Source organism: Odontesthes bonariensis, chromosome 9 (assembly GCF_027942865.1).
Source record: "Odontesthes bonariensis isolate fOdoBon6 chromosome 9, fOdoBon6.hap1, whole genome shotgun sequence".
NCBI lineage: Eukaryota > Metazoa > Chordata > Actinopteri > Atheriniformes > Atherinopsidae > Odontesthes > Odontesthes bonariensis.
Window position 1 is genome coordinate 18,942,439 of NC_134514.1, and position 71,224 is coordinate 19,013,662.

The 71,224-nt window shown below is 42.1% G+C and overlaps 4 protein-coding genes across 8 annotated transcripts in view; 1 reads left to right on the forward strand and 3 right to left on the reverse strand.

Annotated features, from left to right (window-relative positions):
- The first annotated feature begins 7,853 nt into the window (after window positions 1-7,853).
- Window positions 7,854-29,273, forward strand: septin4b (septin 4b). Of its 4 annotated transcripts, XM_075473508.1 has the most exons (12): window positions 19,533-19,673; window positions 20,622-20,930; window positions 21,313-21,409; window positions 21,525-21,611; window positions 21,688-21,811; window positions 21,976-22,110; window positions 23,067-23,184; window positions 23,271-23,372; window positions 24,238-24,334; window positions 24,564-24,726; window positions 24,888-24,987; window positions 27,837-29,273. In XM_075473508.1, exons 1-12 carry the CDS (start codon window positions 19,578-19,580, stop codon window positions 27,903-27,905), a joined length of 1,497 nt encoding a protein of 498 aa, XP_075329623.1. In that variant the 5' UTR covers window positions 19,533-19,577; the 3' UTR covers window positions 27,906-29,273. The 4 variants fall into 4 exon arrangements, with proteins under 4 accessions (XP_075329627.1, XP_075329626.1, XP_075329623.1 ...); XM_075473512.1 differs by lacking the exons at window positions 19,533-19,673; window positions 20,622-20,930 and adding an exon at window positions 7,854-7,940; XM_075473511.1 differs by lacking the exons at window positions 19,533-19,673; window positions 20,622-20,930 and adding an exon at window positions 14,141-14,364.
- Window positions 29,274-30,991: 1,718 nt separating this feature from the next.
- mnta (MAX network transcriptional repressor a) lies at window positions 30,992-46,575 on the reverse strand. Its single transcript, XM_075473513.1, has 6 exons — window positions 46,316-46,575; window positions 42,310-42,934; window positions 41,847-41,888; window positions 41,527-41,638; window positions 34,003-34,195; window positions 30,992-33,778 (listed from the first exon to the last, which is right to left on the reverse strand). Exons 1-6 carry the CDS (start codon window positions 46,386-46,388, stop codon window positions 32,976-32,978), a joined length of 1,848 nt encoding a protein of 615 aa, XP_075329628.1. The 5' UTR covers window positions 46,389-46,575; the 3' UTR covers window positions 30,992-32,975.
- A 1,452-nt stretch (window positions 46,576-48,027) lies between these two features.
- On the reverse strand, window positions 48,028-70,555 carry mettl16 (methyltransferase 16, N6-methyladenosine). Its single transcript, XM_075473514.1, has 10 exons — window positions 70,411-70,555; window positions 69,954-70,091; window positions 63,142-63,329; window positions 61,792-61,932; window positions 60,713-60,828; window positions 60,377-60,519; window positions 56,277-56,346; window positions 53,768-53,857; window positions 49,168-49,341; window positions 48,028-48,796 (listed from the first exon to the last, which is right to left on the reverse strand). Exons 2-10 carry the CDS (start codon window positions 70,079-70,081, stop codon window positions 48,191-48,193), a joined length of 1,656 nt encoding a protein of 551 aa, XP_075329629.1. The 5' UTR covers window positions 70,082-70,091; window positions 70,411-70,555; the 3' UTR covers window positions 48,028-48,190.
- Window positions 70,556-71,216: 661 nt separating this feature from the next.
- pafah1b1a (platelet-activating factor acetylhydrolase 1b, regulatory subunit 1a) overlaps window positions 71,217-71,224 on the reverse strand; it is a 31,459-nt gene continuing 31,451 nt past the window's right edge. For both annotated transcript variants that reach the window (XM_075473515.1, XM_075473516.1), the window contains one exon: window positions 71,217-71,224. This exon is cut by the window's right edge and continues 3,206 nt beyond it. The gene's annotated coding sequence lies outside the window, so the exon portion shown is untranslated.

The following is a 71,224-nucleotide window of genomic DNA, read 5'->3' on the forward strand; positions in this document are numbered from 1 at the left end:
TCCATCTATTTATTTGTGCAAAATGGTGCTTTATTTATATATAAAAAAAAAAAAAAGATTAACACTGTGCTGTTGTTTGACTACAACTACCGTCACTTTCTTAAAAAAAGATGAACTGATGCGTCTCGGTCTTGATGCGGTCATTGCAGTGCAAAGCACAGGCATGACATCAAATCCAGTACAGCTGCCGTACTGAACAGAATCAATGCTGCATCTTTCACAGCACTCAAAAGTACAATGTGGAAAACAAAAGTCTGGACACACACTGGAACCACTTGTCTGCTGGAGCTTTAAAGAGGCCCTTCACACAGACATCGCTGGAAGGAACCTGCAATGGGAATGCCCCCCCCACCAGTGTTATAATGTGTTGCTGATGGCCTATTGTTCCAAATAAAGTTTATCCTAATGTTTGAAAAACAAAGCCGATTTGTTTTGTGGTCGGGACATAGCCTTAACATTTCCATGCTGGTGACGCTGCTTTCTAATCCTTCCAGCTGTGCTTGTAGGCTTTCCCCCCCCAAAATGCCCGCAGCCTATTTATTTTTGAGTGTGCACAGGTCCATGTTGACTACTATAGCCTTCTGCGAGTAGCAGCATGAATTCCACTCAGCGCCGCTGTCACTCTAAATTTGACGATGTCCTTATGTGTTATGACTGATGCAAAAGACACTTTGAAATCCAATTTGAATCCAGATTAAGATGCTTCCGTAGAGATCAAAAGAGTATTCAATTGTGGTTTCTCATCAGTTTTTTTTTTTTAAACCAATTGGATGTCCTGTTTTTTGTTCTTTTCATGTTTTTTGCCTGTCGAGACCATTTAAAATCAGTGGATACAATCTGGAGATGCCCCAAAATGAACCTGTCAGCAGTCTGCACAAGCTCAAAAATGCACAGACTTTGAAGTGCTCAAAGTGCTTCTTCAGGCTCTGGCAGTCTCCTGCCTCACAGCAGAGCCCTGAGCAGAACATTAACACTTGGTGTCCTTGCCCTTTCAGTCCACCTGTTGACCGCAGGAGATCACCAGCCGCCCTCCTGTGTCACCTGTCTGTGATATTTATGTTTATGAAAATGCTACAGATTTAAAGGAGGCGGAATGCATTTAACTTGTGATGATTTACGCCATGGAAGCAGAAAAAAAAACACGTCAAGCACATTTAGAAAATTGATGTTTAAAATAAGTGACCTCATAACACAGAGTGATTTCTCATTTAAGTAGGGGAGGAGGGTCTCACATGTCCCCCAACATTGTGATTGTGTACGGGTAGCAAAGTGGATAAGGGGGAGTATTTCAGGCATTGTCTAAGTTAAGCAGCGCTGTAAGAGTTAGTTTACAGTCTCACTTCATGCTGTTTTACAAGTTTATTTATTCATTTTCGGCAATTTATTCACAGAGACTTACAGAGTGCAAGTAGCTATGTTTGGCTACTTTCACACCTCCATGCAGCCGGCCAATCATAGGGCGATCTAAATGCTCGAATACTGGATCAGTAGTTTCTGAAAAATGCAGCCAGCAGCTCACACAGTCCTGCATAGAAAATGTTTTTTGGAGGTTTCAGTGCTCTTCTGACGGAGCATAAATCACTCTTAACTAGTTTAGTTTTCCCCTTTTCTTGGCTGTTAGACAATAAGGAGAAACTCTGGAAGTGGGCAGTAAGATGTAGCTCTGAGGCCGTGTTTATCTAAAAAGACGTTTGTGGTCTTTTCCACTTCGGGGCTGTGCTCGTGGCATTGTTTTTCACTGGGAAAACTGCAGCATGTGCGGCTTGGGAAAAGTTATCTTGGCATTGCATAACATCGCAAGACAATGCAAACCGATCCCTGGTGCTTTAAAGAAAACAAGCTTGACACAGAAACATCAGTGAGAGTTCCTCTGTGACACGTAGAAGCACGAGGACTATATTTCTGTCATAAAGTACGTCTCATAGCATGATGGAAATTTGGAAGTTTGGCTCGTCCAAAGTGTATCTCAGAAACCTGTCAGAAGTTGTTGATCTTTTGTGGAGTTTGGACCAGTTTTTGACGGATTTACAGCTAGCTCTCGTTAGTGCTGGAGCTGCATTACACCAGCACTCTGTAAATACCTTTCTGTTTTTCGGACAAAAGCCCAGTTTCCTCGCTAAATGAACAGAGCGGTTATGGTGTAGCGTTGCCATCCAGTTTTCCTGGGAGTCGTGCCCAAAGGGGTGCCCCCTTTCCCTGCTGTATTATGATCTGATGACGGTGTTGACATGAAGACCTGCTCATTGTGAAGTTGCTAACAAGACTATTCTGCACACAGAAGCTGAAATTTCAGGTCTTGTTTCTTCACTGCATCGAACCATTTCACATAAGCCCTAAAGAATGAATAACTTGAGTTAAGAATGTAGTGTGAGAGGCCTGTTTTTCTTTTGAATCAACAGCTTGGCTCCTCCAGAGCCAGACTATAGCAGGGCCCGTCAAACAAACTCGGGCTGCTGACTTAGGAGTCTTGTTCTTACTGGTGTCTGGGCTATTAATAGAGCCAGCCTGAGAATTCGGACTAAGGTCAGCAATCAGATTCCTGCTCCCTTACTGATGGAGAGGGAGACGAGAGAAAAAAGTCCCCCACCACCCCCCGACCCGGAATCATGCGTTTTTCACATTTCTAATCATGTATGGAAACCCTCAGTTATGTTGGATGCCAACTTTCTGAGGTAGTAGTATCCATTTCTTTAGATTCAGGGGGTACCTACTGCTCTGCTGCCTACTCAGAAAAAAAGTATTTTATCAATGGAGTTTCTTTTCAAAAATGGAATAAGGTAAAACCTCTCACATGGCCGCGTATCTCTTCTTTATAAAGTAATTTGATGTATAACGTGATACATTTCATACATTTTTCAACACAACTGGTTGGTTTGATTTGATGAGATTCAGTTAGATTTGCAGCAATCTCATGCAGTTCTTAACATTTCTTTATAACAGATATTTACTTTAAGAAATAAAACAAGCTTTTCATTTAGATTTAATATTAGTTGGCTTCCTTGAACTATAGAGATCTGACAAAAGACTTGACTTTGTAGCAAAAGGGAGAGATGCATTTAACAGTTGTCGTTTCACTTCATTTTTTACTTTGATATACGGGTTTGGCACACATTTGTCAGTGAAATACAGTCTAGTCTAGTTACCATAGCTCTGTTGTATGAACAGTGACATGTCATCAAAGCTATAACTCTTAATCACACGGAGAGTTGGTCATTCCTGAGCAATAAATTGGGCAACAGATGCTGTAATTTCCGTTAACCTGGCCAAGTTGTGGCTAAGTTGTGGTTGGAAATAGTCTTCATTATCCCCGTCTTTACCTTATTTGTTGCTTGTGCTAGCCGTATTAGCATCCAAGTATTCATCAGGACTTCTCATCACATAAGTGTTCAGATCTGTTGTGCCGCCGCTGAACTTAACTGATCCTCTACAGACTTTTTTTCCCACTGTTCCTTCCTTGTTAGAAAATCCAAATCATATCCAGATGTATGATTTCATTGTACATTGCAAAAACAGCATTAGTGTTGATGTTTTCATTTGTGTAATTTTACCTATAAGCGTGACATGCAAGATTTACAAGTTTTTATTAGAGTCCAACCGAATTCAGACCGTAGCTAGATTACTTTATTTGCTCAAAATTCGTCTTTGAAATATCTCATTTCTTCCAACAACCGAAATAAAACATTCACAGACAACGTGACAGACAGTGTAATAATTCCACAGACCGTTTACACCAAGTGAACACGTGTGCTGTACTTTCTTTATTTCTATCCAAAATGTTTTGGTTTTCTTTACATCATAAACGTGGCTCCCGGGACAAGTATTGCTCGCACAGCTCAGCTGTTGCATAGACGACGACAGCTTTGACAGCAAGCTGTCCACTCACTCAGATGGACAAATAGACACACGAGCGTCAGTTAACATAAATACACAGTGGCACACATCTGGAGGAGTTTCCAGCTTAGCTCAGAGACTCAGTAGCCTGGCCGTCACACAGATTTAAACAAATGACACAGGATCAGAGTCACAGATGGCCTGCAGGAACCACGTATAACCCTCCCAGATGAATGCGTCTGACACCTTATCAGGACATCATGACCCACTAAGATTATAATCGACCCCAAACTGGACTGTTGAAAGATTTAATCAGATTTATAATGCACAAAAAACAAAGGGTAATTCATTCTTGTTGGTTCTAAATAAATCAAGTACATAAAAGGGGCATATATCTGAAAATATGTCATTCAGTGAGCCGTTTGCGGCTTTACAAGGTTATTCAACTTCTTTCCTTAATTTCTTTGCCTGGCTTCAACTTCAGATGATACATTTGCTGTACCTCAGAAGTGGAGGTAGTTGAAATCCTTTTGCACTTTCTATTTACTTTGGTATTAACATCAAATCTCACCATTTATCATGTGATGCACTAAATGAAGAAATAAAAAAAGCTGACAATGCTTTATCGGTACTTTTATTGAATGTTTTGCATCCTAAAAAGGAAATCTGACTTCTTCTTAGAAGAAAATTTCGATTTTCTGTTAATATAAGCAGCAGTTCCTAATATCTGCTGCTAAAAACACAAAGAACTGGAGCAGCTGTGAAGTCCAAAGTTGATGGAGGCGATATGAGTTCTCAACAGTGCTGTTCAGCAGCCAGCCTCTGTTATATTCTGTGGTGCATGAGTTTTCAGTTTGGTGTGTGTGGTCTGACCTCTTCGGCCGTTTCCTGCACACTCTCTTAAACAGTAATGTTACTTGTGATAATAGTATGCTATTAGTTGAATGCTCGAATAAAAATGTAAATTCAAAAAAGAAAAAGGAACTGCACAGTTATTTAGTTGTATTAAGCAGGTTGTTGTATCAAATTCATTTGTTTGGCTTGGAGCAACATAATCTATCAGGGTGGATTTCTTCAGTTTTTTTTATGTTCATTAAGCAAGTCTTTTGTGTGTGTGTGTGTGTGTGTGTGTGTGTGTGTGTGTGTGTGTAGTTTGGTTTCTTTGGGTATCATAAATCTGCTGTTTTTGGTTTAAAGAGATTATAATACGAACATCTGGTTGAATGTCTGCAGTGGCTGCTTCGGCAGCAGATACTGGACAACGGGGCTTTTGAGCGTGCTGAAAACCTTCTGCGATGTACCGTACAGGCGGCCAGTTATTTTTATGGTTATTGTCGACGCATTTAACTTCCTCTGCATGGGTTGAGGGAAATTCAGGAATGTAAAAGACCATACTTTATTGGGAAGCTGGTCATTTTTTGTCATTTTGGGACCATGCCTGAAATGGATGGAGTGAAGCGAGTCAAAGGGGAAAAAGGAGGAAAAAAAACAGCAACAACCCCCATAGATGGATATGAGATGTTACTTGATTCTGGGCCTGTAATCTCTGCATCTCTGCATCAGTGTCTACATTGCTCAGAGCTCTCTCTTTTCTTTTTTTCCTCTCCCTTTCTCGCTATCATCCTGTGGCTGTTGCTAATACCTCCAAACGTACCCCTCACCCACATCCTTCTCTCCACATCACTGTCACGTTGTGCCACGGGTGGTGCAGACCCTGCAGTTCTCAGCAGCCACGAAGACCCAAAGGCAATCACACAGTGAAGTTCATCACTCCGGTTCTCACTGCAGCTCCCTCAGTGGGAAAATAATATCACTAATATTAGCCTTGACAGTTTTAAAAGTTATTTATTCAAGTAATAATTCACTTTATCCCCAAACTCTGGAGCCAAGCCCAGTTTTTCTGTTTTGCTCTGGCTACTAAATAATCCAATGATTAAAAGAAAAGGTTCAAATGAAGAAATCGGCAAAAAGCTGCACAGGTGTGAACGATACACCGCTGCAGGTCAGTTGGGCGGAGCAGATGCAAATCTGAGCCTTCGTAGTCTGCATCATTTAAAGTTGTACTCTAAACTCTTATCATTTATCTATCCTATCCTGTTTTTCTTTCTTTGCAAAAACCCCAGTTGTGGACATATGTGAAGGACTCCGAGATTGTTTCCAGCTTTTTGACATTTTCTTTTCCATCTAAAAATGGCAGTGACAGTTATAGAGTTACAACTGGCAGGCAAGTAGGTTATAATACAAGAATAATTTCTGTCTGACGTTTATTGCTCAAGGGTTTTCACATCTGCAAGAATCCCGATGTAAAACCGGGTCCTGCCACATTTACGCCGCCAGTCAAAAGTGTTGATTTTGAAACAGTATTTCCAAATTGAAAACTGGAAGACTTAACTGTTGGCTTTCTTTTGAGCAATGACTATTAATAGCTGAAGTATGATGGAATAAGTCAACATAAATGAACTCTATTCATAATTATCCCAGTAATATAGAGTAATTTAGCTGTCCCAATGTTCTGGGTTAAAGCCTGTGAGACCCTGCAGGTCTGAACTATTTCCTTTCAAACCTTCGTTAACAAGCACTCTTCAGAGAGCAACAGTAATAATATCTCAGCTCAGAGTGCACTTGTCCAGTGGTTCACTGATAATTGTACAGTACAAAACTGTGGATTCATTTTAAGCAATACTCAGATTACAAAACGGACTTAATATTTAGCAAAGTAAAACATGATTCCAGACCTAATTTGTCTTTGTGACAAATATGAGCTTTGTAACACAAGTGATAGCTTGGAAACTGCGGCATCAAACGCTGGGAAATTAATCTGTAACCATTGCTCTGCTTATGTATAAGAAAGTGGGAAAACAAGCTGTGCCTATATGAATATTATATTCCTGAATGTACTCAAACACACAAGCCAGAACAGCTGTTACCTGGAATAGATGAATAGAAGCCAGGGTTAAATGTCTAAATGTCCCACAGAAGGTGGTTGTTCACTCCACTACTGTAGCCCAATGTTTATTATTTTCTTTCTTTGTCAGTGAATCTGTGTGATTAGCTACCCGAGAGAGAATAAAGTGTTAAAAAGTGCTGTCAGTACTATCAGAGGAGATGTTATATTTAATCATGTTTCACTGTGAGGCCTTCAGACAGAAATGTCAGCATTTTCTGTGGCAGATATCTGTAATGTGGCACCAATTAGAAGAGAAGAAGAAGTTCAGCATTTTTTTTTTTCTCAGGACCAAAGCAGGGGCCTAATGAAGCACCACATCATTTTGGGGGTTGAGGTTCGGAGTAAGGCATGAATAGGTAACGGTAACATTTAGGTTTGACTTGGGCTGTCCTCAGTCAACAAATGGCCGGTGCCCTGTCCTGATAAAGACAGCTGTGTGAGCTTCTGCTTGCATATGTTATCGTGAAGAAATTTACTTTGGGTTCTTTGTTAGGTGTTGATACTCAGCAAGCATCTGTCCGTCCATCAGTTGACATAAAACTTTCCAAGTATGCAGTTGTGATCAAAATGAGGTCAAGTTAAAAGATTTGAGCGATGTCGACCATGCTTACTAATTAAATGGCGTTGGAAGCAGAAAAACTAAGGAGCCCGCGCTATATGCCTTTGCCCCATATTATCTGTCCCCTGTAACTCCACGTGTGAGGTTGTAAACAGAACATTTTCCACGATGGGTGTGGTCTGAGAAGTCAGTGGCATCAGTGATGCGGTCTTCGTTTCGCAGCACGTTCTCTAGTTTCTGTTACCTCCTGAATTATTTGAGTCTTTGATATCCCATCCATCTCTTTCCTGAATTATCAGATCTGCGAGTGAGCGTGAAATACACAAAGCTTTTCCTCCCATTTTCTCTCTGACCATCACACTCAAGCCAGTCTCCCCCTTTTCCTCTCCTCTGTTATCGCTGCTCCTTTTGCAGTGTCACCGGCAGTCAAGCTCAGTGCTTGCGTGCGTGCAGCCTTACGTTATTAATGTCTGGCTGTAAGACTGGGTAACTCTGCTGCAGCTGGAGGCATTAAAGGTTTGTCTCCCAGGACCCGGGGCCAGCTCACGGCTGATCGACATCCTCTGCTGGGCAGTGCGCCGTGTCTTTGCCATCTGCAGAATGGTAAGTGTAGCTCGTCATCTGCATTGTGACGAGAGGTGAAATGTGCTCTGCAACACGACGCGTGCCCTCAGTGTTGCATTGATTGTGTCCTCTGAACCACTGTGCTTTTAATTGATGTGCCAGTTTCTGCCTCTGCTCACTCTGTCTGCTCTGTCTTAAAGGTGTTTTCTCGATGATGTCTCGGTGTCAGTGCTGCTGAGGTCACAGAGTTTAACAGTTTCCACGGCTTTTTCACTTCTCTGCAGGCAGATGTAGCATAGTTTAATTCCAGCTGTAGACCAGTAGACCAGACGGACAGCTGTGAACCGGAAAGGTTAATCAAACATGTGCCAGAGTGTGAATCCCAAATGAACGGTGGCATGCTTGTTAGTTTGCACAACATGTGTTTGAGCTGAATGTGTTGAAGTCTCTGGCATCTCATATGAGTCCGTTGGCAACACATCCCATGTGTACTTGTGCTGAGCTTTCAAAGCTTTGTGTGTGTGTGTGTGTGTGTGTGTGTGTGCGTGTGTGTGTGTGCGTGCGTGTGTGTGTGTGTGTTTGTATATCAAGATTAGAGAAGAGGATTACATACGGTAGGAGGAGAACAGATGGAAAGAGAAAAAGGAAGGGGACAATTATGTGTGGTTCATGTCGGAGCCCAGGCCAGTCAGGCACCACCAGAGTCACCAACGCCATCTGTTGAGGGCACGACTCGCGTACTGGCACATCTCTGAATCCTTAAGAATTAGCAGAAATCCTTTAGTTTAATTTCTTTCATCATTCTTTGTGTCTCCTGTAAAAGATCTGTCATGGACCGATTAGGCGTCTGAGCGTGTAGGAGCTGTGGCCGCTGATTCCACATGGTTGGAAATGAGCTGTAGTTGTTTTCTTTTACTGCAGGTGAAGCCCAAACATAACAGCCATGCTCGCGTCTATGACTTCACAATCTAAAAACCCTGAACCTTTTCATTTACAGCTTTTTGCCTCAGTGAAACAGACAGGTGAGAGCTCCTGCTTTTTATCATCAGTGCACTCACGTGGTGTTTCAGTTTAAGGTTTGAGCTGCTGCTTCATCAGTGAAACTGTTAGTAGCGTCAAAATCTTTTAACACACATGACATGTAGCTGAATTTCATAAGTAAGAACCCTAAGTGCACCAGGAGGGTTTGAAGAGAAATCAAGTCCGTTTGGCACTGAACAAATATTAGATCCAGAGGAAACATTCAAGTCTTGCTGATTTAAAGATTAGATGTTTATCTATTGTATATTTATCTCTTTAGTAACCCTCTAACTTTATTTACGAAAGTCTTAAACCCAAAGGATGTTTACATGGTAGATCTTTAAAGTGGTGCTTTTGTTGGAAAGTAGTTTGTACAGAGGATGACTCTCACATGCTCAGGCTTTCTCTGGTCAATAAAGATTTAACTTGTTCTCACTTTGAGAAACACTTCTCTGCGTTGGCTTTGTGCTAACAGTTGTGTAATAGCTGCATCAAAAGTGCACTTCTACACTCATGATCTGTTAAAGCAGTTCAATTCATTTTTGACCAGTTCACAACGAAACTTATCTCAAGGCCTCTTAACAAGAAAGTAAACAAGTTCAATACAATCCAATTAGATGCAGGCAAATTCTATTTGTTTTTTATAATTGTATTCATATAATCACAATTTCAGTGATAGGTTTTAGGCCTGTGGTATTTATAAATAGCACATATATCATTATCTCATTATTGTAGCATCTCTGGTTTAGCCTCAGGCTTTTTCCACTTTTCTTTTTATTGTTTTAAAGCAGGGTTGTGTTTATTGTGTCACCTACAGTGGATAGCAGTCACAGCGCTCTCAGTTTGGAGAATCAGGGAGGATTCCTGACAAAGACCTAAACTAAGAGCTATTCTGAGAAAGGTTTTACTATAATAATTCAGATTTATAGAGGTTGAAAGTAAACTGCATCATTTTTTTCATAGACTATAGTTTACTTTCTCAGTATTTGTAATGTCCTAATCAAGATTTGTTTCTCCTCATTAACGATTGCAGTCAGAGTATTGAGTCTGATATTTGCATTTACAGCACACAACTGCAAACTACTCACCATAAGTATGATTAAAGTTATTCAAATCAAGGCCTTGGTTATGCCTGACAACTCAGTAGCTCTAAATTATGGCATAAGACAAGTATTTACATTGACACGAAATGAAGAACATTCATGTTGCACCGGTAGTTCGAAGTCACTTCAGAAGCATTTATTGTCTCTGGTCTTTGATGTTTTGACATTAGACCTGCAGAATTGTGAGTCACAGTTGATCAGCTGAGGTCTGACGTCACAAAATCTCGTTCCATATGGCAGCCGATGCCTCGCAAACATTTACAGGCTTATGGCTTTAAATGACAATAGATTTCAATCATAAATCTTTTTTCCCTTTTTCACAGCTCAAACTGATAATAATAGAAGTAAAATTAGAATTTTTTATTTTTTTTCCCAGGAATGTGTTTAATCTCCCACTTAAGGCAAACTGTTGTATCCATACTGCACATGATGTAATGAATAGTCAACCTCCAACAGTGCCAGAGGTGGGGGTTGCAGATTGCGGTTTCTGGATCTACTGTTGAAAAAGTAATGAATCTGAGAGAGTTTTGCTACTTTTGTATTGGTTTCCATTCAGTTGCCACCTTTGGGAAAGCAGGAAACTCAGGCCAGACACTGATGTAATTTCTCTTATTGAATCTGTTTGAGACACAATGCAGCTGTGTTTCAGCAGATCTGTGGCTCCGACTTCAGACTTCAGTAGTGTTGTGATAAGGCTCACGGGGAGCCAAAAATCACACGGGGTGGTTTTGTGTTCGTGTAATGTGGGAGCTAGACAGGCTGGAATTCAGCGTAGCAGGAGCAGGGCCACACAGCAACCCGCTGACTTCCTCTCACCAGGGCAAATGGAGTGCAACACCCAGCAGATGTTAAATCTTGTTTGTTACCTTCACAGGTGTTTTTCTCTGCTCTGTTTGAGTGCAACATAGAGGTCTAAATAAATCTTCCTCGCACTTCTTTGTACTCTAAAGTCATGCAGTTTGATCTGTGGTTTCTTCATGATTCAGCAGCAGTTTGTTCAGATTCTGGTTCTCATTTTGAATAATGACCGAGAATAAACATTCAAGTCATTTAAATGTCCAGATCTCTGCCAAAGGTATTAGAGTAAAATGCAATTACTCCGTTCTGGGGAAACCAGGCTTTTGGTTGTTGCTTTTGAAGTGTACTGGGTCACTGATTTAGATAAGCACTGTATCTGTTTGTGTTTTAGACAATTATCTCAGGTTACACCGCACCACCAAAACTGTTGCTAATGATGCAGTTCAGACTTTCAAAAGTGTGTGAATAGATTACAAACAGAGCTGAGCTATCACCCCAAAATTTAAGATAGAGTCCATACGGCCATAATTGCTCCTGTTGTTTGCCTTTTGTCCCTCCAATTATTTGCATTTGTGTGAACCCCCCCAAAAAAAGAAGAAATTTTACTGGAGGGATCTTTGGACAGATTTTGGGTCAGCTGGAAATCACACTTTCTGCATGGTGATAGTTTTTCATTTTCATTGGGGTTAGGCTAGATAAATCACATACACAACCACCAGTAGCCACAGATTGCAGCCATGTCCCTTTTGAACCTGTAAACCTTTAGATGACTGCTGAGTGGAGTATGTTGTGTGATTAAATTGAACAATGGAATTCCTCACTGGAGATCTTGGAGGGCCTTTCCCTTTCTTTAGGTCTTACACTGGAAACCCCCCCTCAAAAGAGCCACATGAGGCTTTGTTGCAGTAAGCCACCTTTTTTTTAAAGGGGAACAAACAAAGCAAGAAAATACTTTAGCTCATTTCCAACAGGAATTTCTTAGCGTCAGATAAAGATCCTTAATTGAATGGAGGAGGAAGTGTGGGAAGTGTAAGTTCAGCAAATCCAATGTCTCCTAGTTCCTCACTACTGTGGAACAATATTTATGTTCCTGCAAAGATGATGGTATCTACTTCAAAGATGGTTGTGTATACTGTGTGCTACTGTACTGTTAGGATGTGTCGTGCAGTTTCTCAGACAGCACAGAGAAAATGTATGTCAAATTCAAAGTTTCTGCATGTTTACTGCATATTTGCTGTGTTCCTCAAGCGACACAGGCTCGCATTGTTTCCTGCTGAATGTTTGCATGCATGAGGTTCCCTGCACTAGGTCAAATATGGACTGTTCATGCCTGCGATGAAAGTTGAATCTGGTGTCACCATCACTGTACACAAACACTTGAGATGAACAAAGTCTTTGGTAAAGGCATCAGTAACACTTATGCTTTCCTGCTGCTAAAGGCCTGCTGTAAACGAGCCTTACGAGCCATGTGCTGACATTGCTTTACACGACTACTTCTCCAACAAAGTCGAGCCGTTTCCAGTCATGAACAGCAGGGGGCACTGCCCTCCCTCCACTGTCCACGCTGCTTCCTCTGCAAAAAAATCAGTGTAAATCTAAATTTATCACATGACAGAAATTGTCACGCATCATGCAGATGCAGTTTGTTGATCACGCTTCCCTTTGTCGGTTCAGTCTCTGACATTTTCTTGAATAACAGTGAGCGGTGGTGCTGAATGAGCGCAGTGGCTTTTTCCTGTTCTGCTGGCGTCAGGCCAGGTGACCTAACCGAGGACAAAGAGACACTTTAGTTACGAAGGGCAATGTGATCCTCAAAGCAGGGCTTTTCTGTCGTACCCGTATGTGTTGTGCATTCATGTACTTTGTGTGTGCAGGCCAACGTACAGGTTAGTGCAGGCACATGTACATTTTCATGCAGCCTGATATTGTGTTTCTAAAACTATCCATACCCTGGGCACTGTCAGCCCTTTCAGACAGTTCATGATAATCACCCTCATGATGCGATCCAGCCACAGAGGATTAAAGCAGACCTGCAGTCATCTCCCCAGACACAGTCTTTCCTTACAGGAAGTGAAGTCTCCTGCCTGTAACTCTCTCATCAGGCCAATTCTGAGCATGTGTAACATTAAAACGGGGGTTTAAGTGAGATTTGCCTACTGTGTGGTTTGTTAAACTGGCATGTCTGTTGACCTGACGCTATTTGTGTTGCTCAGTCTACTACTTATGGTACTTATTATAGTTGGCACGTTTGCAGTGAGTGCCATTAAGATTGGGATCGTGTTACGATTAGTTCCTCCTCCCATAAGCAGAAAATGAATTCTCAGCAGAATTTAGCCCTTGTTTATATCCTCCCTTAGAACACTCAAGATTAGATCTCAGCCTGGACACAATCTGGGCTTTTCAAAGTGCATAAACTTCTTTGTCGCATAGTGTCAGGCTATGCTTCGTTGTTGGGTGTGTTGCACTCTATTAGATCTAGAAACCAAGTCGTGCACTGCTTTACTTCGCTGGTATTTGACTTTTAACAAAAGAAACTCGAATGTTGAGAACAATTTTAAACTCAGAAATCCTTTGACTTCTGCATAATACAAGACGCAGTGACTTAATCACAAAATCCTTATTCTTTAAAAATTAATATCAGACTTGCAGAGCACAGACATTCATTGAGATGAATGGAGGAAGCTTTGTGCTCTGGCCCACTTAAGTGTGTGTGAGAGAGACAGACAGAGAGTGTGTATTTTATAAAAAGATTATTTGCAGCATGTAGGCCACAAGTCACCTCTTCTTCCCTCCATGTTCTCACTCACACACACTTGCACACACACTCCTCTCGTGCTGCTCTGGCCCTGGCACTGCCAGCTGGGAGGTCTGGGTTGGATGTGACCGTCTTTGTAAGAAGTTATCTACACACTGCTGTATTGTCCTTGTTTGAAACTCAACCCTACATCTGATATATTTTCATATAGCTGTTTCTCTATAGTATAGGTATGACTTCAACTCTTCTCATTCTGTTTAATTTCAGACATTCAGTACATGCACTTTTCACTGATGTATGTCTACAAAGATTGTGTTTGTGTTCCAACCTCTGTATGCTGATCTCACATTTGTAGCTTTAGTAATGGGGGCATGAAAAGGGCTTGTGCCAAGACAACAGGGCAGATGTCGTTGATTGCCCCTGCAGAACAGCAGCTCTACTCAAGACGTGCACACACGAGCTGCTGCTGCTGCTGCTGCTCATCTGCATATGAACTGCAGATTGGCCAAAGCTGGAGGGCAGGGCTTGAAATACTCCAGATTCGGTGGCAGAGATTGAATCTGTACCTGTTTTGAATCTGTACATGTTTTCAGACTCGGCATGTAGGGATGTGTAGTAAAACAACTGGATGCCACATGACTGGCGAGGAGAGTAAAGTGGATGTTCTTTTTTAACTTGGAGGTCCCAGAGACTGAAGTAGTGACACTGTGTGGTGAAACTGGAGGATTTCCACTGGGTCTGAGGGAATAACATGGCAGGAAATTCAGAAAATAACAGTGACACAGAGGTATGTGTTTGTTGCTTTTTCCCTTGCTGACACTGCAATTAAGAGTATCTCTTTGTTTGGTGTTTTTTTTTTCTTTTTCTGATTGTTCACTGTAGTAATCTGTGTAATCTGCAGGTTTTCCCTGTGCATACTGTATAAATGTGTCAGAGTGTAGATTATCCCTGTGAATCCACATATAAGCTGAACCGTCTCTAAGATGTTAAAAACATAAATGTATCGATCAAGTGTGACAGCTTAATGCAATATGGGAGTTTCTGGTTGGGGAGGGGGGGTGCTTCATTACTACATCATTAGGGTACCGCTATCGTTTTTCCTCTTTTGATTTACAGTAAATTGCACACTGGAGAAAACTTAATGTGTTTTCCATTGCTTTGAGCTCTATAGCTATGGGATAGTGTTTTGAAGGTGGATTATTTTAGTCTTTCCGTCTCTTTCTCTCTGTGTACTGAGCCAGCTTCACACAGAGCTCTGCTATAACTATCCAAACAACCACAGCAGTCACACAGAGCACACATGGCTCACATCGCCACCTGCTATTGGCCTCATCACAAGGGGAAACCTTACTGCTATTCAACAAGCAACACACACAGACTTCTGTTTTTTTTGTTGTTTTTTTTTGGTGGGAGTGATTTTCAAAAGCTGCATTTACATTTATGCTTTTTTATTTAAATCAAACAAACAAAAACCGCAATCAGCGGGAGCATTACATCACTGTGACAGATGCATATGAAGTAACACTTGTCTTCATAATTTAATCATCCTCTTCCAAACCTTAACCAGCATACATTTCAGTAAACTTCACTGCCAACAGGCGCAAAACATGCCAAGCTAAAATGATTTATCATTTTGTGAATACTAGCAAGGCTCCAGTAGGTAATTATTGTAGATGGGTTATAAACTACTCTGTCGACTGCACTTCCTCCCAGGCTGAAATATGCTTTCATCATAGAAGGTCAATAACAACATGCTGTATAGTTTCTTTATGACTTAATGCAACTTTTGATTGCATTTCCCATGTCGTTCAGGGAGCATTTGAAGAGGGCTTTCCCCTGAGAGCTGTGTTAAATGCAACAAATCATCATCCATCAGTACTGTGTCAGCCAAACCCACTGCCACCATCCAACAGCAACAAAGCTGCTTTTTCAAACACGCAACTTGTTTATGTTCAGCTGGCTTTCATGTCCTTCAATTGTTTCTCAGGGGCTGTATGCTCACCCATGAAGGTTTTAGCCCCAGTCATTTTTCTTACAATAGTCTCCTTGATAACCTTTGACTACAAAGGGTATTACTTCTCTCAGTAGTTGTGCAGCAGCTTATTATTTGTCTCTTAAGAGTGCTTATTAAATTTGATCAAAATCATTGGATCTACTAGTGTGGACTGTATATACAACAAACAGCACTGTGGTCAAATTGCCGCTTTAGCTCCACTTTACTCATTTCACATGACAAACAGGACATTCCAGGCCAAGATGTCCTCAAGAGCAAACGAAAGAGTCCTGTTGTGCCCATTTCGAAGCTTCAATACACCATAAGTGCATTTTTATCTGTATTGCAGGAAATGCCAAAGAAGCCACTGCTGAGGGAAGATATGTCACTGCCAAAGGCCTAATGTCTCAGTCCACATACCATTGTTTAATTTCCCCTGTCTCATTTATTTGGCTGCGTAGAAAATATGGATAAATGTTTTTAAGTAATTTGAGGAAGTCTTTAAAGTTTTTTTGAGTAATGTGAGGAAGTCTTTAAAACTTTTTTTGAATAATTTGAGGAAGTCTTTAAAGCCAAATGCACTTGAGTTGACTTACTGCATAAGAAGGCTTATTGGTTATAAATGAGTTCTGAGGCTCGTTTGCTTCGGAGGGATTTCCAGGTGTGTATTTTGCATCTGGACCTGATCTTACCTCTCTGGACTCGTAGCTGTTGCAGTGTAGTTCCACCTGGTCCTGAAGCTTGTTCGTGCAGTTTTAACTCTGTCAAACTGCAAGGTAAACGTTGCTTAAGGTGAACTAACCCTCTGCCACTTATGGAAATCTTAATTAGCTCAGGTCTCAGCTGAGACTTGTTCCGGTGGGAGATTCTGTGTTTGTGGCTGATGGAAATGGGTCAAATTAATGTCGGAACCCATCGGGTTTTATTCTAGATAGAGAAGATGGTCAGTTGTCAGACTGTTTGAAGTTGGCTATTTTGTAAACAGTTTATTGGTTCTCTTTCTAAACTTTTACCTTGGAAGTTTTTGCTCTTTTTTGTTGTATGAGCTTTCTTTCTTTGTATGGCTAAGCAGAGCTCGGTTGATATATATCGATATGATATCAGTCAGTCACATGCTTCATCGTTATATTGGTTGATTGTTTGATCTGTTTGACACAGGCCTGGATGTGTCCTTTCTTTTCATTTTAAGCAGACTGACTAATGGGAAATGCTTGTTTATGAGGCCTCCTGGAAGGACAATTCGTCCTGTGGTCTTTGATTATGTTATTCAGTGTTTTTGGATTTTGAGTCAAATTTCCATCTGGATCTTTAGTTGGATTAGATTCAAGCAAAGAATCAAGTGGTACTCTGGGACCGGAGAAACTCAAATGTCTAGTTAAAGTCTGGAAGGTTGGAAATGTTTTCAAGTTGCAAATGGGGAAATGTCCCCTTTGTTTAACTTGAATCACTAAAGTTTAACTATCCTTGTATATCTCTTTTTTTCTAAAGAGGTAATGATGGTACAGACATTGTAACATTGGAATTTCCGTCTGTGTTGCTGCTGTCAGGAGCATTAAGGAGCTCAGATTGTTCTTAACTTTTGCTGCATCTGTATTATCTCTCTAGTTTTCCTACTTGCTGACTTAAGCTGATTATGTGATTTTCTTTAAGTGTCTAGAAATTTTCAATTGATGTCCTTTCCCAAAACCTTTTCACCTGCAACTTATTTGACATCAGTGACTTTAATATCAAGACAGAAAAACTCCACTACCACTAATCCACTACCTGCGCACAGTGATACCTGGCTCATCGCTGGGTTTTAGATGTGGTGCAGCCTGATGGTGAGAGGCTTAAAGGGTAGAGTCATGTTCAAGAATGCCACCGGAAAAAAGAACAAAAGTACAAACGCACTCCTCGAGAAGGTAACATGTAAATGTAACAGTTTATTATCTGGTGAGGCTATCATAACTGTAACCGTTAGTCATGTTATTTTTATCATGTCGCTCAGATAAAGACACAATGCGCTCTGCAGAGTTTGCTGCATTAAGCTGCTTATGAACAAGGAAATCTCCTGAATGCTTAATAAGGTATGTGGCGACTAGTTCTTTAGCGTATGAATTGTGTATGACTTATAAATTTAGTAGCTTAATTACTTAACTCATTTGCATTGCCAGCAGTTATGCTTATCTGATTATGATGGATAATTAAGCAGATCACCAGGCTCATCATCTGGTGGATGCAGAGCTTACCTTTGCTAAAAGTTCTGTTCTTTACTGGAGTTAAGTATGGATTCTTAATTATGTTGCTGTCTGTGTCACATGACCTTGGGTGATTTGTCCTGATAATCCTGTTGGAAAAATGACAGAAAATTATTTGGAACTGTTTATCGGACAAAACAAGACAACGGGGGATGTCACTTTAAACTATGAACTAAGTTTAATGGCTGTCTTTGTCGATTCTCTCACATTGGTGTGTACTGCATGGTATTGCCTGCCAAGGGGCAGCTGTAATTTACATCATGAAGTGGTCGAAAAGTCTTTGAACAGGACAGTGAACTCCCACATAACCCCCAAGAAAATAGATCAAATGTGAAGGCATAATGACTAGCTTCACACAAATGCTGCAAATCACATTGTAATAGTGCTCAGCTGTTTAGCAGATTCATGTTTTGAGGATGTACCCAGTGTGTGTGGCTTGGTGCGTCACCTTTGAATGGTGACATGGGGCTCGTCAATGCTGCTGATCCGTTCCCTGAGGCGCTGAGGGGTTCAATGGAGCTGAAGGACGCCATGTCCTCTGGAATGGAGGTGTATAAATGCTGGAGCCGCTGGTCTCTGCTGTCTGTTGCCTGATGGATTTGGTATGAAGAGCTTCTTTATCTGAAGGAAAAAGAAGAGGTTTTTACGCTCCGTAAAAGGTACAAAAGGTGAGGCACTGGAAGCGTGGAGGTAACCCACTGCATGCAGAGAGAGCGGATGCAGTTTTATGATCCACTTTTCTGAGGGTGAACTAGTTTGTGCTCTAAATTTGATTCTGTAATAGCTCGAATTGTAATTTTCCAAAGAACGCTCAACTGAATTAGCTGGAAGTAATTTTCTTTTAACTTTTGAAGCTTTTCAGCATCAACTAACTGTTTTATACAGTTCATTGTACTTCTGCACCAGAGTTGTCAAAGCTGTGCGATCGACCATCTCTGTGCTCTTATGTAGGTCACAGAACCCTCCATGTTGGACATTGATCACAGTAATTTGGTTGTAGCACAGGAAAGCCGGTCAATTTCTCTGCTGCCCTTAAGCTGTATTATTCCAAGAATAATTGAATCTGTTGGCCATGGGTGGCTGGAGACCATTTAGAAGTGACGGATTTATTTAGAACAAATTAAAAAGGAACCAAACTGGTAAAACTTTAGCATCCAACTTGAAGGAAGTTTCCAGTGGTGACATGACGAAACAATCATGATTTCACGTGGTTCTAAAATACAAGTAATCTCTTTGTACAGAGGAGATTTTTTTAATTTTTCATCCAACCATCAGTGACTTTTTGCATTATGTAACTGCGGCTGGGATTGATCGTCTGCCGGCGCTGACATTGCGGGGAGTCGTGCGTTCATGTTGGTGTCAAAAAAGTTTTGGTCAGGAAATGTGCTAATAACTTAAATCTGTCTATAGAGAGTAGACACCCCCAACTATGCATCACTCAATCATGTTTTTATTTACTCAACCACACAGTCGTCTCATCTGGTCATGTGTCATACCATTTCTTTGCTAAATGGTATGCTGTTTCATATGTTGTTTATTTTCCTTTCTTTAATCTTTGATTTTCATTCTCCTCCTCATCTTCTGCTGTCTCATCTGAACACGTTCTCTCCTCTTGTCATACGGCTCATGGTTGTTGAACCTTGTGTTGAACCTAATTTTACCTCGACGGACTCCTTCTCCTCCCCATATTGCCACGACCCCTGTGTCCTCACACCATGTGTGCACCCCTTCTGACTGGAGCTCACAGAGTGCAGTGTAGCCCCAGTTGCAATGGAGGACGATGACCATGAGCCTCATTCTTCATCAGATGAGCAGGACTCCTGCCCAGCTTCCCCCAATCACAACAGGTCCCACAACGCCACACAGGTATCACTGCCACCCATAAGAATAGTTTAATTCCCCATTTTACCCGTCAGTCTTAAGTTCACTCGGACATTGTTGTTGTCATGTCCTACCATAGCGACCCCTAATCTAATGTAGAGTGCATAAATATAGCATGAGTGGAGTGTCTCAGTATGGGCCTGTAGCTGAATTAAATAGCCTTGTTGCTTTCTGAGGGCCACTGCATTATTTATCCAGCTGGGAGACTTTTATCTGTGGGACCGGAGAGCTGTGGTCCATCATATAAACAACAGTAAATGAAAAGCTTCAGTAAATGATCAACATTTGGTATGGCATTGGTATTTCTCACATTAGTGAGATCAGAAGGTTTTTTAAGCCATGTAATAGAAATAAGTATCACTCTGTTCCAGGGAAAGTGCAAATAAACTAATGTTGTAATATTACAGCTCATTTGGCATTTCTGTCAATGTCCGGAGTCACTGTTCACCTCTGACACGATAATTCTTCAATAATAGTGATTAAGATAATTACCAGCTGAACGTGTCTTTGCACATACTGTAGTTAAAGGCTCATCCCCATGTTTAATAACCAGTTAATCAGGTTTAAAGAGTTATTTCCTCTTGAGTTATTTTCTAGCTTTAAGCTAGTTATTTCCTAGCTTAAAGCTAGATGAGAGAACTTTCTTTGGTAATGTCAGCATTTGCTTTGCACTCATTTTAAAGTATCCCAAAAAACAAGGATCAGCTTTCTGAAAGAACAACTTAGTCCATGTAAATGTCAGAATCTTGTTGTCTTTTCTGTGCATTTCAAAGCCATCACATTGAAGTACAGCTATCATTTCTAAAGAATGTGTGCCGCCTGGATCCCCAAATCTTTCCTTTGACACTGGCACTCTACCTGTCCTGTACCTATATTTCCTCCTCGTCCTCTGAACCGCCTCATGTATCCCCTCCAACCTTGGTGTCTCTCTAGAATTCAAGCCATTCAGACGACTCAGAAGTGGAGAACTTAATGCACGACCCTCAGCATCACGGAAGGCAAAGCCAACACCGCCATCATGGCCATGAGGTTCATGATGCAGTCAGAGAGGCTGAGGGCCAAGAGCGCCCCCACACCCCGTCTTATCTGCGCCCCCCTGTGGCGGGTAGGGCCCAGTCAGATTCAGGTTCAGACCCCAGCTTGCCACAGAGCAGAAGTGTGGAGTTTGACTTGTCGTCCACCATCAGCCAATCCAGACCGAGGAGCCCCTGGGCTCTTTATGACCCTTATGAGAATAATGAGGTAATACAAGGAGGCGATGGACCCAGAGAAGATAAACAAGCTCTGTGTGGTTTAGCTCTGCTTTTAAGGCTTTAAATTGTTCCTCTGACTGGTTGATCCGCTTGACAAGTCAGAGTCAGAGTTGTCAAGTCAGAGTTGTGCACAAGTGCAGTGAGGTTAAAAACAAACGGGGTTGAAAAAGCTTAGTTTTACTCTTCTTTTTTTTTTTTTTCTTGTAATGGGACATGAAGGCAGAATGGGTGTTGCTGTGTGTGTTGTTGACCTTATTTAGAAGCTAAATTCTTGTTGTGTTCGATAACACTGACGCATTGTTACGCAGACGTATATCTACGGTATATGCGTTTCACTGATGGAGCTTTTTCCTCTCTATGTTTACTTTTAGGACCAGGACAAGGAATATGTGGGTTTTGCAACGCTGCCAAACCAGGTGCACCGCAAATCAGTCAAAAAAGGATTTGACTTCACTCTCATGGTGGCAGGTAAATCCTAGTTCACACATTAGAAGACATTTGATCCTAAGCCTACCCTTTAGTTTGACTGCTAATCACAAGGTCTTAAGCCGCGCTGTTTTTCTTTGTTGTTCTTTGTTTGAAGGTGAGTCTGGCCTGGGAAAGTCCACCCTGGTCAACAGCCTGTTTCTCACAGATCTGTACAAAGATAGGAAGCTGCTCAATGCTGAAGGTGATGAAGACACCACTTTCCACTTTTGTGTGTTGTGTTGCGACTGCTTTTTAAAAACTGAGCCTCGTTTCCCCAGAGCGAATCACACAGACCGTTGAAATCACCAAAAACACTGTGGATATAGAGGAGAAAGGCGTCAAACTGAAGCTGACTATTGTGGACACTCCTGGATTTGGGGATGCTGTAAATAACACTGAGTGGTACGTGTCAGCCTTAATGAGTGAATTAACCCCAGACTAACTGAAGCTGCTGTATGAATATTCGTAGATGGATAATATGATTTTAGCTCTACTGTTGTTATAAAAATCATGTGTGCTCTTGCATTGCCTCAGAGGCTGAACGCCCCTTTGTGTTTCTGCTCTAGCTGGAAGTCGGTGGCTGACTACATCGACCAGCAGTTCGAGCAATACTTCAGGGATGAGAGTGGCCTCAACCGCAAGAACATCCAGGACAACCGCGTACACTGCTGCCTCTATTTTATTTCGCCCTTCGGTCATGGGTATGACAAAGCTGCGGTTCTCTTCTAGGAATTAGTGAGCCCGCCTGCTGTCTCTTTTCCTACTAGTGGGGGATATTTACCCCTTTGTGCTGCAGCACGTGACGTCTGCACCAGCATTTATGTGTATCTAGAAAACCAGGGGAGGCTTATTTTTAACAATTATCTTCACCCTCCCTAACAACAGATCAATTTCATCCCATTACATGTGTTCATTCACAGCCTTTGTCCGCACTTTGTCCGGGGATTTATCACAACCCTCGAGTCTACCGGTATATGCTTGCTGTGCACTCAGCCCAAGAAATTATTAATGCAGCAGCTCTTGCTCCGAGTTAAAACAGTGCTCAGCTGCCTTCAGGTGAATTTACATCTGCTGCAATGCTTTCACACTAATCAGTTGCTTGTGCCGAGTGCTGATGTGGTACTTTTCAGCACAGTTGTACACATGCACTGTTCCACATCGCTGTGCTCATCACGGAAGAAATTCACGGGAGTGAATAGTCAAGTGACGGTGCAGTGTGTGGTCATTGTGACAGAGATGGAGAAACTGCTCCCTCTGCTGATGAGCTTCTATCATTACTCATCAGATAAAACCCTGACTGATCGGTTCGCTCCACATTCAGATACAGATCAGTTTTTCTACTTAACAATCAGGCCAAAAAAAGAAATATGACTATTGATTCATATATCCATATCTGAATAACATCCACTCTAAATCACTGCATGTCCAAAAGCATTTCTAAAAATCCTAATTCGAACTCAAATCTTTTCAAAGTGTCTTAAGAGCATGGTACCAAACAGTTTATCGCCTAATTATCCAACCATAAGCATGCTGTGTAACAGTAAATTATCAGTTGAAAAATAGCATAATTTCTCTCAAGGATACTTTTCATCTGTGACACAAATGTGTGCAGTATGGTGTCACAGCATCTTTAAGGAGTGTTTTGCACCTTTTCCAGCCTTCGGCCGTTGGATGTGGAATTTATGAAGGCTCTGCATGAGAAGGTCAACATCGTCCCAGTCTTGGCTAAAGCAGACACACTCACCCCTAGTGAGGTCAAGAAAAAGAAATTTAAGGTAAGACGATCAATGCTTCAGTCCTTACACGTGTTTTGTCACATCATGTAAACTCCTGATAAATTCTATTTCTCTTATCCCTGAAGATCAGAGAGGAGATTGAGCAGTACGGTATCAAGATTTATCAGTTCCCTGACTGCGACTCTGATGAGGATGAGGAGTTTAAGCAACAAGACCACGAGTTGAAGGTGAGCAGCCTCCAGATGTCTTTCAGTCTCCTTTCTTTTCATCGTCAGTTTGAGGTTTGCAGGACAAACGGCGCACACTTTATTTTGATTAAGAAAACTCAGGTTGTTGCCATATGTCAAATAGCATTATCTGAAAACTCGAGAAGCCATTGAACAAACAAGAATTTGCCAAAAACTTGATCACCTGATCTCAACTTCATCGAAATGCATTTAACCCAGTTAAATAACGACTAAAGGCAGCTGCAGTAAAGGCCTGACAAAGTGTCACAGAGGAGAGAACCAGCTGTTTTGGTGACGTCCATAGTTTTCAGATTTCAGCCTGCGTGGATTGTTGGCAAATTCTAACAATGGGGATTTTTTTATGTCTCTGTTAATTTGTGCATTTACTTTCAGTAAACACTTCCTAAACGCTTCTTCCAATTCTAATACAAGTATTCTCAACTTAAAGCTTAAAGTCTGTGCTTAAAATCCGTGATACTTTGTATGTGTCCAATAATTAAGTTTCTTTTTTTTCCTTTTTCTCATATTTAGACACCAAACTCATTTTTTGGCCTGAAAACATCTAATCCATTAATCCAGTTATTGAGTGAAGTGGCATTAAGATGAATGTAAAGGCCATATAAACAAACTGCCTTGCAGTCTTGACAGTTTTGATGAGTCGGCCCTTGTACACCGCCTCACATCATGAGCTGGTAGTGAGGATAGAGGGGGCATCAGTGTAGTCTCTGATGGGAGCTGTGTGTTAACTGCAGAAACAGAGGAAGAACTGAAGGAATCAACACAAAGTTCATGTCTACTTTCTGTCCTGCCAGATGCTTTTGAAATGTCATTTTAATCTTACGACTTTTTCTGTTCTGCCTTCAAGGAAAGCATTCCTTTTGCTGTAATTGGCAGCAATACGGTGGTGGAGGCCAAAGGGAAAAGGGTGCGAGGCCGTCTCTACCCCTGGGGCATCGTAGAAGGTAGTTCAACAGTTAAAAATGATTTATGGTTAAACTGATTTAAGAGTGAGAGCAAAAGAGAAAACTCCCTTTAGACAACGTTTTGTGTTGATATACATACATAAGCTGACATCTCACGTCCGTTGGTTGATCGTTCTTACCGATAAGCTCACAGCTGCCTGCATGGCGGTGGTGATCCTGTCAGTGGGTTAGCAGAATTCATAGTAGATCTTCCCTGTGTGGGTTTCAGTGGAGAACTCGGCACACTGCGATTTTGTGAAGCTGAGGAACATGCTCGTTCGCACACACATGCAGGACCTCAAAGACGTGACCCGGGAGACTCACTACGAGAACTACAGAGCCCACTGCATCCAGAACATGACCCGCATGGTCGTAAAGGAGCGCAACCGCAAGTATGCTCACACTGAGAGACTTAGATCATCAGTTAGGTCGCATGTTTTTTCTTTACTCCTCCGAGGCTCTCACAATTACCTGGTATCTGTTTGAAAGAGGTCAGCAGCTCGTGAAATACATGTGAACATGAAATGTTTCTGTTCAACACATTTCTCTGCAGTAAACTAACCAGGGAGAGTGGCACAGACTTCCCCATCCCCATGGTGCCCGGAGTGGCGGAGAGCGAGACGGAGAAGCTCATCCGAGAGAAAGATGAGGAGGTACGGCTCGCCGACCGCGAACTGGAGTCGCATCACGGCCAAGAGCACAAGTCTCGGCACAACTCTGAGCAGCATGAGCACTCAGACCCTCAGCCCAGCCAGGAGACGCACTCAGATCAGAAAGCTGACGAAACCTCCTGAGTGGCTCGCAGATTTAGTTTACCCTTAAGTTTTATTTTTTTCTTAAAGTGGAAGAACATCGCGTTTATGTTTTTGAAGACTCAAAAACATGGTGTGATGCAGTTATATTTATTAAACCTGTATTATAAGAAAAGAGTTTGTTACAGTTTGAGTTTTAGATTCATGTTAAGCCACATGAAGGTCAGAAGCATGCAGTTCAGTCATGAGAAGAAGAGGGAACACCATCTTAGTTTTAAGGTTTTAAATATCAAGACATGATAAAAGAATCATCTGGTTCTTACCAGGTCTTACAGCTTGTAGAACCCCCTAAAAATAGTAAATAATGTTGTCCGTCTCTGTGGAGAAACTTTGGTCCAATCTTCTTTACGATGTTGCTTCAGTTCATTTGAAGTTTGGATCATTGTCCCGTTTCATGACCCAGTTTCAGCCAAGCTTTAGATTTTGCTTAGCTGGCCTCTCATTTGACTCCAGAATACTTTGATGTACAGACGAGTTTGTGGTCGACTCAGTGACTGCAAGGGGCCCAGGTCCTGTGGCTGCAAAACAAGCCCAAATCATCACCCCCCCCACTACCGTGTTTCACAGGTGTTTGTGCTGATGTGCATGCTGCTGTGCACGATGACCAAACATCTCCACTTCAGATCAAGTCAAGTCAAGTCTGTCCTAAGGACATTGTTCCAGAAATCTTGTGGTTTGTTCATGTGCTCCCATGCTCTTTTTATAGAGAAAAGACTTTCTTCTGGTTTTCCCACCAAACAATTCATAGTTCAATATTTTCCTAATTTCACTGTCATGAACTGTAACATCTAACATACTGAGGCTGGACAGTCTGAGCTGGAGCTCTGGGGTTATCTGCAGTTTCTCTGAGCAGACAATTGTACAGTCTGAGCTTGGGGTGAACTTACTGGAACATCCACTGCTGGGAAGACTGACAACTCCTGAAAGTTTTCCACTCGAGAATAACCTTTGTAGAATGATGGACTTTAAATAATTTAAAATGACCTTTTAACCCTTCCCAGATTGATGGGCAGCAACAGTTGCTTCTCCGTGATCATCGCTGATGTCTTTCCTCCTTGGCATCGTGTTAACACACACCTGAATGCTTCAGTCCAGAAAATTGACTAAACTTCTGTTTATATAGAGGTGTTTGCGCTCAGTGATGATTGATTAAAGCTGGAGTGGATGGTGTATTCCCCAAGTAAGAGAAAGCTAGATTTTTTTGGACCTCATAGCCATAAATCAAGTACATTTGAATAACAGTAGGTTTTCTCACTGCTTTAGTATTTTTGCATAGTTTTGTCAATGTCCTGATATTTAAAACCTTGGAATTGAAAGAGAGTGTGTTTCCTTTTCACGTGACTGTAAGTATGTCGTCATCTAGTGTCAGAGCTTCAGCCGAGTTGGTTTTGGATTACCACCTCAGGTGTAGAAATAAAAGTTTTCTAACAATACTAACAGCATCACGTCACTCTGAGTTAATAACAAGTGTTCATTACTGCTTCAGCACTAGCTGGTTAGGGTTGGGTATCACCACAGATTTCCTGACTTGACTCGCATTGTTCCAATTTGATTAATTTTTTTATTTAATTAACACTTATTCTGATTCAATTTGAAACTATCTGCTCAGGGATATTTCAGCTGCAACAGCAGTTTAGCAAAGATATGAAATGAACAGACCATAGCCTTCTGCAATACACTGACGTGGGTAAAGATTCACACACCGTCAACAAAAAGCATATTAAATCAACGAAAGATCAATTTCAGTGTCGGCTGAATCTGTAAACAGGACGCAGCCCTGCTTAAACGAGGCCCTAAGGAGTATGAAGCAGATTCAGAATACTTTGTGATGATCAACTGAGCGATGGCTAGAATATCTACTTTTAGGGGAAGAGTTTTTGTTGATGTAACGAAAAGAAACTTTATAGATCCTTTATAGATTCCTAACATTTCAGTTCTTCAGATATGGAGCCAGTTTGCTTGTTTTAAAGTTTTCTTTCAACGAAGTCTGACTGAGCAGGAATAAGCAGCTGAACAGGTTCAGTACGTCCTCTGTGGTGAGAGGTCGTCCAACACGGGCAGGATAAGAACAGGTAGTACGGTCAAATACAGCTGACAATGTGTCCATGACAGTGTGTTTCAATTTCTTTTCCTCCTCCCTCCCCAAACCTAATCCTATAAATTCAATGACTGAACTGAATAAAGAGACTATTTTTTTCCTCATCTGTTTTTTTTTTATTTTCTGTGTTAACATCAGTTAAGATTGAACATAGAAATCAAAATATTCCCATGACGGCTACAATTAGTTCTCACACTGTTCAACATGAAGAACAATAATCACGCTACTAAAACCGCTGACTTACTTCTAATGTCATGAGTTTGAGTTGTTAACAGATACAAGGAGGTTTAGGAACTAGTTGATACTAATTTATTTATTTTAAAAAATCCTAAAATTGCCTCTAAGGTCTCCTGAGACGTTCTATAGCGTAGCCGACTCCGACTCAGGTTCACCCCCCGCTGTTGTTCAGCACAGGTCACGTGACCATGGCGGCGCACATGACCTCCCAGCGTTATTGATTTGTTTTCTGTGCAGTCACGTGTAAATAATGAGCCTTTATAAAACCCCAGGCAGTCAGTGTAGCTGTTAGAGAAGATGTTCGTGTGTCGCATCATTATCGTGTCACTCATTACTTCCTCGTCTCTCCTCACAGCTGCGGCGGATGCAGGAGATGCTGCAGAGGATTCAGGATCATTTGATCACTCAGAAAGACGGGCATTAACGCAGGACCTCAGTCGCACTGTGTACATAAAAGCAAGCAGCCAGGAATCCCTTATTCCACTCTTGGAACATTGACATCGCCCGGCGGCCACCCAGCCACCCCTCAGCCTCATCATCAGCATGTTTCACATGGACCCGGGGAGGAGGTGGTGAGAAGTTGTGACATTTTGCAGCTTGGCGACTCCCGTTATTCTCTCCAGAACCTCTGACATTAATGTCACCTCTGCTGCAGAGCTCCTGGCCTCCTCCACTCTGATGTTTGTTTGAATGAATCCGACTCACATATCTGAACTCTCATTTAGCCACATGGTCACGGGGTTTGTTTTGGGTTTTTTTAGGTTGAAGAGGCTTACATCAAAGTACTGGTGACCTGTTCGTGTTTTAAGCACACTTTACTCATGGGTTTATTTTTATTCTCTCTGTAGGTCAACAAGCATGTTTTAATTTAATTTTCATACTCTGTTTTTCACCTTAACACGCTGCTTGACTTCATATGGATTATATGAGTGTACACTTTCCTTCCACTGAGGTTATTGTTGGTTAACTTGGTGTCATCTTTATGTATGTTTTGTTTTATGAGCATCTGCATGTTTTTTACGTTTCGCCACCTACAGTGTCTGACTTCACGGGTGTCAGAGGCTCTGCTAAATGTTGGCCAGTCTTAACTCACACAAGATCACTGATAGCCATGTTAGCATACATAATAATGTGCCATTTAAAACTATCGAGTCCTATATGATTTGGAGTATAAGTCCCCAAGAGAGAGTTATTGCAGTGTTGGCCCAGAACTTGAGACAAGACCCCAGATTATCATGAGGTGAGCTTCCAGGAGCAGGGTTGCATCAGTGGACAGCGTATTTATTTTTGCATGTGTTTTTTGACAGTATCTCAGATTGCAGTTTAGTTACCAAAAGGTTATTAGTAATCAGATGTTGGAGAAAGAACAGATTTTTTGGAATATATATATTTTGGTTGGTCATTATCGTATGTTCTCACTTCAGGTAAAGTCTTATGTTTGTTAAGTACTAATCTTAACATTTACCGAATGACCCTTGATAAAGTTAATGTTCCAAAATTTTGGATTTATCCTTAAAAATGAGTTGAACATAATTTTCTTGCAGATTGTTTCTATGTAACGGATCATTTGTGTGGCTTTTGTTTAAAAGGAAAGAAAAGAAAAAAAAACATTCCTCCAGCTTCTGTCCGAAAGTCAGGTAATACTTCTGTTTTTTAAATTTGTTTTATATTAAATCTGACTTCTGTTATTCTACGTTTTTGAGTATATTTATGTAATGAATTTCTAAATGAAACGTTAATCGGAGAGGACAACATGTACAAATTCTAATATTGTAATAAAATATGAACAGAATTTCATGCTCATTCAGATAATGTTTTTTACTTCATGGTGTGTTTAAACAGACTGAGGGATTCACTGCATGGTCTCAAAATATAAATTCAGGATGTTACAGTTTTTTTTTTTTTGCCTTTCTTTTTCTTTTATCGTGTCAGACGCTACAACTAAAATAAAATTAACGGTTTTGTTAATGGAGTTCTGACTTTAGGGTAGACCTTTGTTAAAACCCCGCCCCCTCGAATTTAGCTAATCAACGTCTGCAGCCAGACTCTCTTGGAGAAGTCAGATAATTGTCAACAGCTGGTGTTACCCCGAAATACCAGGTCGAGTTCCCGAAGTATATCTGTATTGTATACAGTAACTCTGAATCGCTGGCAACTTTTACATCAACCAATTAATCAACAAACCGCCATTAAAACGAACAACCTGACCACCTGTTGACGACGGTTAGCGGGCTTCGTTAACGAACGTCTACGCCATCTTGCTCAACTCTAAATTAAAATCTAATACATCCATAGTTAAAACGTGTATTTGCTGTAGGACCTGACACGAAGCCTGAGCGTCAACGTAATTCACGAGGTAAGATCTTTTTTTAGCTCCTCATCCATTTCTCTATTTAGCCCTGCAAACTCAAAATGTTTAAATATTTTCACACTTTTTCAAAACGTCTTCATAAATAATAACATCAGGCAACCTCAAGTGCTTTCTAGTCTGTAAATGTGACCGTGTTGTTGCGGTTACAAGGTCAGCTCAGTGTACCAGTATTGTCAAAACTACACTTAAAATGCACCGATTTTGACACTGCTTTACTTTTTGAAAACCTTCCTAGATTTGAAAAATGAAACATTCGTGATTTTGTCAGTATGAGCAGTGGTCGGGCCTCCAACTCTTTAAATTTGTGTGATGACCCAAAATTGTACAATTTTAATTTTCAATGATTGCTATACATATTAAAAGCTCTTCATTTGAAATGTTTTGGTTATGAAAAGGCAAAATTTCAGGCTTAATTCTTAGTACCTTTTAGTTAATATTTGGTTGCAGAACTATTTGCAAGGATGACCACCTCTAAATGTTACCATCTAATAAGCTTGTCGTCTTCCTGTCCTTTGGTATTTTATGCTGTTTAACGTTTCACGGGAGTCATTTTTGCCATGACCAACTTCCAAAGGTTTTCAGTGGGATCAGGTTTGTAACTGGCCATCATTTCCTTTTTCAACCTTTCTTTAGTTTGATTTGTGATTTGGGTCCAAATACCTTCACCTCAAACATGGCTGTCTGACATATTAGACTCAAATGTCTTATTCATCTGATTTAATCATTCCTTCAGTATCTTCAGTACGGGAGGCAACAATGCTGCCCCACAGGATGATATTATCTCAGCCGTGTTTTACTGTATGTAGGTTTTCTTTTTCTCAAGAGTCGAGTTTCATTCAGATGGCTTTACTAGTCTTCCTTCTTTGGAGGCTGAAACCCCCTCCCTAGATTTAATTCAGGCCAGCCTAACACCTCTTATGTGCCTTGTGAGTTTGCACAAAGCTTCACAAACCTGAAATCATGGTTTCTTCTTGGCACATCTGCGACTGTCAAACACCTTTTAGATCTACCACAAACTGTTAAAGCAGTGAAAACTTTTTTTAAATTTATAACTGGTTTTTCCATGTTGAATGGAGCGAGTGTTCGCTCTAGTCTTCAGTTGTTATAAAGAAACTGTTTAAAGAAGCAGATCATGGTAATTGTAAACAGTACAATTTTATTATGTATTTTTTATAAATTTTAAATTTAACATATTCTCCAGAGTATTTTTCTTTTACATAATACAGTTAAATCTATATACGCAGCCCAACATTTACAGGCTATATACATTTGAACTTTCTCCATAGGGAAAACACACATGATACTGTTGCTTCTTCAAGTATATTTTTCCCTGTTAACTTTTTTTATACATTAGTTTTGCTGCAATACAATTCCAAAATGCAGTTTCCCGGGATGATTAACGTGAAATCCAAACGTGGGAGAAGGGTGCTTCGTCTTGCAGTAGAAACGGAGCAAAAAAAATAAGTCCCTGCTGTAATAAAATTGCAATAGAACAATGTAGGGGGAAAAAAAGTAAGGGGCAAAGACTTTAAAATGTGGGTGAATTTGATGGGAAGAGGTCTTTGAAGTTGTAATCCCCTCACACACACTGTACATGGTCCCAGAAGGGGGGGGGGGGGGGGGGGGGGCTATATTGTAAAGTTACATTTAACAAAAGTTATTCATCAGATGAAACAAGCAACAGTAGATTTAAAATTTAAAAAAGAAAAAAAAAAGTTACACTTTATGTACACTTGCTTTTATAATGTAGTCGCATTTTTTGAAAAAAAAAAAAAAAAAAAAAATAGTGACTCCTGCGGAGTGTGCTGCTCCACATCTGTTCTCAGATCAGTACATTCAGATTAGTTTTGGAGAGCATGGCTTACTGCTGCTCTGCTAAGTGCTATGTCAGACTGCAGGTCGGCTGCTCATTTACACAGTAGAAATGTTCACAGTGCTGGCTTTGTAAAAGGATGGTCTTAAATTTACACACATTAACTGAATTTATGTCTGCTGTTAAAGTCCCACCTACATGGCTTCAAATCGTTGCCACAATCTGACACATTTCTACAGTAACTTGAAGTTTATACGCACACAACGTCAGGTTCTGGCTTTCAGAGAGATCACTTAACACAATCGCGGCATGCATTTGTAACATGCAAACACACATCCCATCACTTTCAGTACAACACAGCATAGACAAAATTTACTTAATTGTATGGACCTTTTTTTTCATGTTCAAACTAACTAAACTTGGCTGGCGGATATATCTGCATCGGTTGTGTCTCTGGTGACGTAAAATGACGTAGAAGTATATGAAAGGTAGTAGCAGCTGTATCTTAACTGTGCCCGGTGTACAATCATAATTATGTTTAAAGGACATAAATGAGTCATAAGTGACATCTTGATTGTCAAAACCAAACCCTGGCAAAACTGCACAAAATTTGACCAAAGTGGTTGTTATACGATTAATATCCATCAGTATTATACTTTTTCCATCATCACAGAGATAGTACTGTTACACTGACCACAAACAGGCAGTAGGGGGCGCTGCTGCTGTATGCACCGTCACTGATGACTGCTGCTCCTGTGCGGGGGTGTTTAGTTCAGTCCATGATTTAGCTCCAGCTGACGGCATGTGCTGCTGCTGGAAGGGAGGAGCTCCCCTGTTTATGGCGGTCCAGCTCTCAGATCCTACGCTGTCTGCCTTTATAAAGGCAGCACAACATTTTTCTGTGTGAAATTGTTTCTGTGAAGCTCATGAGAGTAACTACTGCTTCATTATCTGCAACAATAGATAGGAAGTGATGGTCTAAATCTGCACGTCTGCCCGCTGTGTATGACCACACACAGGTAACATGACTGTCAGCCACATGCAGCCTGGTCTATCCTAAATTCAGGATTCTGTTTTTAGGAAGTTGTGGCAGACCAGTATTGACAGAGGTTTATGTTTCGTCTTAGTATTGTTCACGGCTTCATGTCTCCTGTAATGCTTCTGAATTATAGTCACTCTTCAGATCATCAGGGTCTTCTGCAACTCTCCCATCCTAAATGTGGGCCTGTTGATAACCTGGTCAGAGCTTTGGAGTTCTCCCCATGTGTATGGTATCTTCATCTACTGCCCAGCAGTCTTGATGGCAGCATTCAAGCCAGCTTCAGAGTGCTGATGGGGAAGGAGGGCATAGTGACCATTGTCACAGGGTTAATTACTGTCTGACCCACCAGCTGCGGGTGGTGTGCCATCATCTGGGTGCTTACTGTTGTCTGCTTACCAACAATGGTGGCAGCTGCTTGGTTAGGGGCGGTGCCGTTCACCTGAGGGTGGGCATGGTTGAATGTGTGAGTGATATGACCCACCACAGCTGGCTGTGTGACAGCCACTGGTTGCGGGTAGAGGGCAGGTATATGCTGGCTCAGGTGAGCCACTGGGTGCACAGTGATGTGGCCAATGGGCTGGTGACTAGGGGCTAACTGCACAGAGCTGGTGGTGGTGGAGGGTGCCAGGTGGGCAACATGTTTGGCACAACCTCCGTGGATTACATGGTTCACTGTTTGGATGACTGAGGGGTGGGACACTGAAGCATGGGCAATAACTGTAGGATGTAAAGTGGGCGTGGTCACCATATGTGTATGGGTGGGGATCAAGGACTGACTGGCAGTGGTGGGTGTGCTGGATGTAGTGGTCATTAGTGTTAGTGATGGAGCTGCAGGTCTGGACAGTGGCTGTGGAGGAGTCATTAATGGTGGCTGTAGCTGGCGCAGGGTGGCTTTGTTTTTGATGGAGATGTGCTGGGTGATGATGGAGGTAGTGGTGGCAGGTGTCAGGCTTGGAGTCTGATTGTGTGCTGCAGTCTCAGCTTTCGTAATGTGAGGCACAGTGGGTAAGGCAGTCGGTGCTTTCGGTGTGGTCTCTTCATCCAGGTCGTCATCCATAATGTCTTCCCCCTCTGAAACAACAAATAATTAAAGTAGTAGATACAGTGATGTACACATATGATCCACTGTAATATTTTCAAAGTTTGGTTCGCTGAAAAAGTCAAAACAGTTAACATTGGGCAGGCAAATTTTTATTTATTCTTAAAACAAAAGCAGGACTGTGCTCTGAGGTCTGTAAGAACATGCAGTTTCACACGGACTTCAAACTCCCACTAAATCCACTCTGCCCACCTACCGGAGGCTGTGGATGTTGAAGCCTGGTCCTCCTCTGGCTGTACTGTCTGTCGCAGGGCACGGTCGATCTCAATCACATCCATCCACTGGCTCAACTCGTTCTTCAGCTCTGCTAGTCGCTGTTGGGTGGCAATCTTCTCTCTGGCCAATCGTTCCATGTCGTGCTCGTACTCCTTCTCTTTGCGCTTCAGTGTCTGAACGGGGAAATGAGACAAACAGAAAATGGTTAAAATTATTACACTAAGAGAAGAGTCCATGGGATATTTTTTGTCAGCAATATTTAACTAACCAATATTTAACCAAGACAAATTTCAAGAAACAGAATCTTTCTTTAAAATTGGCTTTGGCTGAAGAATGGCCTCTTTGTTAGTTCATTAAGTCATGGCCAGAGTAACCTTACACTACTGTTAAGTACCACCAGTAAATATGGGGTAAATGTAGTTTTGGTTACTGTTATTTTAGATGTATTAGACTTAATTAAGTCTAATTAATTTAACTTAATATTATTCGGGTAAGATCAGTTATATTTATCATGACATACTTCCTCCACCATTTCCAACAGCTCAGTGATCTAAACATTGTTTTTCCACAAGACAGGATTGGCTTTTGAATAAATACAATATGAGGCGTGTTCTGTTTTTGTTTTTTTTCACTGCAGATTGATTAGGAACATTTCCAACAAAACCCAAAAACGTGGCTGTGTGCAGTGGGCAAAGTAACAGAGCTACAGCCTGGAGGATGAGGAGGAGGAGGAGGAGGAGGGAGGGATGAATGAGACAAGTATGGAAAGGAGGAGGTGCTTCCTGGCAGTAGCTCCATGTGACCCAGTTTCCCTTTTACCAGCTGACTGAGCAAGACTCCCGTGCACACAGCAGGAAAAGTTAAAGAAAGCCTGAAACCTCACCAAAATTCTAACAAAAGCCAAGAAGATTATCTCCTTGAAAGAGACTATGATCAACAACGCGCCCACTATTTGAGGCAACTCTTTCCGGCTAAACAATTACCAACCAAGGCTACACAAACAAAAACACACCACATAATTATTTTATTGAGCGTTATAACTAAACAAATTGTTAATTAAACACTGAATACAGCTTACTCAATCTATTCTGTAAAATCGATGGCCTCACTGAGGAAAAACCTGAGAAGTGACTGTGAAAACCTGAAACCTGAGGACTCAGAATCATAAAGCCATGTACTGAAAGGGTGGACTTCCTGTTAGTGTTCATATGTATGTGAGAGTACTGTAAATGTCAAAAAAGGGGATTTTTAAGCTTAGGGTTGTTTATGGCTTTTCTCCATTTACATGCTTGCATGCTGTGTACATGCACTGTACAACGCACATGTACGTAAATAGCAAAAGAGGACAAAAGGCGGTCCCAGTGAGATTCAGCACCTGTCTCTGTCTAGCTCTTATCCAGGATTAGGGACGCACGGGGCAAGTGGTCTGTACTTTTGTTGTTTCCCACTGGACTCTGACAGCTATTTAATCTTATATATATATATATATATATATATATATATATAAAAATAAAAAACAAACTGTTTATGTCTCCATTGAATATTGTTAAATGTCTGAGATGTGTAGCACAGGTAATGAGATGTAAAATGTATGGTTAAATGCTATTTGAAGGTAATAGGAGTTCAAACTTTGCATCTATTCTCGGTCAAAAATATTCAAATGGAACATGTTCAGAGAATAAAATTATCTCTAGAATAATGGAAATTCTATGTTGATTTAAGCTACATTTCAGGGCTTAATGAGCAGGAAAGAACAAATACTTCATTGATGAACACTTCCTTATCATACACTCTTTAGACAGATGTGAGAATCAGCAGCACTCCCTGTCAGCTGTGGAGCTCCATGCATCAGTGTGAAGGCTGCAACATCATCTTTAGTCTGCATACAATGTACTAAGCTGCCCCCATCTTTGGTTGTCAGGGAAACATCTTAAAACCTCCCAATGTTTCCCTAGAAACCTTAACATGGATACTTTAATGGGCTAACGGTGCTGTTTGGTGTTTAATGATGCTAACGTTTAAACCTTGATTTTAAAAGTCTGTCTGGCTGAAACAAATGTGACGTGCTCCGAAAAGGTCTGGCTGCCGCCTCCTCACCTGCACGCAGCCTTACGTGAGTGGTGGCACAGCAGTGCATGTTTAAAACTATGACTCATGGAGAAGAAATGAGAGAAAATAAGGAAATGTTCCACAAACACAGAGACCCACGGAAGTCTCCTTTAAAGAGCTGGTGGTGGACAAAGCCGACAGCATGGTCATCTTTTTAGAAACCGCTATTGAGAGATTAACCACGTAAACCTGAGAACTAAGTCTGTAGCAGACGGATCACACGACTCCATTGTCATGTTGGTGGGCCACAAGGTGCCAAGAAACCTCTTTGCACATGACATGAGGACTCACCTCAGCTTTGTTGCTGTGTGTAAATCTAGATTAGAACAGAGTGAGGCTGAACTGTGTGTGTGCAAGCAAGGTAAACACTGCTCAAGTGCTGTCACAAGCAATGCGAGTGCTGAGCACATGGCCCCCAGAGAAGGGAAGAGGGGGGGCAGATTGAAAGGGAGGAATACAAGCTGTACTCTGACTCACTTCTGCAGCAGCAGGGACAGGCAGCACAAGGCTGGATTTTCTTAAAGGGCCAGAAGCACAGGAGCCACGTTGCAGACATGCTGCTAAGTCTGGCTGGCTGATCAGGCTTCTGCACAGGTCTTGTGACACTGTGGTAACTATAAACTCTCGTTTTGTTGCGCCTTCAAGCTGAAATGGAGAATTCACGTGGTGCTTGACCTACAACAATTAAAGGCTTGTCTGCGGAGAGGAATACCTACTTTACGTGTACAAGCTTTTGTAACTCATAGCTGGCCTAGTTACCCGATCTTAGCTGGGAAGAAACTGGTCAGAAGTTAATATAGCTGTGTTGTCACTAACGACACGCTAATCTGCAACCATCAAGCTTGGCTGTGTTTTCTCTGTGAAATTATAAAAGAATAAAATTAATACTACAATGTACTTAATCAAGACTTTTTTTGTTAAACTATAAAGAAGGACCATAGTAACATTAAAGCACACTGATCACAACAAACAAGGAAGGCAGATTGACATTTTTGTAATTGTTCAGCTTTGAATGATACAAAGGAGGACATTATTTAAGGCAAGGCCTAAAAGGAAATATGCCATTGTTTGCACAACGAATAAACGCTAAATATTGAAACAACTCCACATTTTAGGCTTTATCGCTTAGATCTCACAGCATTTACCAGACTGGCATTTAAGGACAAGCAGTGGAGGAACAAGTTCAGCCAGAGGGGGAAATGAAGTGCGACTGGAGTAAACTGAGCCTTGTGTTTACCACTCCATGCTCCCTCCCTGCTGCTGTTAAGCCTAGTTGTACAGCAAGTCCTGCCTGTTGCAGCACTGGGTAGGGGCCCAGCAGGGGGGGGGGGGGGGGGGGGGGGTGACGTCACGCGGCTCCGGCTAGCCATGTGCTTGCTGCTCATGTGGCCATAAAAGCTCAGAGGGCCAAGATAGAGAGAGGGAGGGGGAGTGGAGAGGAGGAGCGCTAATGCATCAGGGCTTACTTTACAGTCTCAGCTTTCTGCACTACAGGCACAAGTAAACGGTTTTTAGAGGCAAAGTGCGACACATTTAAAGTAAAAACCCAGATGAGTTACTATTCTTAATTGAAAGAATAAAAACACAGCCTACTGCTCATAGTTGCTGAGTCATTCTCAGGTAAGATGTAATGAAGAAGTTGAGCTATGTAGCTGTCCTCCGAGTGGTCAAAACCTAATAGGATCCACCTGATAAGTCTCCACTTAATTTATACTTGTGATAACATGCAAGATCAATGAAATGGATGCTGATCCTCAAGCCTCTTATGTGAACCTCCTCTGGTCTGTGTGTGCAAGCTGCTTCACTGCTGCCAACAAACAGGAGGGCAGGGGAGTGTGTGCTGGCAGGACACACACGTACCAGCTCTGTCAAAATACTACTATGTGCACGTGTTTCTCTATCACTGACAGTTCCCATCTTACCCATTCCAAGAAAAACTTCTGCTCAGAGATTGAAAAAAAGGACCTTTATGACGGGGATGGACGCACAAGTACACTGATAAGAGCAGCTAGACTATTGTGACCTCGATACATGAACTGTAAATCATGCACAACTCGACATGGTGAGACTTTACAGTGGAGATAGGCAGGACAATTTGCCAGTTGAACACAACACACAGAGCAGGTTGCTAAATCACTGGGAGGGGCATAGGGAGACTGCGTGATGAGCAAGGCCCCCACGCCGTCCTAGTTTCCCCCTTAAGGCGGTAGCATGGTTGCCGCGTCTGTCACGGCGGTGGTGGACCGTGACGTCAAAATGACGTTTCAGGCATGGCGCTTCCCTTGAAAAGACGGCGCAGCGCGTTGTCGTGCACCAGTCGATTTTTGTAACTTGGCGGCGCCGAGCACAACGAACCGGATGGACCGATGTGAGACCAGGCTCAGTGAGGAGGTGCGTTTGTACAGGCAGCTGTACGACACTGCAGTGAAACAGCACAGGGAGCACGTAAACTCCCAAAACTGGTGCACAGAGATGGGCAGAACTTTGGGGAAAGAGGGAGAGTTCTGTAAGAATGTGTGGAAGAAGCTACGGGACAGATACGTGAAAGCAAAGAAGAGGGCAGAGACTCTGTTGATGCCGGGGGCTTCAAACCTTCACCTCTATTAACTGAATTAAAAAATTAAAATGATCCGAATACTGCAGCAGTATCATTAATTACAGTATTCTTGCTCTTGACAGCGGCATTGTTTTCTTCTCCACTTTCGTGCTTGTAGAGTAGAGGTAACCTTCACGTAGCAGCGCCACCTCTGTGACGGAGAAAATTGCAACTACTGGCGCGCAACGACTTGCGCCACTATATAGGGTCCTATGGCGGGCACGAACTCGTGACGTCATCAACACCGCTTGCGCGAGCAGACGCGGCAACCATGCTAGAGCCTTTAGTATCCACAGGCAGAGAAAACTAAACAGACCGCTGCCTCTCAGTGCAGCAAATCAGCAACACATTTGTCCTCTTTGATGTTAACTCAAGTAAAAATCCACTAAAGTTACATAATGTGGGATAGTAACAACTACAAGTTTGCTTCTTTCAGTTAATATAAGCACCGTGTACTCTGTTACATTGCTGCAATATTTAAAATGACATCTTTCTCATAAAACCTGGTAGAGGTGCACCGAATATTCGGCAACCGAAAATATTCGGCCGAAAACGCAAAAAAAAAAACACATTTGGCTTTCGGCCGAAAGCCAAATGAGTGGCCGAATCGGAGGCCGAATCGGAGGCCGAATAGTGGTGACGCAAAATTATCCACTTCCAGACGACGGAGTCGACAGAACCAAAGTCATCTGTAAACTCTGCCAATATGCCGCCCATTGATTCAATGCGAGACTCCGGTTCTTTTCACAGATATTTATTAACGCCACATCAACACCGTATAACTAAATGTTCAAGTAAACAAAGTAAAAGACAACATTAGTTGTTGTAATCCTTAAAGAAATAGCATTCTTAGCATTTTCGCTGGTACCAATAAATAATCAAAGTAATACTGGCCACTTTAGCTGCTTCTCAACCAACGGCAGAGTCATTCCCCAGAGGCAATCTTCACGGTCAGAACTAGGATTCTTTAACTTACACTTCTCCTCTGCATCACAGTCACACAGTTACAGCAAACACCACCAAGCATGGAGTAATAAAATAAAAATAAACTAGCAGGTAACATCACGCTACAGGTGCTCCTCGGTCTCTGTGTGAAGCTCTCGGAGCTAACCGACGCTACTTCCTGTTTTACTTGTTTCCACGTAAAAGCATGTATTTCAAAATAAATTTAAAAAAAAACTCCTGCATTTAGAGCCAAGTTGAATTGTCTTCTCACCGTAGTAGTTTCAGTCTAAAATATCACTTAAAGGCAAAACACACAAACTACAAAAAATGCTGCCACTGTTCCTGAAGGAGCAGGCTACCTAGACTCTATGCCAAAAAGGACACTCAGATAATTTGTTATATTGCATGTTTTTACATTTTTGTGTTGGAACGCTTTTATAATATGTTGTATTTTTTGTTGTATGAAATGAATGAAAAAAAAACCCAGAATTAATTGAAAATGGGAATTAATGAAACTTATCTCTAGTTATTAGTTATAGTTATTAGTAATAACTTTTGAAGATTTCAAATAAACATTTATTTTCTTTGAAAAACATGTCTAAACATTTATTGTAAGACGTAGATTTAAGCAATATTTAAAAATGGTGAAAAATCTAACTTTTGATAACTTAACTGAACTGTAATATTCGGTTTCGGTTTCGGTATTCGGCCAAGTGATTAATTATTATTCGGTTTCGGCCACAAATTTTCATTCCGGTGCACCTCTAAAACCTGGTGTTGCCCTTAACAAATGGAAGAATGTGTGAAAGATTCATTAGCACCCTACAGGGTCTATGTCCAGGAGGGAAAAAAGGGACCCACAGTCCATGTCTGCAAGAGTTAAAGTGGGCCAGTGGTGGACTTTTGCACCAGATGTTTACAACCAGGATACTGATCTCACAGTGTGTACCCAACTAACACATGTACACAAACACAAATGACCAGAAACACAACAGGATCCGATTCAATAGGAGCAACAAGCAAAAGTGAGGCAAGTGAGGAGAGAATAACTTAATCTTACAACCTGTAAAATGTTCATAGATTCCATGTCAATGAGCTTTTTTTGTGTCGATGTTAAAAAAAAGTGTTCCAATAATTATGAAAGCATTCATTCATTGATAAATAGTTTATAACCCATGTCCAATAGTCTTAGTACCATCAGCCTCGTCTCATGATGGACAAGACTGTGCAGGATGTGAAACTCGTATGTATACTCTGGTATGATGAAACCTAGTTTCTTTGGTTCTTTAATCTGAAATCCCTGTCATCCCCATGAAATTAACTAAAAAAAATACACTTTTTAAAAACCCTCGGACGAGTCGATTTTTCATCTACAGTAATAAACTGAGTTCATGTGGGTTTTAGTTGGTCTGACAAATGAAGACATTTTGAGATCTATTCAGTACCATCTCTTGAGAGCCAGTTTAATGAATCCTGAACAGCTGCAGTCCCACTTTTACTAGGAGCAGCCTTTTGTGTGTACCCGACACTCGGCCCAAGTTGTGCATCGATTCTTAACAACGGAGACTGCGCTGTTTATATTTAGCCCAAGTGTCACTAAACCTTTACTCGCAAGTCTTAGCAAGATACACACGATGAATGCTCTGTGCAGGCTTAATGCTTACTAGTTGGTAATGGCTTAATAGGCTTGAATATGTTACTAAAGGCAGGTACAACAAATACTAGATATTATAAAGCTGTGTGACAGGACTGAAAAGCGAAGTTAAACCTCATCTGTTGTAAAAAAATAACTTAAAATAAATGACGTGATGAAATGCCAAAAAAACAGCTTGATCACTCAAAGTATGCTCTCACCTGAATGTATCTCAGTGCGCTTCGCAGGACACTCAGATTGGAGGTTTTCTTCTCATCAATGTTTGGGATGTTCTTTTTCAGAGTCTCAAAGCACTCCTTCAGGTGTGCTCGTCTGACGGACAAAAGGCAAGAATGGTAGAAGCACAATTAGGTTAAAGATAACATGACTATATTGATTGAAAGATCGGTCTCATGAAAGATAAAGTGCTTAATATGAAAAGGCATCGGCCCGTTTCGGAGAACAATCTGAAACACTCTCACTGGGAAATGACCCTTTAGGTGACGAGTAAACTGTATTCAAATAGACAGGTTGAACTCACCTGTTCTTCTCAAGCTTGTTATGCACTTCTCTTGTGCCTGCCCTGTAAGAGCACAGATGGTAGCATGCTAAGAATTTAAAGTCCAAAAGGGCAACATGACAAAAATATTCAAAATCAACCAAAGAATCCAATTCCTACTTTGTTTCCAGCAGATAGCTCTGTAACTGTATAGCCTGTCACGCATGTCCCATTTAATGTACAATTTTATCATTGTAGTTGGATAACTAGCACACAAAGTATACTTAAAGTCTTCAATTAGTGATTTAGAAATGATTTGATAAACTGGACCCGACTTCACAGAAAATGATTGATCATATTAGTCTGTTAGCACTTCCATTACCACCTGAGCTTTACAAACGCCACATTTTACCTGTTCCTTTAGGTCTTACATTTAATTTTACCCCTGAACAAGTCGTTTTGTCTGATATTTTATGAACCGATGGACAAAAACCCTTAGACTTACCCTCCAGGCCTCTTTTTACTGTCTAGATGGCGGCTGTCCTCGGTAGGACTCCCCCGGCTGATGGGGCCATTCTGTGGCGGAGCCGGCTGAAGCAAAGGGCCTGCGTGGGGCAGTAAGGCGTGCTGCTGTGGGACTGAGACGATTGAACCAGGGTAGCGCTGAACCAGCTGCTGGTTTGTCTGTTGGTTCAGTGTAGTGTTGTTAGTTTGGGCGACGAGCTGCGAGTGTTGGTGATGGTTCTGTATTGGCTGCCTGTGGTTGGTGGTCACCATAGAGGGGGGGTGGTCAGTTTTGGGCTGTGGAGAGCACAGCAGGGTGGGGGCACCTTGCTCCTGAGGAGAGTGAGGGTCTGTTTTCGGGGAGGCAAGCGGAGGAGCAGCTGGAGGTGAAAGTGTGGTAACGGGCAGAGTCGGGGAGCCTGCTGGGTTAGGGGTGACGATGGGGAGAGGGATGACGGTAACAGGCATGGATGGGGGAGGCAGAGAGGGTGGTATGGGTGCCGGGTGGCACTCAATGCGGAGCTCCTCTGCCTTAAAAACATTGTTGATGTGGACTGTTGAGTGGTAGTTGACATCAGAGTACCTACACTCTGTCTTCTGCTGCAGCTTTTCCTTCAGTTCATCCTCTATGGAAGAAACAAAGCAGGTTGGTTAACAGCCTCTTCATTTACACACTCTGCTTTTACTGGAACAAACAATCGGATTAGCTACATTTAAATTAGTTATATAAACTTAAAAAATAAGAAAAGTGAGACCCCGATTAAGCTATTCAGGAATCTGTTAAATTAAATTTCACATCTATTTCAGTTCTTCAGCGTAAAGAACGTCTAAAACATTTGGAGAAAATAAACTAAGGAGACATAATGCAGTCTAACACTCAAAATCCGAGGCCTACTTCCACTTAAGTGACATTAATCCTGGTTGTCCTAATTATAGTAAATCAGAATCAAGTTAAGCGTGCAAGATTTTTAAGCCACATGTGTATTCACTTGTGGCAACAACACACTATTCTAACTTTGCCAAAACCTTGTGGAAATGACTGTTAGTGGCACAAAGCAGGTTTCAGTTTATTAACCCAGCAGTAATGACAAATAAAGACTTTAAAAAGATGGAAACAAAGATCTTTCAACAACAGTAGTGAGTGCTACTTTGTTGGCTGATCCTCATTCATTGTCATGTGATCTTACTTTGTTTTTTTATTACTTTAAGGAGTGTGTATCACATTTGAAACATCTTGCTCATGGCTACAAGTGAGCTCTAGCAAAAGAAGCGTGCCGCCTTAATGGACGTTCATCTTGCTTTAATGCAATCCCAGTCGCAGTCCACTAACCAAGCATGGACAAGACAAGACTAAGACACCCATCAGTCTCTGTATTACTTGATTTAGATCAGAAGCAGGTTCAGTGTGTTGGACACTCCAATATTTCTGAAGCTAGAAGCTTTTCATAAGTCGGTGTTTAGTGCAAGTCATCTGGGTTAAATTGAACCCTCTGGGGAAGAAAATAAAATAGTAATAGATTCTCCCCACAGCCCCCTGCTGAGAAAAATGCACCAGAATTGTATTTGTCCAGCTGTTACAGTTCAAAGTTCAGAAACATTAGCTTTGATCCTCCACTGGCAAACAAACCTTTTCTCCGAGGCTTAGTCCAAATATTACAACTAAAAAGCTGCAAATGTGTTACTCTGTGAAGCAAAGAAAATATTCCTATTGACTCTTTGAAGTTAGTTACGACTTCTGCAGCTTTTGAATGGATTTGTCCTTCTCAAAGGAAGGAAAATGTTATGCTCAAAAGCAATCTGAGGAACATTTTAATGGCACCAGATTTAAGGAGTCCATTATGTCACTAATTTAAGTTATATATATATATATATATATATATATATATATATATATATATATATATATATATATAGTCACACTGGGGGAAAAAAAAAAACTTCTCTTCAAAGTTAGAAAAAATATAGAAAGAACAAGATGTTCCAGTTACTGTGTTAGCCGGCTTTCACAAGATGTTACCTACTGTGTTACGACAGATTTTATATTGTGATGTGGACACAAACGCACTGAAGTGTCTTTTAAAATAAAGAACCTGTGACATACTAATAAAAAGCACATTTTTCTGTTGGCTTTATATAACAGCAGCAGCACACAGAAACACTGGCCTACTTTCCACCACACAGTGACCTGCTCTAGAGTGGAGGAGGGAGGAGACTCTGCTCCCCCAATGCAGCAAGGGAGGAGGAGGAGCTGAGAGGGGAAAAAAAGACAGGAGCTCTCACTCTGAGCCTGTTCTAACAGCTAATGGGTCCGTGCCAGCAGCACCAGAGCCACGGCACATATGTGCAAACAGCTGGATTCATCCACAACATTACAGCTGCCGACCTTTAAATCTGCTTACCATTTAAATGCAAGAATTCATCTTCTGCATATTGGTATGCAGGAAGAATTTAGAATGATATGAACCATTTGACTTTAGCATGTCTTAGCGGTCGTGACTGTAGGCAGATTGTTATTCCATCCTAAACAAATCTGCCATATGACTCAAACACAAGAATCTCTGTGTCCTCGGAGCGATATTAACAGCCTCACTTCCCTGTAACTGGTTCATGGTATGCATTACAATTCCATGGTTATTGTGTTTGCCTTGAGACTACTATTACTCATATGTTGTCAAGAGGCTGACTTAACTCAACAGTGAGGCTGAATAATATGTTCAGCTGTCACAGATGAGTTGTTATATAGTCAGCCATGCATCAGCTTTGTTGAGTGGCCATATTCTGATCTTTCACTTCTTCAGTTGCTCCTAATCTGAGGCAACACTTACGTTGTAGCATGCAACATTCAATTCATTTTTATTTATATAGCACCAAATACAACAAATGTCATCTCTAGGCACTTAAATAATAAGTCCAATTCAAGACAATTGGAATTCAATTCATTGTAATCATAATTACATTAACTGGAGGGACTGGATAAAGAGCGGCCATGTTGATGGTGGAACATGCTCCATGTTTCTGAGAAGCAGCGCGCAAACTACATTTGTTGAGCAGCTTTTACAGACTGCACACAGTAGTGACTCATCTTACTTTATAAGCAACCTCTGGGAGGGGTTGCCCATCACGCACGTGGTGATATGGGCGGAGTCACTGTTCCGTTAATAAACTGGGGCGTGGTTTGTTGATAGTGCGTCATCGACAGACACTGAAAGCCCTCCACGAGCGTCTGAAAGGATAAGGAGTTTGTTGCTGTTATTTCTGTTCTTTATTTTTCTAAAGAGGGCAAAAGTCACCCAAAAACATGTCGTTACACGATAGTTTAGTTCAGCTACACTCAATATTTGTACCTAGTGGGAGTGACTGAAACCAACCGATGTAGGTAAAGCGGTTACTTGATCCCAGGCGGACGCTGTCAGGTCATTATATAAAAGGAGCCTGGCATTCCCAGCGCCACCGCCCTTTATCCCTCCGTGTAATGCTGCTTTGATTGTAAATGTTTCGTTGCTGTGTGTGCATCTCTTCATAAATATACAGAGAGGCGCAGACAGAAGGGAGATGATCCGACAACTTAACAGTAATGCCGCCTTTTTGCAGGTTAACTGCAGCAGGTTTCAATGCAGTAACCCCCTGACACTGCAGCAAAATCATGCATATTTCACTGGTGTTTCAGATGGCTGCGATTTGGATTAAGAGACAAACTGTTACACGAAACCAAGTAAGAAAACAAAATCCTACCAAAGCCTCTGCGCACAGAAATGAATATGAAAGTAAAACTAAAATCTTTTCTGGCTGACTGACACATTCCTCTCAGCGGTTTGTCATATTTTAATTCAAATCATCTGAACATAGAATTGAGCTCATGATGAGGGCTGGTACATGAGATCGTTTGGTCTTTTATTCAGAAAATAAATCTCGGAGCCGTTCACTGAACGGTGAAATGAGATGTACAAGTAATTCCTTCCCATCGTCTGAATCAGATTAAACATATTTGTAGAAAAATACGAACTTACCACGTGCTTTCTGTTGTTGCTGGGCTTGCAATTCCAAAAACTTAGCAGCTTCCAGGAGCGTTTCGATGCTCATTTCTGTCCAGTGGGAAAGACTGGCTGAAATTTTCAGAGAAAAGCAGCACCGTGGATGCGATATGCGCCTGTGTACTATAGGGAGAGGCTCCCAGTCTAAAGCTGGAACTGGGTAATCGGATCCCCCCTCTGTAGAGACTCAACCACTTACGTAGAGGAGTTACAAACAAGATGGCGCTCAAAGTAGTACGAACAAATACGGTTTGTGAATCACGCAGCGTTTGTATCCGCCCACACACAGAGACCCTCCCTCCCTTCATATAACAGAGGAGAAAGCAAAACACGGAACATGACCGGCTGGGCGTGATTCACGTCAGACGGTCATAAAATTACCGACGACCGTTGTTAACCAACCGCCGTCAGTTATGTGTCGCTTATCAACCTCCACAGACCAACGTGAAAGTTGAGCACTATGAAGAAACTATTAACCCTTTGGAGGGATTTTAAATGGATTATACTTTCAGCTTCAACAAATCTGTATTAAAAATCCAACTGCCACTTAGTCGTTGCTGATTTGTGTCCATTTACATTAGTTTTAACGGTTGTGGCACATTGAAAACAGGTGTAAAGAAACTGTTGGTCATTCAGAGTACAGTAGAATTACATCTTTAAGTCATTTTATCCTGTTGTAAAGCACTTTGAGTACCAGTTGGCTATTGTAAAGGGCTATATAAATAAAGTTTGATTGATTGATGTTCACAGCAAATCAGTTTAAAGAGTAAAGCTTGACATCAGCATGTCAAACTTCAGATAGTTGGTGGTTTATCTCCCATCTCCAAGCTTCAGTTTAAAATCAGTTTGCCGTTACCTAAAGGTGGCATCCTGGAATCAGTTTAGTTTTGTTCTACCAACAGTGGAGATAAACGGGGAAAAGTAGCTGATTATCTCATTAAATGAGCTGACGACACTTGGTAAATGATAAACTGGGGCGAAAAATAAGATACAATTCATGTTTCGCAACTCAGTTGACTAATAGTTTTAGCTCTTGGTTATTTTTCACAAATGATTTAATCCCAAAGCCCAGAAGTGGGCAGACTGAAAAGTTTTCTCCTTTTTTTTTTTTTTAAACAATAAAAGAATTAGAAAAAAAACCCACCTGTTTTAACTGTGTTCTACTTTCACCACCTTACGTGACCCTATAACTAGCCATGACCGCGAAACATGTTGCACAAGCAGGAAGTGCGATTTTGCTTATAACAGGGATTGTGCACGGAACACACACACGGCCGTGGACATTCAGGTCCTTTCCGGTTATTCACATGGCTCTATTGAGGAAGTATGTCAGCAACGGCAGAGCAGCAATAGCGTACTAAAATACTGAAGGCTCTCCAAGCTCAGGAAAGGCAGAGGGTCTCCAGGAACTTCCTGAATTACACAAACTGAGTAAATTTAAAACCCACTTGAAGTTTTAGCAGACTGGGTTCATCTGTCACTCCACAGTATGCCCAATAAAGCAGCAAGCAGAGCAGGAGTTCAGTACAAAGGATGACGGGAAACATTCACGCTCTCTTGTGGCTATTCAAACGTACTGCATCAAAGATGCAACTTGAAGCAAAAATGTTAGAAAATTGTTCATTTATTCAAAATGTTTTGACAACTTTCAAAACAAAGAAAAAATGTAATCCTTATAATACCTTTAAAATATAAACTAGCAAGAATAAGGAAATTGAATTAATCTACTGCTAAAAACCTTGAGTAGCTCTCAAGTTTATAAAAAGAACATCTCTAACATCTTCTCTAAAAAATAACACTTCATTCATGTCTGAACATACAGTTCTGAAAACAGGCCTCTCCTCTCTGTTATTAGGGTTTCCCAACAGATTTTAAAAGAGTGTTCCTCAGATACGTGCGCAGCTGGTTCATCAGGTCTTTGTTCTGACCCTCGACCCAGTGCATCTCAATCACTGCGTCACACTCCTCCATCAACACATTCAGCAGACATTTGAACAGGAAGTGTTCGACCCCACCGGTGCTCTGGGGTTGTCTGCAGGGTGCCTCGCTGGGAGTCTCCTTCAGCTCCGTTTCCTGTCCCGTTTCTGCACAGCTGGAGGACTCCATGTCCACTTCCCCACCAGCTACATTTTCTGAGATCTCTTCTTGTTCTCCAGACACTTTCTTCTTTTCTTCTTTGCCCGATTCGTGTGAAGACATATTTTGGTTCTCGGCGTTATCCTCCTGGCTGTCGCTGTTTGCTGTGGGAGTGGGCTGGTTTTTGGAGGGAATGGGGGTGCCAGCTGTGGCCACACTTGGCTGAGAACTGGTCCTGCCACATTGAGGCGCCCTGGGAACCTCTCGTAACTGCCGTTTCTGTTCGCGTCTCTTCTGCCGTCCGTGGATCCACGTGTTCTCAACAGCGGTCAGGAAGAGGCTCTGCTCCTGCTTTCTGCAAGGGACACGTTTGTGTAAGACCTGCAGAGCAACACACAAGAACCTCAGACCAATACGTACCAAACCGACCCACTAATGTTGATTAGCTGCAGTTCAAAGCACAACACAAGCACCACAGAGAGAAAACGTGAACACTATTCTTCTATGAGGTTTGGTTACACTAAATCACTTCAGTTTATGCTGTTCAGAAAGCTGTGAACAAGTTCTATTTATGATTTTTATCTACAAATACTTTTTTACGTAATGCATTATTATTATTACTACATCAAAGACATGTGTAAATGTTAATATGAATAGTGTAATCTTATCTAATCCAGCACAAAGAAAAAGCATCGTTTACAGCTCATAACACAAATCAGATTAAGAGGCGCTAACGTTAGCGTAAAGCTCACCCGCAGCTCAGTGAGTGTTTTCTCCAGCAGAGCTGTGATGCTGTCCACAGGGCTGCAGCCGGTGCAGCCTGCAGCCGAGGCCTTGGCCTGGAGCTCCTTCAGACCCGCCTCTGGTACAGAGAACGAGAGGGGTTTCTGTGCCTTCTCCAGTTTACGCTTCTTACTGGGAGGAGACTGAGACAAAATAGAGTCGGAGAGAATTGGAAAAAAAAGTTACAAAACACACTTATTTTTATATCCTCCATTTTGTGAAAAATTTTATAGAAAAACATTACCAGCAGAGGACATCAATAAGGACGTGTGTGTTTAACAGTGTCGTACATATCAGTGACTCTGATCAGTGAGATCATTTATAATAGATTCCTGATGAACTCTGAAAGATTTTCATGAATCAAACTGCAGAAACTCGCTGGTGAGAATTTAACAGCCAAAGTAAACGCACCAGTTTTAGATAAACAGCGCTGGAACATTTGTTTTCAACCAATCATATGTTCATATTTTGTTCATTTGCTCCACTTTATATACAGTTTAATATTTGCTATTTTTTATTTTATTTTTTTCTTTTAATATAAAATCACATCTATTATGTCCACTGAGTGGAAAGCCACTTTTCAGTGTCCCAAATGGAGCCGTTTTAATCTAATAAAATAAGTGAAACTGTCAGCATTTTCAAACAGGTTCCTTACATCTCTAACATTGCACATTTATAAGATGGGACACGTGTACGCCGAGTGAAGCAAACGACTGAAACACATCTGATCTTGCTGTGGTGCCGGCTGTCATACACGATGTGAATGATAGATAACATTTTGATCTGAGCACGCCGATTTTCTCATCGTTATCAATTCTTAATCTAACCTGATCACCATGGTACCTGATATGCAGCAGAAGGTTATCTTCGGAGTCTTAAATCTGTTGCATAAAAGCTCCACCCAACTTCTGTTGCCATGGGAACCTAGATATCTCCACCAGTCACAGAAAATGTCTAAATATTTCAACACTGCTTGGTCCTAAGGGTGCTTCCAAGTCCATTTTATGCAGTTGAAACAGAGACATTTACTTTCACAGTTGAGTCAAGCTACAGCTGGACTTGGGCATTTAATTGGACATCAACTTTGTCCCAGTATAAAATGCACAAGAATCAAGTTATTGACTGAAGTATGTCAATCTTTGAACTGTAACCTGCTGCCTCTAGCTTCATCTATTGGATATCATTTTACATGCTGAATTCAATGCACAACGCTGCAGTTATAAACCATTGGAAATATAAATCAGCATTTTATTAGAGCAGAGCAACACTCCGGAAATGCTTTAAGTGACCGCGAGTTGACTCATAATATCAATAGGGTTATTTTTAAATCATGTTTTAGCCATCAGACAAAAAGGTTTTAAAAAAGTATGTGGAGGAGAGCAGCAGGTGCATTTTGTGTCATGGAAGAAGTGTCAAATGTAACATTAAACACCCCCTTTTTTAATGGGAGAAACCTGAGACAAAGAAAGTTCACAACCTCTATTGTGATAATCATTACATTTGATGGCTTTATAGTACACCCCCTTGGTTCATAATCGTTGTTTTGAGACTGGAAATTACTTGAGAGATTCGAGTTTGAAAGTGAGAACAAAGCTGCCAGCAGTGGGCAGTGCAGAGTCAGTACGAGCTGTGTCACACCTTTCAGTTCAATTTAGAAACCATTTACAGCAAAGAGGATTTGAAGAAGAATCAACGGAAACTGACTTTATTCTTCAAATGAGAGGAAATGTTTTGGGTGGTTTTAAACTTTTAAATTTATGGAGGTATCAAACTTTAATGTCCTGCTCTGGACTGAATGAATGCTGCTAAAACACACATTACAATTAAAGAACTAGTGCAGAAGAATGGACAAGTTTTACTAATTTAAACAAGCTAATGATTCCTGACATCAATCAATGATATAAAATATAAACATGTCTGCATCGAGGACTTGTGTAAAGTCGATGGATGTTTGTTGCCCAAACACAAGGGAGCACTCGAACAATGCAAACTCCATCTGAACCTGCAGTGAAGCAAACGGCTTCTTCTTTCTAATCTCCTCTGCTGTCAGGCTGTAATGGTGGCGGAGGTCATTATCCAGCCACATCTGAATACAGACGCTCTGCAGTGAACATCCACCACATGTCCGCTGCAGCAGCCATGCAAACTCAGCACTTTGTGAGTCACTGCAGCACACCGTAATTGGGGAGGTCTGCAGTAGCAGTGGTGACGGTGCAGACAGCATGGCCGACTGACCTACAAACCGCAGCGTGAGGAGCAGAACGTGACCTTCACACTGCTGCACTGATCTGGATTAAAGTTTCAGTTTAACACCTTACATTTACATTTTCTCTGAGATAAAGTTGAACAAATGACTGAACATCTCCGTCTTTGCTGCTTTGTCCCAAAATTTTTTTTGAAAAAAAAAGGAAATCAAAACAATTCTCCTGGTAGGTTGATTTTCAAAGGAGATGGACACTTCTAATTAATGGGCTGACAATGGATGCTGCCATGTCTGGGTGCTTGTTAGAGCTTTTATTTCTTATTGTTTGTCTCAGACGCGCCCCCCCCACCCACCATCTGAAAGCCCTGCAGCTCATTGTACAAAAGAAAGGAAATCAATTAAACCCATCAAGCCAAACATGTACTGAAAATCCTTGACACAGATTCTTCCACTAATACAAAAGTATACAAAAACACGCACTCACGCAGACTTCAACACGACGCATGAAACCCACGTGTACGGTTTCACGTGTACACCTCTCAACTGATTCCTCCTCCGACTCCATTATTAATCCCACTTACCCACTCTCACCTCACACAGACTGAATACAAGACAACCTTACAGTTAAAATCTGACCCCCATTTTAAAAACCAGACGCTGTAAAAAAAACACAATCATATTCGGCCCTCTCCTCCCAACCCCCATTTCCTTCTTGTCAAGACTCAAATCTCTGCATGGACTCTGGACCTTGTTGATGAGCAACAATGAGCCTCAGGGCACTGATAAGCGCAGCAGTCTTTGCAGCCTACAAGTTCTTTTCTTCTGTCTGCGTGTGCTGTGTCTGTTTATTTGTACACACCAGGTTTTTTTTTTAAAATCAGATGTAGTATTCCTGCATTGTTTCTGAAGATACTTGAAACGTTTGACCACGTCGGCAGGCCAAAGAGTTGACACTGAAGGTAAAATGGTGGCGTAAGATTCAGAAAGCTGAAGACGTTAAAAGAGCTGCTTAATCACAACAATATGTTTTACCATCTGTCAATCAGTCCTGATCGACAGCACCGTGCCAATAATTTTCTTGAACAATAACAAATCGACTAGTTCAGTGTAGACAGTGTTGCTGTGAAGCTTTTCTGATTTAACCAGCAGCTGGTGGTAATGCGTCACTACCACCACAAGGTGGCAGTGACGCACAAAGCGGTTTGGCTATTGCCATGAAAAACGACAGAAGAGGGCGAAAGAGTCTAAAGATAGTTAAATCATTCACATGATTTCGAATAGTATTTTCCCATGAAATGCTCATCCATAATGCTGAGGAGAAAGAAAATAAAAACAGTGCAAAAATAAGGAAATCTTATCAACCACTACTCATCTGTGATAATAATACAAAACGTCAAATGTTGACAATGAGGCATTTTCCAAAGCACCCAGATTTATTTGGAACTGGGATTGTTGGAAGTCATTGAGGTGCGTCTCCAAACCAGTGCTGTGATTTCTGTATCATATCAACATCTGAAAATAAAAAATAAACAAATAGAACCTGAAACTGATCAGACACCGATATTTTTTCCTAGTGTTGCTAAATATCTCAGCAGGCTTGAGTGGTCATAGGGTGGCTAAGTAGGTCACAGCTTCGTGTCCGTCACATATTTTTCAGTCTACATGTAACATTAATGAGCACGCCATGCGCGTACGCAGACGACCACAGAACTACGCATGCAGGCAGAATGAGGCTGCAGACCGGACAGAGAATCATACAAGCAGAAACTTCTGTCATGTGACCACGTATACAAACACGCAGTTAGCACACGTGCTCGAGGGCCTGCCAGTTAATGATGGCGAGCAGCTCCTGAGCGTAAATGACGGTGGGTCTCTGCGAGTATGGAGGAGGAGAGAGGGTAACGGGAAGAAATGTAGGCCAATCTTTCTGCTCAACTGCTTGTGTGTCGTAAAGCTCAAAACTGAGAAGACTCCCAACAATGAGTCATCATCTCCTCAACCTGCCTGTGTCTTATACAATCTAACAGCACTGTAGTTTCATTTATTTTCCCCTCTCTGTGACACATTTATATTTATTCACGACTCTCCCTGTACAGACAAGTCAGTGGCACCGTGTGAGCCCTCAGTCTTGCCCTGGCAACTGTTGCCTGGCTACAGCATGCTAGAAATCCCATAAACACGTCTCCAGGGGAAGGAGTAAGTGCACATAATGGAGCATGGCTGGAGGGAAAGAGGAGCCAGTGAGAAAAGAGGGGCAAGAGGATGGGAGGTGGTGCATTATTGAGAGGGTCTATGGTTTTGAAAGATGGTTAATACCACAAAAGGTGGCCCTATTAACGCAAAGATGCACATTAGCAGAAACTTACAGGCACAGTCACATCGTCATAGAAACTCCAGGCCAGCGCCCACCGCATGGTCCGCCCCTGATAGAACTCTGTGTGGGTCACTTTAGGCACCTGAGTAAAACAAAGCAGAGTCGGGTATGACCAAAAGCTCACAGTACATAATTACACCATAAAAACTATATCATTATCTGCTATATTCTAGTAACAAAGCTGCAGAAGTGATCAACAAAATGATCAAACAGAAAAAGACAGCTCAGAAAATGCTCACCTGAAAATTCCAAAAGTTATTACAGATTTAACTGGGTCACGGTCTCTAAATATATTGTGACAGGCTTGATCAGAAGTAGTCCGACTCAAAGAAACTGGGATGAGCCGGGGAATCCTGCATGTTGAATAAGGCGGGCCTGCCTTTGTCACATTTTGTCAGAGCACTCTGGGCTTAGCTCAGTCCACAAATGGTCACTGTGACCAAGAAATACTTTACAAGTTACACCCGCCCCCAATAATAGACGGCGTGCTGCCAGACCGCTCTCCACCACAGACTGTGGATACAGATCTGACCACGACAGGAGAGCTCGTCAGGTGGTCAGACAGCTTTGAATTATTTATTAATACATAAAACCTTGCAAATAAAGTATGTAAACTAAGTAAAAACTTGATACCAAAATAGTTAGCGTGGAACAAATGGAGCATCTTAAAATAATTCAAGACTTTGCTGTCTTGGGAGACGCTTCAGAGCAGAATGAAACCTCAACAGTGAAAACATGACTGAAGGCATATTTCCATTTTATTAAGTAAACCTTTTCAATTGCTGGAAGATAGAAAATGCACCTCAGGGATGTTTGGTGTAACCAGTCTGAGGCAAATTAGGCTGTTTTTACTTCACCAACCTCAAACTAAACTATGAAGAAGAATAAATAAAATAATTATTACAAGCTGTCATGATCACATATGAGGAAGAAAATTGTGCGTTGCATTCAGGAAGATTTCATTTCAACTGGACACCTGAATGTGAACGTGACATTATATAAATTATGGCTACAGTACAGCAGAGGTGCTTCAGGCCAGAACTTCCTCATCACTGACATGTTGGGAACAGTTTACTTTGTTCTCAGCCAACTCTTACTAACCTCAAAATTCAAAGTATCAAGACTGTAAAAGACTAAATAAGAAATTCAACCCCAAGAAAAAAAAAAAAGGAATTAAAGAAAAACCATGTGAAGTATAAGACAAAACCTTTTCACATAATTATTTTTGCTGCTTGCATCATTCTTCTGTGAAGCAGTACTTCAGAGCGACATATGCTGCCATCCTTCTCAGGGAAGTTATCAGAATATTGCCAAACCAGTTTCTGCTGTTTTTCCACAGCATATAATGTGTGTAATTTGTTCATCCGACTACAGTAGTTCAGTCCTTAGTTGTGCTTAAAGTTATACACGAGTATTACTTGTAATCCAACCTGGTCAGAGAGCCACAGAAAAACATCAGGGATGCTCAGCTACCGTCGGATTGATAGGACGCAGTGAATGTCTGAAAGTGTCACTCAGGAGCGCTTCTATAAATGATTCGTCACCGATATGACCATAAACATAACAATGGGATGGTTGATTGTTTTTTTTTTTGTTTTTTTAAACAGTTTTGGTTGGGACCCACATAACCAAGTGTTGAATACTTAACGAACAACTGCAGCACCAGTTCCATGCTATCGGCAACTGGGCTTTTTTTTTTGTTTTGTTTTTTCCACAGACCTTTTCTCCCACTTAGCAATGATGCCCTGATTCCAGTTCAGATTTGGCTGGCATCTGTTTCCACTTATTTGTGGCTCTATCAGACAGAAGGAGATAAAACTTGTTTTCTGTTGGTTAAAAAAAGCCCCATTCAGAATTAGATCTGGGGTCAAATAACTCTTATTTTGACAGATGTGACTCTGCTAAATGAAAAAAAAAAAAAAAAAAAAAAAAAACAGAACAGAAAACAGAGTAATGGATGATTAAAGCATTAACATGTTAAAAAAAACATGCATTGATATGAGGCATCGGTCTCCTCTGTGGCTGTTAGCCAACACTGCACTCATTCTGACAAGCAGCCTCAAACTGATGGAGGTCTGAGGGCTGGCAGGTGCAGATGTGTTCCCTTATTTGCTTTAAACATGTGAGGGACGAGGCCTGAAGCAGTAAGGAATCATGTGCTGGGCTATTAGTTAGGTCAATGATGCTAAAGCATGTTAACTACAGAGTGCCATGTGACTCAGTCATGCAGTGCTGACCGAAACGGGCTCGTTCATGGCTCATTTGTGACTCTGCTTTACTGAGATATTAGAAAAGGCTGACCTGCTCCTTTCACAACACTGACTAACGTCAGTGAGCAGAGGAGTGTGTTTTTTGTTTTTGAGATGGGTGCAAAGATTATTTTAATAAGAAGTTATCATTGTCTGCACTAAGCTGCATGTTCCTGGGTGAACAAACTGGGATCAGACGCTCAGCTTGTGCTTGTGCTTGTGTGTTTTGTCTTTGTCTCAGTGGATGCTCACCCCTTGCTTCCTCAGCTCCTCTTTCAAAGGTGCCAGGCTACATTTCTTCCCCAACATGCAACTGTACCACCTGCAGAAAGAAGAATCCATATCAATCAGCTGTGTGCGTGTGTGTTAGGGGCTCATGGCCCAGACCTGAACTACAAAGCTGAGATCAAACATGCAGACGTGGGCTTTAGGGAGCAACACAAAGGTAAACTGAAAACATGAGAAACAGAAAAACATCCGGGTGTGCACACTCCTGCAGGGCAAGAAAAGCCGTTTTGAAGTTGTCCCTGAGTGGAGGCTCGATCAATAATCTCTGCTGTGCAATAAAGACATGAGGTTGGTGTTGATCAATGGGTAGGAGAGTCCAGCTGGGGCAGATAGACCGGAAAGATGAACCCATAAGGCAGTTCCAGTCTGGCAGGAAGGCTGGTTATGCTGAATCCTTTAGGCTAAAGAACAGAGGTACCATCAAATATAAAATCACTCCTCAGTTAAAAAGCCTCTTCTGTGATGTCATGGATGTGCATTAAATGGGAATAATCACCCTTTTCTGTTCTTGAGAGCATTTATTTGAGTGTCTGAAGTCACCAGCAAGTGAAAAACTCCCCAAAACCACAATCCTGGCGGTTTTTTTTTAGTGCCCCTTTGTTTGGAAGTTGCTCCTTCAGAGACCTTCAGATTTTCAGCATAATTCACTCCACCTCCTCTGCTAACCCTTGACCTCTGTGCCCCACCTGTCCGCATCCACCCTGATAGACCGATGAAGCCAGCTTCTGGTGGAAATGTTCTGCTGTCAGCTGTACTGAGCAGCATCCATCTTCCATCTACCAGCCGCCTCAGAGGACATAAGAGCCCAGTGGATAAACTACATTTGAGTGTAATATTCCAGCAGAATGTGGATGTGCAGCAACCACTTTTCATCTCACTATTTTAACAACTTGGTCCAGTTCAACGCTGGACTGAAGAAACTGAGCCACAAACAGGGACCAGTTCTGAATGGAAGTATCTGAGAAATAATTCCTCATGGCTTATCTATTTCCTTCCTTTAGCAATAGCTAAGGCTAACAGCTTTAGTAACGAAGATGACGTACACAAACTTCTAGAAGTTTTACTTTTTGAAAGATCAACATTATTGTTACCACATTACTTTGTTAACTGAAGCTTTCTAGTTGAACGGTTGAGTTCTGTAATTCACACAACCTGCAGCTGTGTGGATAAGGTGCGTCTTCAACACATCACCGGTCCTTTCCTCACTCTCGGTGCTACATTGAACGCCATGTATCGTTCTTAGTGTGTTAACATTACATTATCGGCATGTTTCTGATAAAGATGTAGAGCTCCAAGTACAACTGTGGTAAATAATGAGGTTAATAAATGTTTAAATCCTGTAAATAACGGTACACATTACAGATGTGCAGGACTAATCGATTAGTGGATTAGTCGGAACGACGAACGTAATCCACAATTTTTTTTTTGAAGGGTAGACTCATTTTTTGTTGGTGTAGGGGGAAACTTGTGGAAATAAGGTTACGGTGCCGTTCCTGCCGGAGTTTGAACATAAAGTGGAAGCAACAAACCAGCGCATACGTCGGCAACACAACGAAGCAAAGCATGGCAGCATTTCACTGCTGGACAACAAAGTCGAACCAGTTATGCGGGATGAAGCTAGTTTACCACGGTTCTACCAGCTCCATGAGTTTAGATGTTTAGATGGGTGACACAAGGTTATCACCAAAGGTTTGATTTCCTGATCAAAGAATCAAAATATTATTTTCAGTAATAAATTTTAAATTTAGAAATCCACGTGGTTCCATTTCATTCAGCAGAGTAATTATATGTAAAGTCTTTTCCAGGTTCTGCCTTATTGTGTCTTTGTGCAAAGTAACCAAACGTTAAAGGGGAACTCCGGGGCATTTGAAGCGCATTTCCATTGCTAGAGGTTGTCAAATACTGATAGTAGGACACAGACAGGTGCAAATCTGCGCTCCCTGTGTGGAGATCGCGCTGTTTGCGCAGCCTGTCATGTGAGGCTAATACGTGGTGGCTAGGGGCAAGCGCTAACCCTTCCACGTAAAACAACAACTTGCACACTGCAGAAACATCACACCACTTTATAAACCATCCGACAATAAAGTCACAAGCCTTACCATCAAAACCATATTCATGGTTCTCACATTACTGGCATGGGGACGTTACAAAATAACTTTATAAACAGCATGTAACTCACCGGTTAGTTAGTTGTACGCTCGCGCATGTGAAAGCCCAAAAGAGTCGATGGACGATACTCCCATATACAAAACAATTATCTTCTCTAGAAAAACTGCGTTCAAGTATTTAAAACATTACAACAATACATGCCCAGTAATATTGTTGTAATGTTTTAAATACTTGAACGCAGTTTTTCTAGAGAAGATAATTGTTTTGTATATGGGATTATCGTCCATCGACTCTTTTGGGCTTTCACATGCGCGAGCGTACAACTAACCGGTGAGTTACATGCTGTTTATAAAGTTGTTTTGTAACGTCCCCATGCCAGTAATGTGAGAACCATGCATATGGTTTTGATGGTAAGGCTTGTGACTTTATTGTCGGATGGTTTATAAAGTGGTGTGACGTTTCTGCAGTGTGCAAGTTGTTGTTTTACGTGGAAGGGTTAGCGCTTGCCCCTAGCCACCACGTATTAGCCTCGCATGACAGGCTGAGCGAACAGCGCGATCTCCACACAGGGAGCGCAGATTTGCACCTCTCTGTGTCCTACTATCAGTATTTGACAACCTCTAGCAATGGAAATGCGCTTCAAATGCCCCGGAGTTTCCCTTTAATACCGGCTCAACAAAACCACATCCTACCAAATGTTTAACCTGTGACTGAATAGTGGGGAATGGGAGGTGTGATGATGCTCAGTGGGTGAAGGAGCAGTGGAAGCAACATGTCCACCCTCAGCTGACACAATGAAATATTGATCAGCTCTAATATTCACAGATGTTCCCACTTTTTTTTTTTTTTTGATCACAGTGGGGAGTAACACCCAGATGAGATTCTCTGAATACTCAGCCAACCACCAGCAGCAGCTCTTAGAAGAATCAAAGAGTGCAGCTGCGTTAGCTTTCATATTCAGGCTTCCCTTTTCCACTTCAGAAGCACAGACGCATGATTACGACCTCAGTGCCATAGAGGGTAATTTTCATATCAATAGCCTGATGAATTAGGAGAATTACATCAACTCTAACTGCAGTTTGGAGTGTTTGCCTGCATGGTATACTCGCTCCTGTCTGACAGTAATCACCCCTCAGTGGAAAGAGGAAAATTAAGAGCAGGGTGGGGTGGTGGGCTGTCTCATTGGACTAATAGGAAAGGCTGGCAGTGTTTCCATGGACACCTGGTAGCTCTGGTGTCCCAGCATGCTTCTGGGAGTGACAGCCGGCGCCGGTTGGTTTGGCCGAACCTTCAAACCTGTTAAAGAAGTCTGGATTCGCTCTGACCGCCTCTCCTCGCTACATGAGTCTAACACGGGGCCGCGTGAGAACAGGCAGGTGCTAACATCAGTCCCTCTCAGGATGCTTGCCTCTGCATCCAGGCAATTTGAAAACACTCAGTGCAACACACACACGAGCGTACTGCACTCCCCTGTTGGAGGCCAAGCAGGTGTGGCACGTCTAATCAGTTTTAATAGCTCCACTCTTCCTGGGTCTCACTCGGCTGCCCCGGTGACAGCCCTGCTGATGGGGGAGGGTGATGGCTGCCAGAGACGCCCCCACCCGTGCACCCTAACACAGCTGTTCCCTGTGGGACCCCGGATGCAGCACAGAGTGGGCGTGTGCCAAAATCATTACAGCAACTGTGGGTGACGGCTCCATCAGTAGGCAGCGATACATCTGCCCATTTCACCTCTTGATATCTCCCCTTGACTGGAGCACTCAGCAGCCATTAAAACCTCTCCAAGCCTCTCCACAACCATTAAAACTGCAGCACACTTGTACATCCATCTGCCTTTAGTGTACAACTGTGTAGTCCTGACGTCTGTGATCAAAGAGTTTAGATGTGGTTTTACACACACCTGAAAGGAAAAAAAAAAAAAAAAAAAAAAAAAAAAAGGCACACCGTTTCCTCACCGAAGACGTTTCTTGAGCTGCAGGCTGTCATGAATGATTCTCTTGACAAACTCCAGTTCACCGCCCTCTGCCATGATCTCCGTCACCCCGCCTGTGTTCACTGAACTGGGAGGAGGTCGCCGTGAGTTCCTGGAGTTTACCCCCTGGAGAGAGCAACAAGACAGACAGGGATCAGGATAAAATCCAATTAGAGGCCTATTAGTATCCCGTAAACAGTGGTTCGCTCTGTTTACTCTCAGGGGGAAATCTTTCATGGTCAAAGAACTTCCCAAAACATTCAGACAGGACTCCAACAGCAAAAAACATTCAAAATGTTGAAGAAAGGGAAACATTTACCTTTGCTTCTAGCTGGTTGGCAAAAAAAGGAGGGTTGCACATGCAGAAGTCGTACACTATTTCTGTCTCTTCTTTTAAGGCGTCCATCAGCAAAGTCTTCTGAGGCACTTTAACAACTGCAGAAAGTGAGGATTTGTAAGCTGGATGTTTCACACTCATGGCACCTTTGCAATGCATGAACTATGGTGAAATTCACCGGGGTTTCTAGATGAAAGTCGTTTCCACACTAAGACCAGACGTTCTCAGGAGAACGTGGACAGTTCGGTCCTGACTTACTCCACAGTTGGTTTTCACACGTGCACTTCACAGAGATTCTGTGCTGAAGATGAACTCCCACAGCTGGAAATGTTACAGAACACCTCGGTTGATCCCCGCTGTAATGGTGCGGAGAGGATCGATCCAGGTGCAATAAACCCTCTGTCTGCAGCACATGAGGGTAACAGCTGTGACAGCCCGCTTCTACCAACAACAGCTGTCACAGATGTTAGCCTGTGATGTGCAAAGAGGCATGGACGAGTAAGATACCACAGCCTGAGAGCCACCGTCATACAGAAGCTAACAGACGTCTGAAGACTCACGGCAGGGAGTGCACAGACATGAGATGCTTCTGTAGGTCTTCATTTTCTATAAAATGTCCCTTCATAACACTAGCGCTCAGGGATGGTGGCATCAGAATGGTTATTTTTTTTATATAATAATTTTGATCAGTAAATATCCGTAGTGTAGTAGCAGGAATCAGCAGGGTTGGACCTTTTTATCTGAAACATGATTTAAATGCAACCCAGACACAGTGACTGATGCCTGCATTGGACCCAGAGTGTGCTAGACTCAAAGAGACTTTTAAAGGGAAAATTCTGAAGTCTTCTTTGGAAAAAAGGAAGTGGAAAGGAAAATAATAAGTAATATGAAGAAATGCACAACACTTTAACTTGACAGTCAGGAGGTTTCGCTTCTAAACTCGTGGTGGCTCGTGCTTGATGACATTGACAGTCGATCAGTTACTGAATCGATTGCAGCTTAGATGTAGTCACCTGCCGTCTTAAAATGCTAGCCATAGGATACGAGTGGTCCACACTGACCTTTAACCAGGTCAGACAGGTTGTTCTGCTCCACGTTCTTCTTGGCGTAGTCAAAGCAGATGTCATCCACCTCTGTGGCGAGGAAGAACCAGCCGTTCATTGTGGCTCCCAGCAAGGGGTAGATGCAAGATGCTCCCGTTCCTGAGAAAACAAGAAGCACATGAACATCTCCCGCAGCTGACAGTGATGAATGTGTCATGATGAAGATTGATTGTGGCTGTCACTAAATTACACTGAAATGTGCCATTGCTGCTTAAAGTAAATTACGGTAAGAGAGGATGCCCAAAAACGTGACATCGTGTCTCTACAAATGATTATCTCGGGCTTAGGAGCCAATAAATGTCAGGCCCAGCAGTGATTATTAAATGAGTAAAATTTAACAAGCTGTATAATTCAGTCTGGGGTCAGAGATCAGTGAGGGGAGTTACAGCCAGCAGTGATCCATCAGCAAGCAGACAGCTTCAGTCTGCTTCAAAAAGCTTCACCAGACAACACAGACACGCACACACCTGCAGGGACGTCACAAAACATTTAAGAGGGACTGTTTTGTTTCTCTGGCCGATAGAACGGACAAAAGTAGCGACGTGTGGACAGGGTTTTGGTGGTAAGAACTGGGAACACTGGAAATGACTCTAAAGTTGAAAGATGTTACATCAGCCGTGATGTTATTTTCTGCTGCAGTGTTAAACACCAACAAACCCAGTTTACTGTGTGTGAACTCACTCAGCCGCATTGTGCACCAGAGCCAGCTGAGGGAAACCATCTTTACTCTGTGCAAGGACCAACTTCTGATCATTTTTTGGATAAGCAGAAGTCCCTTCAGAAAATGTGAACTTTGACAAAAAAGGGCCAAACGGGCCTTCAGTCAAATAGGTTGACACAAGACGGGTGGCGGGCTGCACAGTGATGTGGTGGTTAACTCCATCACAGCAAGAGGGTTCCTGGTTCGAATCCCGGTTGGGGCCTTACTGTGTGGAGTTTGCATGTTCTCCCTGTGTACGAGTGGATTCTCTCCGGCTTCCTCAAGCAACCCAAAAACATGCATTTTGCGCTAATTGGCAACTCTAATTTAACTCTAAATTAACCTTAGGATTGAGTGTGGGTGGTTGTGTGTCTTGCTCGTCTCTGTGTGGCCCTGTGATGGACTGGTGACCTCACCTAATGGCAGCTGGGGTAGGCTCCAGCCCCCAGTTGGGTTAAGCGAGTATAGAAAATGGATGGATGGAAGTCTTGCTCGCTATCTTACAAAAAATATATAAATAAAAACTTTGTTACAAACTGAAAATAAGAAAACACAAATGGAGCCGAGCCAGGCAGTGTAATGTTGCACTGAGACGGTGGTGATGGTACCGATGTCGATGCCCCTGCGCGGTTGTTTCTGGCCATCGATGAGGTCCTCCACCCAGTGGATGTAGTTGAGGCGCAGAGGGACGGTGGGTATGAGGCGCTCCAGAGGGATCTGGATGGTCAAACCAAAGTCCTCCTTTAACAGGGTGCAGGTCAGCGCTCTCACTGCCTCCGGCTCTTTAAAATTTACACTAGAGGGGAAAACACAATGAGCTGAATGAGTAAAATAAAACAAAAAACTGCAAACACAACAAAGGAAGCTGCACAGAAAAATAGAAACTACATACCGTACATTAATATAAAAAAAAAAATGGTTAAAACAAAACATTTAGATTTGATTCTTGTCGACTATTTTAACCTCCAAATCCATCAGATTCATGTCAACCTGATGGTTTAAAGACGTCCGACTGCTCCTGACCTATTAAAAGGCTCCCTGGTTTCCAGCTCTCATATAATTTAATTTCGTAAATTCAGTGCTGTTATTATAAATGGAGAGCAAAGCTCCAAAACTAAAAATCTGAGTTGTATGAAACCTGAATTCTCCCTAAAGAATGAATCCACTTTACAGTCGTTGTTTTAATTCAGAGGCCACCTGACAGCAATTCACCAAACTGCTCTTAATGCAGCACTTCATTAACCTGCTGCAGCTCTCTGCTCTGAGCCTCATTACTTCACATTAAACACAGATGCACACACGAGGGACAGCAAGAAGATAAGCAGCAATCAAATTCAGTAAGCATCAATTCAAAATCCCCTGCTGATGGCAAAGAATTTCTCATACTCAACACAATGCAAACCTCCCACTATTTATTCCCAGATCTCAGTCCCACTGGCCGGGGCTCCTCCACATGTTTCAGCTGTCACACAGAACGAGTGGGCGAGCCTAGCGTAATTAAAGCTTTGCAGCGCGCTTTCGCACCTTGGCAGAAGCAATTAGACACATCTTGGTGATGGGAGAGTCTAGAACCACTCAAGGTTGGTGTGAGCGTAACCCAGCTGAACAAAAACCTTGACTGTAAAATATAAAATAAAACACTTAATTATCACAAAGTGACCAAAGATGGATTTTTATCATCGATCATCATTGAAACTGAATCACAGAACAGCAAATCCGCCTTAAAGAGGCATGTGAACTCAGTTTAATCAAACTAAGAGCAAAACGGGCAACAAATCTGCGTCTCTGCTGAGAGGAGCTCCTCATTCAGGAGTGATGAAGACCAATGAGCCCAGACGAGAAGTCATTTATCTCTACAGTCCTGCATCAATCTCATCCTGCGTCTCTTCACCTAATGAACACGTGTCAACTTCATGGTGAAACTCTCACAGAAAAACCAACACCTGACGATAAGAAAACAACCCAGTTTAAAATTTGCACTTTAAAAATGTCCCGAGCCGTTGGGAGGAATCAGACTAATGGGGGAGAAGTGATAAATCAGCATAACGCTCTTGACGCTCTCCTAAAAATGAAAGGCGGCCTCTCTCATCCGTCCAGCTCTCAGATATTCTGCCCCCTTTCATTTCTCCTCAGAGGCATCATTAGATAAGGATTAATATTCAGAGAGGGAGGCTGCTCTGGCCAGCGCTCTATTTTTAGCCCTTTATGTGTGTGCGTGATGCAGACCGATCGCTCCCATCAGCAGCGCTGCGAATGCCACATCTCCATGGCAACCCCATCTACCGAACAGATGAGGGGAGCACGCAAATCCGGCCACGCTGGAGCAATGGCTGATGGCAGGAGAAGCGTGAGCGTGCCCGCCATTTGCCACGTAGGTTCCCCGCAGCGTGCCTACGCCATTAATGACGGGGCGCAATGTGGGACAAACGCGAGCAAAAAAGGTGCGGGGAGGTAAGACACAGCGTACTGTGACAACACACAAGGAAAAGAAGGCAGCCTGTGTTCGGGTAGAGTCCAACCGGACAGGTGAGGAGGAGCCGAGGTGTCGCTTCTTGTTTTAGGCGGATGAAAAAGATGACATCATTGAACTGGAGCGGATGTTAACTGCTGAGCCAGACGACACGCTGACATGATCAGCATGAAAACACACACACACACACACACACACACGCGCACACACACACACACACACACACACACGCGCACACACACGCGCACACACGCACACACACACAGAGGTGACCTTCAAGGTGCATCTAACCCACTCTGAGTGCTGTGGGATATTTTTGTTTTGCCAATTAGCAGCAGCTTCGTTTGTTTTTTAACACTTTAGGTCCTCACAACAGTAGCAATGAGAGCGTCGCTGAAAACTCACCATGAATCTAAAGATGAACTGAATGTGGAAATCTTTTATAAGTCTTCAGAAACACTGAACAGATGAACATTTAGGAGGATCCCAGCAGCAACCAGCACTCAGTGCTTCCTTCAGCTCCTCACTGTTCTGGCCAGCATTTCCTTTAGTTGCCAGTGACCCTGATTATCATGCAATGTCCTGCTCAGGTTGTGACATGGTGAGATAACTAAAAGAGCAGCAAATTAATCCAACCGGACAATATGAGGACACTTTTTACCGCAGCTGTCTAAAATTAAGTAAAAATGCTGTTTTAATCCAAACACATAAAACCACAGAGCAGCTGAAGCCCGGCACAGTGGGATGGGCTGTGGTTTCAGACAGTTTCAGGAGAGACTCGATGAATGGAGGTGGAGTCAGATTGGATTATTTATCAGAAAACAACTTAAAAGTTAAATGTGATACAGCAGGCATCCAGGAATTTAGTAAAACTTAGCAAAAAAGGTAAAGGAAGTGTGGGTTCATGTCCCAGAAAACAGAAAAGAAACTAACGAATGTGGATTAGTGCGTTGACAAGGAGCAGTGCGCTCATGCACTTAGAAAAATATGTAAAAATAAGCAACAACTGGTGCAATTTGTCCTTAAGTATTGAAAAAATAGAGACTAAATCAGGAGGAGAAAAAAAGCAAACAGCTAACTTTGTTAAACAAGCTAAAAGTGTGTTATACAAGGGTGAAAATCAGCACCGGCTGTGGACTGAAACAAGTAATGTGTGTTTGTTCTCCAAACAACAAGTGTTCAAATATTGACCAACAACATTCATTTCATAACTAACTGGAACCAGACTATGATTTGGAGATGGGAGCAGGGGTGACATTGGTTTCCTCCCAGCAGATCCAGAGAGGCTGAGGCAGCAAGTTTCCTTCTTATTTCTGTGATCAGTAGCAAGTTAAAAAAAAAAAAAAAACAGAATATCACCAGCTGTGCTGCACACCACTGTGAGGTTTCATTTATCAATTTATAATCATCAGGGGTCTCAACTCTGCCTTCATTTCTTTCTCCATTACCATGAACGTGCTGAATAATAGATCTCTGAACAAAACTGGTGTGAAAATTGAACATTTCTATATTAAAGTGCCAACCAGGCTGACGCATTTTTAATAACCCTTCCTCTGAATCTCATCCCTCAATCTGCCTGATCTGAGCTCTGAAACACACCAATGTTCAGACTGTTTTTTTGGGGGGGGGGGTTATCTTTTCCTCTCTTCCACCATGTTTCTGCTGCTGCCTCTGGTCTGAGCTGCTATCAGTCTGTCCCACCGGCGGTCCCGAAATGAGGGGAGACATCTCCTCTGAGGATTGAGCGAGTGTCTACCCGAGATTACTCTCATCCCCCAAATGCACTGCTTAAATACTTAAACAGCCAGTAGATGAATTCCTTGAAAAATACAAAAACCACTCTAATCCCTCCACTGATGGAACTTCAGGCCGACGGGTTAGAGGAGCCACGTTTCTGCAGACGCCAAAACCGAAGCTGCACCCGCACACACAAAATGTTACACAAATCCTGGACATCCGTCCGTGTTGCATGCAGCAAAGAGGATCGACTCTGGTCGGGGGTTTTTTTTTTTTTTTTTTTAGGTTTTCTGAGCTTCGCCGATTAGTTTAGTTGACTCTGCAGGTGAGGATGGGTGGATAAAATATTAAAGGAAAGAGGGGCGGTCTGTGGCATAGTGGGTTGAGCAGGCGCCCCATGTACAGAGGCTATAGTCCTCGCTGCAGCTGGCCCAGGTTCCAGTCCCGCATCGGACAGCCCTTTGCTGCGTGTTGTTCCCCCTCTCTCTGCCCCTGCTTCCCGTCTCTCTACACTGTCCTATCTAATAAAGGCATAAAAAGCCCCAAAAAAATTATTAAAAAAAAATATTAAAGGAAAGAAAGTTTGTCGTCATGAGGTACGACAGAAGCTTGTAACGTTGTTTATGTGGATCTGAAGTCTGCCAAACAGACACCCTTTAGATTTTCTCCGACACTGCAGCCATCTTCAAGAGCTTAAATTGTTTGTTATTTCTTCAAAATCTGAACAGAAAACATGAATTTCCCCCTTTTTATGGAAAGAGAGAAGAAGAAAGAAGAAAAGACATTTATGAAATCAGACAATTACGCTAAAAATAGTCCGAATCTGATAATCGGCCGATGAATCGTTGCATCCGGTTTGGTGAACTTCAACTGTGACCTGATGCTCAGTTTGTGTGTCTGTTCACATTTTCCTGTTGTCACAAAATTTCACACGCAACAAAAAGCCGTCACATCCTCTAACCGTCCAACTTTAGCTTCCATGCTGACAGCCAAACCCAAACACTGCCGGCTCTTTGTTCATCATCTGTCTGTCTGTCTGTGGGGGAACCAGACAGACGCACCAACGCCACCAGATGTTCATTAACAACTGTCACAACAGGGCATCCAGTGGGGTTTTACGGCGTGCCCAAACATGCAGGCTCAGTCCACACTCAAGATGATTGACTGGCCCCTTCACAGCCCCCACCAGCATGTTCACAGTCGCACGCAGATGATCGGGCTCGCCGCATGCATCTGCACAAGACTGACAGTAACAAGTGGTTTCCTCTCCCAACAGAAGCGCCACGTGTTCCACACAAACAAAGGAGGAGGATAGAAGTCCATCAAGTCTGACATTCATTGTTGTTCGTCTTCTGGTGGACATCTCAAGTTAACAATAATAAATTAAGCTGGGAACGGTCGGCAAGACCAAGTGTGTCCGACAATGAAAATGTAAAGAACTGTACAAAGATTTCTTTCTTTTCACTAAAGTCTTACAGACACCAAAGATTAGAAGAATTAAACATAAATAATAAAGAAAATCAAATGGAGAAGTTAGAAAAAGGACAAAAGAAAAAGCTTTTGAGCAAAGACCAAAGAAATAAACTCAGGACAACATCCAACCACACTGGACAGACCGACAGCAACCGTGAGCTTGTTTTAAATGTCTGCGCTTCACACGCTGAAACAGTCATGATGTCTGTTGAAGACCTCAGAAAACAATCGAAGCACGTCTAACCTCCATCCATCTAACCCAGAGCCACGATATCACAGGTTCAAAAGCTTGTCTACATTTGCCTTTATGTGAGCTTGAAAATATAAAATGACGAATCAATTACAAACGTCCACCTTGATTTATTTTCATATTTAAACTGCAAACGCATGGATCAAACTGGAAACAAGGCAAGGCATCTTTATTTATACAGCGCGTTTCATACCACAGGCAACTCAAAGTGCTTTTAGAAACAAGTGCACATGCGAGTCAAGGACCCACAGCTCCCAGAGCCACGTCTGCACAAACAGCAAAAAAAATATTTTTTTTTGAAAAATCGAGCCCTGACATGATGAGCACACTGTTTGACGTCAACATCAGTAATCCCACCAGATATACTCGTCCTTTGTTCTCCTGCCTGGACTTTTATTTTCATTACATTTCTCAGCAGCATCTCGCTGGAAAGGAGACACGCGCGCACACACACACACACACACACACACACACACACACACACAAGTTGTGTCCAGTTTGACAGAAACACGCTGATTCAATAACCTCTTTTCAGATAAAATGAGATTCTGTTTTAAATCTTCATATTTTATGAAGTCTCACTGAAGCAGAATAGAAGAGAGAGACGGTGAAGAGACACAGAAACATTGTTGCCTTTTAGTTGATGGTGGATCTATAATCAGCGTTGCATCTCCTGCTGCTTCCAGGAGGCGAATGAGCAGCAAACGTCAGAGTGAGTCAGCCCGAGCGTCCGCGGTGCTCAGCGTCTCCCCTCAGGGCTTCATGTGCTGGTGAAATTAAAGGAAGCATCTGACCAAACTAATGAAGACGTGTCAACATCTTTTTTTAAAACATGTCCATCAACGTGCTCCTTTAACAGCCTCCACTCCCCTCCTCTGGTTTCAGGCTCTTTACAACCAGGCCACAGGGATTCGCTGCCACCCACCCCAGCTTTGTGGGGTCGGACAGCAGCGCAGAGTCATACTCTAGCTGTTGCATCCACCTTATGGGTGAATGGCAGAGATTCTCCACCTGTGTGGGGGCATTCAGATCCACACAGCTGTCTAAATACTGCCTGGTATTAGGTTATAAACTGTCCACTGACAACACACTTCCATCTCCAAGATCCGGGTATAATCACCTCGACCTCCAGACTTTTGTCTCCCAGATATCAGTTCCATCACCCTCAGGACATCCGGAGCGGGTACAGAAAACGGATGAATGGATGTTTTACCATCATGATCGCCTCATGATGTGGATTGAAGATATTTTCTTAAAGACTCATGCAGTGGAACGAAGAAGGGCTCCCTCCATTTGACTTGATATCAACACTGTAAAATCAGATGTTGAAGTTGTGGATGTGGAAGGAGACTCACGTGCAGCGACTGTTGAAGTTCACAGAGGGCCAGAGGTGGTGCTCTCCCAAAGACACGTGGTCAAAGGTCAATGACTGCGTATTACTTAAAAAAAAAAAGATCCTGTAGACCAGAGGAAACGTCTCAGGTACTTACACGGGTCTTCCTGTGAGGCTGGTGTGCACGTGCTGCTGGAAGTCTGGGTATTTGGAGGCCAGGTAGGCGAAGTCTGGAGGTTTGTCCTTGTACCGGTTCCGAAGATGCATGGACTTATTAAGCGCCATGGTTACAGCCCTGGTTTCAGGAACCAGACAACAAAATCATGAATTACCAATTAGTAAACCGCATGTGTATCAGTAATACAGCGTACACGCGCACAACGACAAACTAACGGCTGTATATTTTGTAAACGTCTGAAAAGGCGAAACGTTAGAAAACACAAACATCCGCAGGAAGTTTGTAGAGTGTCTGCAGCGGACAACACAGGTGATATTCAGAAAAGAACCCGGAGTTAAATAGCTGTGAGGTAAAGAGGAAACTAAACTTTTACACATTTCAACCCAAACTGACGCCAGCAGCTCATCATGACCATCCAGGACTTGTAGCCGCTTACCGTCACCGCAGGTTTATCTTATGGCGGATAAAGTATTTCCCTGAGTGTCTCTTCTTTTTTTTAATGAACAACTGAGTAGAAAGAAGTCAACACTCAGCTCACGTTGTCTAAACGTTTTTCTTTTCCCACTTTCTGCAGCTCACTTCCTGGACGCCTTCGACGTCACTGCCACACGCCGGTGCGTGTTGACGTAATCAAACCGGTCTACTAACTTTAAAAAAAAAGCATTATTTTTGCAGTTTTCACTTTTTCAAATTCGTTTTCGTCGTAAGATTTTTCCTGTATTTTGTATGATTAACATCATTTATTTTCAAACTGATTTATGACAATAGTCCGTTGTCATGGATACACTTATTTTTTCGTTCCACATCATTTTTGCAGCTTGTGCTGTTTTCAGCTTCCCTGTGCTGGGTACCCACGGTTTCTTTTTTACCTCTTACAGGGTTGAACAATGTGCTGATGCTGTGAGCCCAATGATGAAAAGAAATGCTCCTGAATTTAATCTGTTTGTTAAAGTGGGAATTTAGGGGCATATAATGAAATACTTTTTTCTTTTAGCCTTTTCCAACTTTCTACATCTTTAACTCTGAGGTCCTGAGGAAAGTCCTTGGATCATGTGAGTTCACACCAACCAATCTTTCCACAGAGGAGCACAGTGATCAGATGAGGTATGCCTCTTTAGGTGTCAACTCTCCTGATTGCGTTTGAAACGGTGACTTAAATAAACCTTTTTCAGAGTAATCATTACAGAAATCTTGGGTCATTGTTATGAGCAGCTCCAAACAAATGAGTAGGACACACAGATGCTGATTTT

Excerpts from the sequence above, each read along its gene's own strand:
- septin4b (XM_075473508.1), top strand. The coding sequence starts at position 19,578 with ATGGAGGACGATGACCATGAGCCTCATTCTTCATCAGATGAGCAGGAC. Across the intron at positions 21,612-21,687 it reads GAAGCTGCTCAATGCTGAAG|AGCGAATCACACAGACCGTT; the intron begins GTGATGAAGACA and ends TCGTTTCCCCAG. Across the intron at positions 24,335-24,563 it reads CCCCTGGGGCATCGTAGAAG|TGGAGAACTCGGCACACTGC; the intron begins GTAGTTCAACAG and ends TGTGGGTTTCAG.
- mnta (XM_075473513.1), bottom strand. The coding sequence starts at position 46,388 with ATGAGCATCGAAACGCTCCTGGAAGCTGCTAAGTTTTTGGAATTGCAA. Across the intron at positions 41,639-41,846 it reads AACAAGCTTGAGAAGAACAG|ACGAGCACACCTGAAGGAGT; the intron begins GTGAGTTCAACC and ends TTTGTCCGTCAG. Across the intron at positions 34,196-41,526 it reads GCGCACTGAGATACATTCAG|ACACTGAAGCGCAAAGAGAA; the intron begins GTGAGAGCATAC and ends TTCCCCGTTCAG.
- mettl16 (XM_075473514.1), bottom strand. The coding sequence starts at position 70,081 with ATGGCGCTTAATAAGTCCATGCATCTTCGGAACCGGTACAAGGACAAA. Across the intron at positions 61,933-63,141 it reads GCGCAGGGGCATCGACATCG|GAACGGGAGCATCTTGCATC; the intron begins GTACCATCACCA and ends TTGTTTTCTCAG. Across the intron at positions 60,520-60,712 it reads CCAACCAGCTAGAAGCAAAG|GGGGTAAACTCCAGGAACTC; the intron begins GTAAATGTTTCC and ends TGCTCTCTCCAG.